This window comes from Pseudorasbora parva, chromosome 11 (genome assembly GCF_024679245.1).
Source record: "Pseudorasbora parva isolate DD20220531a chromosome 11, ASM2467924v1, whole genome shotgun sequence".
NCBI classification, from domain to species: domain Eukaryota; kingdom Metazoa; phylum Chordata; class Actinopteri; order Cypriniformes; family Gobionidae; genus Pseudorasbora; species Pseudorasbora parva.
In genome coordinates, this window is record NC_090182.1 from 38,851,514 (window position 1) to 38,908,744 (window position 57,231).

At 37.8% G+C, this 57,231-nt stretch overlaps 3 protein-coding genes across 7 annotated transcripts; 2 read left to right on the forward strand and 1 right to left on the reverse strand.

Moving 5' to 3' along the window:
- Positions 1-17,126: 17,126 nt before the first annotated feature.
- Positions 17,127-29,242, reverse strand: ids (iduronate 2-sulfatase). 4 transcript variants are annotated; one of them, XM_067456654.1, is made up of 9 exons: positions 28,905-29,242; positions 28,639-28,777; positions 28,368-28,545; positions 28,074-28,162; positions 26,452-26,652; positions 25,190-25,360; positions 24,902-25,028; positions 21,004-21,177; positions 17,127-17,953 (listed from the first exon to the last, which is right to left on the reverse strand). In XM_067456654.1, the coding sequence occupies exons 1-9, from the start codon at positions 28,916-28,918 to the stop codon at positions 17,427-17,429; spliced, it is 1,620 nt and encodes a 539-aa protein (XP_067312755.1). In that variant the 5' UTR covers positions 28,919-29,242; the 3' UTR covers positions 17,127-17,426. The 4 variants fall into 4 exon arrangements, with proteins under 4 accessions (XP_067312755.1, XP_067312754.1, XP_067312757.1 ...); XM_067456653.1 differs by having other exon boundaries at positions 28,639-29,242; XM_067456656.1 differs by lacking the exon at positions 28,074-28,162 and having other exon boundaries at positions 28,368-28,522; positions 28,639-29,236.
- A 372-nt stretch (positions 29,243-29,614) lies between these two features.
- On the forward strand, positions 29,615-35,898 carry LOC137092405 (lysozyme g-like). Its single transcript, XM_067456657.1, has 5 exons — positions 29,615-29,948; positions 30,086-30,169; positions 30,258-30,454; positions 35,262-35,400; positions 35,659-35,898. Exons 1-5 carry the CDS (start codon positions 29,945-29,947, stop codon positions 35,790-35,792), a joined length of 558 nt encoding a protein of 185 aa, XP_067312758.1. The 5' UTR covers positions 29,615-29,944; the 3' UTR covers positions 35,793-35,898.
- Positions 35,899-48,841: 12,943 nt separating this feature from the next.
- On the forward strand, positions 48,842-54,031 carry LOC137093150 (lysozyme g-like). 2 transcript variants are annotated; one of them, XM_067457886.1, is made up of 5 exons: positions 48,842-48,961; positions 49,080-49,196; positions 49,278-49,474; positions 51,319-51,457; positions 51,671-54,031. In XM_067457886.1, exons 1-5 carry the CDS (start codon positions 48,856-48,858, stop codon positions 51,802-51,804), a joined length of 693 nt encoding a protein of 230 aa, XP_067313987.1. In that variant the 5' UTR covers positions 48,842-48,855; the 3' UTR covers positions 51,805-54,031. The 2 variants fall into 2 exon arrangements, with proteins under 2 accessions (XP_067313987.1, XP_067313988.1); XM_067457887.1 differs by having other exon boundaries at positions 48,890-48,961; positions 49,113-49,196.
- The last annotated feature ends 3,200 nt before the right edge of the window (positions 54,032-57,231 follow it).

The following is a 57,231-nucleotide window of genomic DNA, read 5'->3' on the forward strand; positions in this document are numbered from 1 at the left end:
TGTTAGCATCCCATTGACTCCCATTAATTTTCGAGTCACTTTGACAGTGAATAACTTTACATCTGAGGCGTTTAAAGACTCCATTTGTCCATTGTTTATTTCTAAAGAAACACGACAATGCATAAAAGGCTCCATTACCTTGTATCTTACACTATCGCCCCGCAGAAGCTGTTTTTGTAAAAATAGGCTAACGATTGCGTCAGAAAAGCTCCACAAGTAGTAACCGAGAATACTGTCTAACACTTAATGACTGCTCTGTCAAGCCCTCGTCGTCAGTGAGGAACCTGGGTGTGCTCTTTGATACCAACCTTTCATTTGAAAGCCACGTTTCTAGCATCTGTAAAACCGCATTCTATCATCTTAAAAATATATCTAAATTACGGCACATGCTTTCAATGCAAAATGCTGAACAGTTAGTACATGCGTTCATGAGCTCAAGGCTAGATTATTGTAATGCTCTACTGGGTGGTTGCCCTGCTCGCTTAATAAACAAACTCCAGCTGGTCCAAAATGCAGCAGCTAGAGTTCTTACTAGAACCAGGAAGTATGATCATATTAGTCCAGTTCTGTCAACATTGCACTGGCTCCCTATTAAACATCGCATACATTTTAAAATCTTGCTTATTACTTACAAAGCACTAAATAGTTTAGCTCCCCGGTACTTAAGCGAGCTCTTAACGCATTATACCCCATCACGTCGATTGTTGGCCAGTTGATAATACCTAGAATATCTAAATCAACTGCAGGCGGTCGATCATTTTCCTATTTAGCTCCTAAATTGTGGAATAGTCTTCCTAGCATTGTTCGGGAAGCAGACACACTCTGTCAGTTTAAATCTAGACTAAAAACACATCTCTTTACTATGGCATACACATAGAACATTTTTAACTTTCATTATTCAATTGAATTGACTGATTGTTAGGCTGCATTAACTAGGTCAGCTGGAAACCGAGAACACTTCCCATAACACCTGATGTACTCGTTACATCATAAAAATAGTGGCATCTACGCTAATGTTAGTCTCCCTGTTTATCCCGAGGTTTATCCCGGATCTGGGCCCTGTCCGGATCGGATGGTGGACCTGCCTGGACATGACCAGCTCATCCTGGAGTGTCTGCTGAGCCGTGTCAATTGGTGTCTCCTCTGAATTTGCCTCACTGGCACGACATGCTCAAAACCCGTCTTCGGCGCAATAATTCCGATCTTTCATGTATTCATACTCTTGTGTAATCGACGCCCCATCCCATCATTTATTTCCAATAAATCTGTCTCTTCCGTGATAACCTGAAATTTTGAATATTCCAATCTAATATGATTTCTGACCTGTAAGGTTGCCAGAATAATAATCTTACACGGTGTGTTAATAGGCCAGAGGAGAACTGGCACCCCGACTGAGTCTGGTTTCTCCCAAGGTTTATTTTTCTCCATCATGCCCTGATGGAGTTTTGGTTCCTTGCCACTGTCGCCTTTGGCTTGGCTTGCTCAGTTGGGGACACTAAAAATATGATTAAAGTTATTCAACTTATTATACAAATAAAATGTATGAATTAGGTCTTATTTAATTCTATAAACTATAATACTGATCTGCCAACATTGTTGCTATATGATAAATTAAAATAAGCTGATAACATCACTGTTTTCTCCAGTACGACTGTACAGCCAAATCTAATCTTGTCGCAATATTATCCTGTTTGACACAGTGAAGCTGCTTTGACACTATCGTGATTGTAAAAGCGCTATATAAATAAAGTTGATTGATTGATTGATTGATAACCAACGCAACTCTGTCGCACAGTTGAGAAATTACCGTATAGACAGGAGGAGACACTCAGAAACAATATTTTACTGTCTATGAGACAGTCGGGGGGACGTGGAAACATAAAGTCTGATAAAGTCAAGGGATACGAATGGGGAGAAGCCAATAGTGAGTCAAAAGCAACGGGAGAAAATATTTAAACAACGTGATTCAGATTTCACTTTCCACAACTACTAGAAGACCTACAACTGTCCGACAGGTTGCTCACGTCACATCTACGTCGTCAAGCTCAGTCTGAGCCTGCGCAGTTCGCTCAGCCATCAGGAAGTGAGTGCCTCTGATTGGCCTCCTTTTTCCGCCGTTGAAGTCAATGGGAACGCTCTGTCCATTTCTTTTACTGTCTATGTTTACGAACAGGTCATTGAATCTTTGATTCAACCGGTTCATTCAAATGCTTAATCAAACATTAACACACTATTGCTGTGACATGCGTTGTGGTTCTGATGTGGAAATATGATCTTGGAATTATTTTCACTGCTATAATAGAACAAAAGCAGTTTATATTGCATCGAATGTAAGTGACTAATTTGAATTAATTGTTTATGGAACTGTCATGAAATCAGTGTCACATTTTCAGTCGGGATGGTATTCAGGAAAACAGCATGCTTGGTCGTGTCATCGAAAACAGCACTCTTGGTCGTGTGATGTTTTTTAACTGTATTATATATTATAAAATAAAAACACCTTCACATTTTGAATACTCACTGCAGTATGTTACTGAGTTTCTCTGTACAAGCAGCGTTGGCTTGTTTCCATTTCTCCTCGAGAGGCTGCGCGATTGTCAACAGCGCAACCGTCAGTTCATACATTAGACATTATTATCCATTAATTATCCGAATAAACCTTAATCTCAAGCCAATGAAACTGATCAGAAAATGTAATGAAAATGTAACGAAACATTGTAGAAATGTAGTGGAGTAGAAAGTAAAATATTTGCTGCAAAATGTAACGAAGTAAAAGTAAAAAGTATGCACTATTGATTCTACTTAAGTAAAGTACAGATACGTGAAAAATGTACTTAAGTAAAGTAACGAAGTATTTGTATTTGTACTTTGTTACATTCCACCACTGCCAGCAGCTACCTGGTTTTCCCAGGTGGTCTCCCATCCAGGTTCTGGCCAGGCTCAGCCCTGAAAGTTATGTTATAATGCTACTTTGTGCATTCACATGCCGGCTACTATGAGAAGCAGATCTTTATCAGGCATGGTAAAACATGGTACTTGCAGTAAATCAAGAAAACCTGATTTAAACTATAAGACTAACTGTGTTGAGCTGTATAACAATGATTGGTTTTCTGTCGATTAATGTATCCAAACAGTTGCTCACCTGTCTAATAAAGCTATATAAAAATATATTATTATGTTTATTTGTTTCCATGGTTTCTACAAAATGAAGGCTGCTGGTATTCTTTTCTACGAAAAGTCATTGTTAGGTTAAAATTGCTTATTTCTCTGGATTTAAACATTCTTGGAAACATTTGGGATAATGTAAGTACACAAGTCAACAAAATATATAACAATGTTCTAGTGGTTTTTGGATATTCCAAAAGTCTTACATATTGTGCCTTTAAGAGGTCATAGAAACAAATTTTCAGAATTATAAACTGTAAATGGTTACACATACCAGCATATAACAAGAACCAACATGTTGGAAATTGTCATACTAAAAATAAAGAAGCAAATTAATTAAAATAATTTTTTAATCCATTGGGTAAACACACACACACACACACAAAACATGTAGTTAATAGTTTATTTAAATATTTAACCCATGCAAGCAAGAGTAATTGTTATTCTTGCAAACACTAATGATGGGTAATAATTAACTGTTTTTTTTTTTTATACATTCATTCAGTTCAGTCTGTCCCCTCTGACCCGACGCTGGAAAACATAATTACACAGTTCCAAGTAGGCAAATGAGGTGCTCTGATTTTGAGATTCTTGTAAATCGTTTTGTTTTGCTGGCTGTTTGTGAGCCTTGTCAGACCATCAGATCTCTGGAGACAGCCCTCTGAAGAATCTCCAAGTTCATTACAAAAGCGCTCATTTTCACAAATCTAATTGCAAAAGTAATAGGTCACAGGCTGTTTCATAACACAGTCCAGCTGTCTTTTATTGCTCCCATGTCAGAGCTCCAGCAAGCATGGCATTGTATACTTTTCATCCAGGACTGCAGTTAGAGTTGGGTTTCCAAACAACAGTGTCTGGTTGTTTCCAGAGGTCACGGAGGAAGAGACTTTATCAAACTGATTTCACTTAAATTTTGCTGAAGTGAATGTTCTTACGACATATCAGATAGAGTCAAATGCACAAAGAACTTGTGAGTAAGGTCCTCGGTTTAAGTCCAGCTAAGTCGGGAGGCCTTTCTGCAGAGATGTCAAAAGTACTCGCATTCATTACTCAAGTGGAAGTATCTATACTAGGGTTTAAAAATACTTCTGTAGAAGTTCAACTCAAACTCAACTCAAGTTTTTTACTTAAGTAAAAGTGTAAAAGTACTGGTTTCAAAACTACTTCAAGTATAAAAGTAAACAGTACAGGTATAGCCCACCTCCTCAAAAAACATTTTTCTAAAGGCCATAATGACTATAATATAATATTACAATGTTAATGTTGAAAAATTTGGGACGCACTAGGCTACCTGTTTCAGCCGCATATATAACCATTGAAAATTATTGCATTTTAGTACGATGGAAATATATGTGAACTGCTGAGCATTAAAGGGTTAGTTTACCCAAAAATGAAATTTCTTTCATTAATGACTCACCCTAATGTCGTTCCACACCCGTAAGACCTCCGTTCATCCTCAGAACACAGTTTAAGATATTTTAGATTTAGTCCGAGGGCTTTCTGTCCTCTGAATGTAAGTGTATGCCCACTTGCTGTCCACGTCCAGAAGGTAATGAAAACATCATCAAAGTAGTCCATATGTGACATCAGTTGGTTAGTTAGACTCTTCTGAAGCGTCGACAATACATTTTGGTCCAAAAATAATAAAAAAATACCACTTTATTCAGCATTGTCTTTTTTACGCTCCTAGGGCCAGGCTTTGGGACAATTTTCACCTCATACCCCTTGTCGGCCGCTGACTGCTTGGTTGTCACTTTAAAAAAATAAAAAGTTTAAAAAAAATAAAAAATAAAAAGAGTCCGTACCCTCTGATTGTGAGCTACGGACTATGCCAAAGTACTTTATTGCTTACTGGGTTGTTAATAAATGGATAATTGTCACAGTATTTATTCTCCCGAGTCTTTCTGGCAGAACTGATTCATCATTGATTCAAACCTCTTTCAGCAGCTGTTGGGGTTGCTAGTTGCAGATGTCCTGAGTGTGTATATTATTATTGACAGGAATCAGGATTATATTTATAAAGAGTCTTTGAGTCACAGATGTAATCCACGTTTGAGAGTTGGTTCACTCTCCCACTCCTTACTGTAGAAACGGCTTACTGTATATATATATATATATATATATATATATATATATATATATATATATATATATATATATATATATATATATATATATATATATATATATATATATACTGTATGTATAGACATCATCTTAAACTCAATCTTGCAAAGACAGAATTACTTGTTTTCTCAACCAACCCAGCACTTCATCAAAATTTCTCCATTCAGCTTGGTTCATCGACCATAACTCCATCTAGGACAGCCAGGAACCTTGAAGTGGTGATTGATGACCAGTTAAACTTCACTGACCACATTACTGCAACAGCCCGGTCCTGCAGATTTGCTTTATACAAAATTAGTAAGATCAGACCCTTCCTATCAGAACAGGCTGCACAACTCCTGGTTCAAGCTCTTGTTCTCTCCAGACTGGACTATTGTAATGCTCTTCTGGCTGGGCTTCCAGCATGCACTATCAAACCCTTGCAGCTGATCCAGAATGCAGCGGCGAGAGTGGTCTTTAATGAGCCGAAGAGAGCGCATGTTACGCCTCTCTTCATCAAACTGCACTGGTTGCCAATGGCTGCTCGCATCAAATTCAAGGCACTAGTTATCGCCTACAAAACAACCACTGGCTCTGCACCAATATACCTAAACTCACTGTTCAGACTTACACTGCATTAACGACAACAGTTGGGGCAACAGCCTTAGTCCTAATGGGTTGTTATCATAGCTATCAAATCCAGTGTTTTGTATTTTGCGTACGTGAGTTTTTGTTGTAGATGTCTATAATAAAAAATAAATAAATAAATAAATACAAAAAATTGTGTACTGTGCTAATTAATTGAGATTTCTTACAGCTCTTACAGGTTGTTGGCCTTGTCTGTTTTGTTGCTTCTATTGCTCTCCCCTTTTTTGTAAGTCGCTTTGGATAAAAGCGTCTGCTAAATGATTAAATGTAAATGTAATGTAAATGTAATGTATGCCACTTTAACATAGCGGTCAATATACAGCTACGACGAGTTATCGCGCTAAAAAACTGGCTGTCATGAATGAGAGCGTCTGCCTGGGAACCCGCCCAATCTGGCAACACCATGTGTGATTTGTGCTTTGAATCATGTGCAAGCGATCCCAGCAAGCAATAGACGTCGTTTCACCGTCTAGGTTAACTATAGACCCGATATAGTCTGGCTAGAGTAGCACACTTTTAGCCAAAATAACCTTGAATTTGGTTACATGTAATTTTTGTCCAAATAACTTTTGGACTTTTGGTGAGATGTGTGATATTCCATCATGTAAGCAAAGTTAACAGTGATAACAAAGGTGTTTGGTTTAATTTCTTTAACATGGTATATGTGCGTAGCCACGGTTTAGCTCCTATACAGACCAGCTATTTGTAGCCCACTTTTAGTCAAAAGACAAAACTGATTAATTGTAGTTTTTGGCAATCAATCAATCAACTTTATTTATATAGCGCTTTTACAATCCCGATTGTGTCAAAGCAGCTTCACAGTGTCAAACAGGATAATATTGCGACAAAATTAGATTTGGCTGTACAGTCGTACTGGAGAAAACAGTGATGTTATCAGCTTATTTTAATTTATCATATAGCGACAATGTTGGCAGATCAGTATTATAGTTTATAGAATTAAATAAGACCTAATTCATATATTTTATTTGTATAATAAGTTGAATAACTTTAATCATATTTTTAGTGTCCCCAACTGAGCAAGGCAATGTAGCACAGAATATGGTTAATATTACATCATGTTCGCAATGTCAATAATATCTGCAAGATGTGTCATTTTATGTGATGGTCTATCTTTAGCCACGATTTAGCTCTGAATTGGATGGGCTAGCTATGTCTAGTCTGCTTAGTCCACCCATTTGTACACATTTGAATTAGTTTTAGCTTTGCTGTCCCACATAACATTCACTTAAAATGTAAGACAGTCAAAGAAAATTGTAAGCTAAATTTATTTTGTCTCTCTTTTTAAAAAATAATAAAAAATAATAATACAAACAAATTCCAACTCTCAACCACTAGATGGAAACTGTAGCCTGTATTACTGCCAATGCCAGCTATCGCAAAAAACATTGTCGGTTGGAGAGAATTTTTTTTACACAAGAGGAGGAGGAGAATGGAGCAACAGCAAAAGTTAAAGGACATTATTTGGCCTTGCAAGTATCTCTGTTTTTGTTTTGACATGTGTTCAATATACATTATTTGTTATCGTGTATGAACGGTGAGATTTTAGCTAAGTAACATTGTAGAATAAAGCCATGTGGTTAGCTTAACATGCTACATGTACATGTACCTGTAGGTACATTCAAGGGGATAAACATGAAATGTGAAACCTATTATAATTTGTTATGAAAGCCACAAATATCCTTTTACTCTTTGGATCATTATATGAAAATATGAGTCTTTGAATTGGCAAGGCAAATTTGTATTGCACATTTCACCAAGCCAAAACATTGGGGGATGTAAAAAGACAATATAAGAAGACATTGTTCTATATAAAAACAAACAAAAATAAAAACATGATAACAGGAGAGTAAACCTTACAGTGCAGTGTAAGAAATGTATCATTATTCCTTTCCAGTTAATAAAACGAAGTAGCAAACAGTAAACCTTGATTTAAAGAGTTGCCGCAGGACTGCAGGTTTTCTTTGAGTTTTTTCCAGAATATTATGTATAAAAACTGAATTCTGCTTCTCCATGTTTAGTTTTGACTCTGGGGACAGAAAGCAGACCTGTCCCAGATGGCCTGAGAGGATGGTTCATAATGCAGCAGAAGATCAGAAATATACTTTGGCCTTAAACCATTCAATGCTTTCCCAATCATCTACCTCATGGTTCTAATGCAACATAAGGGCTAAAACATCTGTTAAACCCAAAAATGAACATTGTGTCATTTATTCGCCTTCAAGTTGTTTCTTTTCTTCTGTTGAACACAAAAGAAGATATTTTGAAGAATCTGGGTAATCAAAAGCTTTATGGGCCCCATTGACTTCCATTGTATTTATTTTCCTACAATGAAAGTCAATAGCTACCATCAAATGTCTGGTTACAAACATTTTTCAAAATATATATTTTTGTGTGTTAAACAGAAGAAAGAAACCCATACAGGTTTGGAACAACTTGAGGGTGAGTAAATGATGACTATGTCTTTAAACACGTCACATACATGTACCTTAACCTTTTATTGCCCAGCTTTAGTGTGCTTCCAAGCAAAAGAGAATGACTTCATCACAATTACTTTAAGTAAAGTAAACAGTTATGATGTCAACAACGATTTTCTTGTGCAATGTTTTGTTTCTTATTTTGCAGATGCCGTGATGACTTCCCAGCGGCAACAGAGTTTGAGTTAAGGAATGCAACAAAGTATTATAAACCAACAAAAGGGTTAACTTTTTATTTGGTTATTCTTTATATATATATATATATATATATATATATATATATATATATATATATATATATATATATATATTATGTTGTTAATATTCCATATTTCTTATCCTAATTTTATATGTAATTGTATTTTAAAAAATGTATTTGGTCATTTTTATGTTTGGATCTTTTTGTATTACCTTAAGTTGTCTGTGTTGTTAATGTTCTTTTTCTAAATAAAACCTTTATATTTAATGTGTTTGGATGGATTGTTATTTTTTAGAACCTGTTATATTTGAGTGAAAATAATCCTTTAGCCATTTTGTTGTCTATTAATACTGTGTTTGACCCCTTTTGCCTTCAGAACTGCCTTAATTCTACGTGGCATTGATTCTGAAGGTGCTGAAAGCATTCTTTAGAAATGTTGGCCCATATTGATAGGATAGCATCTTGCAGTTGATGGAGATTTGTGGGATGCACATCCAGGACACAAAGCTCCCGTTCCACCACATCCCAAAGATGCTCTATTTGGGTTGAGATCTGGTGACTGTGGGGCCATTTTAGTACAGTTAACTCATTGTCATGTTCAAGAAACCAATTTGAAATGATTCAAGCTTTATGACATGGTGCATTATCCTGCTGGAGGTAGCCATCAGAAGATGGGTACATGGTGGTCATAAAGGGATGGACATGGTCAGAAACAATGCTCAGGTAGGCCGTGGCATTTAAAGTTTAAACGATTCCCAATTGGCACTAAGGGGCCTGTGTGTAAAGAAAACATCCCCCACACCATTACACCACCACCAGCAGCCTGCACAGTGGTAACAAGGCATGATGGATACATGTTCTCATTCTGTCTGACTCTGCCATCTGAATGTCTCAACCGAAATCGAGACTCATCAGACCATGCAACATTTTTCCAGTCTTAAACTACAATTTTGGTGAGCTTGTGCAAATTGTAGCCTCTTTTTCCTATTTGTAGTGGAAATGAGTGGTAACCGGTGGGGTCTTCTGCTGTTGTAGCCCATCTGCCTCAAGGTTGGTCATGTTGTGGCTTCACAAATGCTTTGCTGCATACCTCGGTTGTAACGAGTGGTTATTTCAGTCAAAGTTGCTCTTCTATCAGCTTGAATCAGTCGGCCCATTCTCCTCTGACCTCGAGCATCAACAAGGCATTTTCGCCCACAGGACTCCTGAATACTGGATGTTTTTCCCTTTTCACACCATTCTTTGTAAACCCTAGAAATGGTTGTGCGTGAAAATCCCAGTAACTGAGCAGATTGTGAAATACTCAGACCGGCCCATCTGGCACCAACAACCATGCCACACTCAAAATTGCTTAAATCACCTTTCTTTCCCATTCTGACATTCAGTTTGGAGTTCAGGAGATTGTCTTGACCAGGACTACACCCCTAAATGCATTGAAGCAACTACAATGTTGGTTGATTAGATAATTGCATTAATGAGAAATTGAACAGGTGTTCCTAATAATCCTTTAGGTGAGTGTATATTAGTAATTAGTTAGCCGTCTAATTGATGACTAGTCTATCCTTGGGCTATGGTTAGACATCTTTTAGATTTTCACTGACAGCCCAAATTTAGACTTGTTTTAGCCTAGACCCATATTTCTGTTTTAGATGTATGTAGTCATTCAATAGCCGTCTAATCTTGGGCTATGATTAGACGTCTATTAGATTTTCACTGACAGCCCAAGTTTAGCATTGATTTAGCCTAGCTGTGTTTAGACGGCTATTAGATGTCTTTTAGATGCAAAATTGCTTGCTGGGATAGATCACAGTAACCAATAGGGTTTAGCATATGCTTACACTTCTCATCCAACCACAATCAAATTCACACTATCCGGATGATGCGATTTATCTGCATTTTTTTTTAAACAAGATTAAATGAAAGAGTTGTAACGAGGCTTTTTAAAAAGTAAGCAGTAAAAAGTACAGATAATTGCGTGAAAATGTAAGGAGTAGAAGTAAAAAGAAAAGTAGGCAGAAAAAGAATTACTCCAGCATTAATTTAGATACCCAAAATTTCTACTTAAGTAAGGTAACAAAGTATTTTTACTTCGTTACTTGACACCTCTGCCTTTCTGTGAGGAGTTTGCATGTTCTCCCTGGGCCTCATTCATAAAATGTTGCAAAGAAACAGTCCTACGTATGATCTAAGATCATTTCTGAAATGTGTTTAGGCCTACATGTGATTCCCAAAAATCAACGTACGCACAAAAAAACATGAACGTCACTCTTTCGCATGTGAAATCTATAAATCACAAATAATCTTGAATTTGTCCGGAGCTCAATAGTTTCAGATGTCCGCCTTGTAAACGCCCCTAATTAATATCATTAGCATATAAAAGAGCATTCAACATCCACATTTATGTGGACATGTGAACCGATTAAAGGGTATTTAATTCATGCTTTAAATTTAAATATAATTATACAAATCTACATTTCAGCAGTACTTTCAAACTTTTGTAGAGCACTTAGTTTGTATATAATGTCAGATTTTACACAATATTTTTAAAAAAAATCTGTTTGTTGACAATAACAATATATAGCTAAAACAGGCTACCTTCAGTAAAAACTAATTTGAACTAAAAAACTAATACCTTCAATAAAACTTTGACTAATTATAAACTTAAAATTAAACATGGACAACAATGTGAATGCCAATTTAACCTAAACCGCATAATTTGCTTTCATTTCCATACAAAAATGGCTTTTTCCAAAGCTCAGATTTATGTTAAGAAAATGTATGCAAATTTGTGCATAATTAATAAGATTTGACATGAGATTTGATATGACTCTTGCACACACACAAAAAAAAATTATATATATATATATATATATATATATATATATATATATATATATATATATATATATATATATATATATATATATATATATATATATATATATATATATATTATAAGGTTTGCAATTCAACGTAATCAATTAACTGGGAAAGTATGATTATATATACGGTAGGCCCATTAGTGTTGTTGTTTTGTTTTTTGTAGCGTTCATCTGGGTGTCTTTGCACTTGTTCATCCAGCGGTTTGCCAGATATTGTTTTGGTTGCTTTTTCACAATTTTAGCAACTGAATATTTGGAAGTCAATTTGCAGCATTTTAAACAAGAAAACCCTCTATCAAACACTCACACATTATCAGCAGGCGTGATTACTCACATTCTCACTGTGCTTATGGAAATCAATGATTATTATCCAGAGCAGTGATCCCTAACCACGTGTGCATTGATTCCGTGTTTGAAATCACCCTACATAATGGAGTTAATACAAACCATTTATCATCACCCACTCTAATTTTTTTCTAGATGTTTGTCTTTTTGGACTTGGGAATAAATGTTAAAATAGTATGACGTTTAATGTTAGTTGCAACAATCCATGACCATGGTTTTGGTCAGTTAATGTCAGTGTTGGGAGAAACACATTAGAAGTAACATGAGTAACTAAAGTAACACATTACTTTTAATTTTATAAAATACCAGAGTTACCCTTTTAAACAAAGTACATTTTCTTTTTTTTTCTGACAGCTCTCCTGTCCTCGTGTTGAGATAAATCATGAGTAAATGCAGAGGCATTGCTGTGTGAAGTGTGAACATGACGGTTAGTGAAGTTCTAGACTAATGTGAGCATGCATTTACTCATCTCACAAACTTAAAACAGTGAGACGAAAATGCTGAATATTACACAAACCTGTAATAATTAAATATTAAATAACACAAATATACTTCGGCCTGGTTTCTCTGACAGGGCTTATTAAGCCAGGATTAGCCCTTAGTTGGACCTCTAAGTAGCTTTTATAAACGTAGAAAAAATACATCACTTGTGTGCATCTTAAGACAAAACAATGGCACTGATATACTTTAAGATATGTCATTGCAAGTTTCTTTAAATTAAAAACAGCTCAAACATGCAATTTAGTCTGGGACTATAAACCTTGTCCGTAAAACCAGGCCTTTATGTATTTATTCTCACTTAATATTCTCGCTTAATAACCATTATATGTTCATAAGTGTATGTTTATTTAATTCATGTGAAGTCTAATGTTTTTAGTTCTTATTTTTAATAATAAAAAGATAAATTAAAATAACAGAAATCATCGTCCGCCCATAGTTCATGTGTCTTTGTTTACCAGGATGTTCTTGATGTAAAGTTTTAGGGTGCTATAACTATATATTATCAAGTCATGTAAAGAGTTTTTTGTATTTAAAGGAAGTGTATTGTGGCCATAACGAGTTCTGTAATCCCTTTCAAATGACTGTAGATCCCCTCTCCCCCTCCCCCTGACTCGGGGTTGCCAGATATGCTGCAGGATCCAGCAGGAACGTTTGTAGCTGCAGCTGTGGTAACTAGAGCAGATCTGGCAACCCGGATGCAGAAACACTACTGACTTTGTGATTGGTCGATAGGTGGAGGGCGGAGCTTCAGGCCAAAACACAACATGTCAACATCAGTTGAGGGCTGCCAAAACAACATTTACATGACAATACCCTGGGCGGACTGCTGTTGTCAATGATACTTAAATTAACATTATTTATTAATTTCGAGTGACATATCAGGGCCATTTTATGTTTAACTGAAATACATTTCTTACACCGTTCCTTTAAATATTTGGTATTTTGTTTGTTTACATTGATGTTAAAATTAGATTGTCAGAGTTGTGACATTTTGCTAAAACACTGGTGGTCACTTTCAGATGTTGTAGTGATGCTTTCTTTTCCCAGAAAGAATGTGAAACACACAAATGGTATCATTCTCAGTTTTCGAATAATTTGTAAAAAAATATATAATTAAAATAGATAAGAGCAATATCGCATTGAATATTGCATTATTTAACAAGGTATTGCATTTCGCATTTTCTTCACTATCACATAGCCCTATTACATGATGGTGAATATATGTCCAAATTACATTTATACACTACAGAACATACATTTTTAGTGATTATGAAGTAATTACTTATTCAAATAAGTAGCAACTCAAGAGAATATTTTTGAGTAATTTCCTTTATATTCGCCAGAAATTTAACTTTTTTGTGTGTTATTAAACAAGCAAACCCTGCACAGGTAAAAAAAAATATATATAATAATAATAACACAAAAGTAACGCAATGCATTACTTTCCATAATAAGTAACTAGTTACTTATTTAAAGGGGTAGAGCAATATTGCAGGCCTACTTTTCAAATACATTTTCCGCAACACTGGTTATTGCTTTTTTTCTTTTTAGTTTATCTATTGAAAGTCGTTTGAGAGGAGCAATTTAGATTATTTTAATTAGGACATTTTAAATACTTCAATACACAGAATCAGCTGGTGGGCAAGAAAAGCAAAGTTAGTCTGGTCTGAGCAATTAAAATATCAGCTTCAATCAGCCTGTGGATTCTTCTCCGACTGCCCTGACCTTGCTTTTAGTCGACAAGGAAAAAAAGAGAGACAGCAGTGGAATTTTCCAGACCAGCTGGCAATGAAGCCTGTCTGCTGAAGCTGAATATATTGGCGGTCCCAAAGGATCCCCTCAGTATAACACTCCTGCTGCACTCTTATAAGAACACACTTGAAAAAGGACAGACACACAGACACAAATAATGCGCTTGCTTTGTTTTCTTGTTTTTCCTTTTGAGAGAAAGCGAGAAAATGTATTTATGTTGTCACATAAATATTGAATGCATTCCTTCAAAAATAATTCATACTCTGCAGGAGTAAACAGTGTGGCATCTAACGCGAAAGAGTGCAGGGAATCCAAAATAAACCTGAAAAGAGAAAGCAGGTAGGAGTGTTTAAAATGCAGACTTGTGGCATGAAATGAGTCTGGGGAGAAAACGCTAGGTGACGTCACAGCACGAACGCTGCTAATCGAATAGAAGACGCTGCTGTAATCGCTTTTCCTTTTTTAAACGTTGGCCAAAACATTCATCACTGTTAAACTATTCTCTGAGGTGTATCCGGGCAACATCATTTGCAAGTTTTCACATTTAAGCATCTAATTACCTTGGCAACGGTGCAGTGGGAGCGCATGACTTGAAATTCTATAGGCCTATTTGAGTTGATTTTCATCACGCTGCCTGGGAAAACAAGAGCTTTAGTGCTGGCAGAGTCTCCGTCGGCCTCCAAGACAAAATACAATTACGACTTAGTGACCTGATAAATTACTAAAGCAGAGTGTTGTCTGAGCAGAGCTTTCTTGAATTAAACTCATTTCTCACTTAAGTTGACGTTACATCATTTCCATGTATCACATTCTGAACAGAAAGAGAAAATTAAGTCAATGGACTTATCATGATAGGATATATTTATCATGATATTATCTTGTATTCCGATGTTTTCCAATATGAGGTATATGATTAATTATTAAATCAATCAATCAAAACAAATCAGTACAAAACTCTCTCTTTTGAATAAGGGATGAAAGCCCTTTTAAAAGAAACATTGATGCTTAAAATAGGAATAATGCAAAACAGGTACAGTATTTTTTTTAATAATGCCGTTAAAGATTATTTTCCTGATTTGTTGTAATGTTGCTCAAAATTATAGATCGTTTCCGCCACAGAATAAAAAAATCTAAAAAGGTTATTGCGACTTTTTATCTAACATTTTATTTATCTTGTTTTCAGAATTGTAAAATATAAAGTCAGAATTGCTAGATATAAAGTCAGAATTGCTAGATATAAAGTCAGAATTGCGAGATATAAAGTCAGAATTGAGAGATAAAGTCAGAATTGCGAGATATAAAGTCAGAATTGCGAGATATAAAGTCAGAATTGCGAGATATAAAGTCAGAATTGCGAGATATAAAGTCTGAATTGCGAGATATAAAGTCAGAATTGCGAGATATAAAGTCTGAATTGCGAGATATAAAGTCTGAATTGTGAGATATAAAGTCAGAATTGCGAGATATAAAGTCAGAATTGCGAGATATAAAGTCAGAATTGCGAGATATAAAGTCAGAATTGCTAGATATAAAGTCAGAATTGCTAGATATAAAGTCAGAATTGCGAGATATAAAGTCAGAATTGCGAGATAAAGTCAGAATTGCGAGATATAAAGTCAGAATTGAGAGATATAAAGTCAGAATTGAGAGATATAAAGTCAGAATTGCGAGATATAAAGTCTGAATTGAGAGATAAAGTCAGAATTGCGAGATATAAAGTCAGAATTGCGAGATATAAAGTCAGAATTGAGAGATATAAAGTCAGAATTGCGAGATATAAAGTCTGAATTGCGAGATATAAAGTCAGAATTGCGAGATATAAAGTCAGAATTGCGAGATATAAAGTCTGAATTGTGAGATATAAAGTCAGAATTGCGAGATATAAAGTCAGAATTGCGAGATATAAAGTCTGAATTGTGAGATATAAAGTCAGAATTGCGAGATATAAAGTCAGAATTGCGAGATATAAAGTCTGAATTGTGAGATATAAAGTCAGAATTGCGAGATATAAAGTCAGAATTGCGAGATATAAAGTCTGAATTGCGAGATATAAAGTCAGAATTGCGAGATATAAAGTCAGAATTGAGAGATATAAAGTCAGAATTGTGTGATATAAAGTCAGAATTGAGAGATATAAAGTCAGAATTGAGAGATATAAAGTCAGAATTGAGAGATATAAAGTCTGAATTGTGTGATATAAAGTCAGAATTGAGAGATATAAAGTCAGAATTGAGAGATATAAAGTCAGAATTGAGAGATATAAAGTCAGAATTGAGAGATATAAAGTCAGAATTGCGAGATATAAAGTCAGAATTGTGAGATATAAAGTCTGAATTGCGAGATATAAAGTCAGAATTTAGAGATTTAAAGTCAGAATTGTGAGATATAAAGTCAGAATTGTGAGATATAAAGTCATAATTGAGTTAAGTCAGAATTGCGAGATATAAAGTCAGAATTGTGAGATATAAAGTCTGAATTGCGAGATATAAAGTCAGAATTTAGAGATTTAAAGTCAGAATTGTGAGATATAAAGTCAGAATTGTGAGATATAAAGTCATAATTGAGTTAAGTCAGAATTGCGAGATATAGTCAATTATATCACGCGATTCTGACTTTATATCTCTCTGACTTGCGTGTTTATAATCTCGTAATTCATGGCTTTTTTGTCAAAAAAAACCTACAATTGACATAAAAAGTCGCAAATATTGTTTAAAATTTTTATTCTGTTTATATTAATTATATATATATACATATATACATATATATATATATATATATATATATATATATACAGACATATATACATATATATATATATATATATCATGAATATAAATTGTTCATTAAATTCTTATTAAAATTCTTATTATTGTAATGTAGTAAAACTGCAATATAGGTTTTAATTTAAATCAAAATGAAGTTTATACAGCCTTTAATATATACAATATATTAATATATTAAAGTATTTTAGCATTTTTATTATTATTATTATTATTATAAAATGATGTTTTATTACAAAATATTGCAGTAAATTTTTATTTAAATCAGAATAAAGGCAGTATAACAAATTCTACCATGAAGCACCATTTTTATAATAAATATATATATATATATTTTACATTACAGTAATGAGAAGTTATTAGCATTGTGATAATGAGAATTGGTAGGAAGGAAAACATAATTATCATGACATTATGTCAGAAAGCAAAATAGGCTTCAGTTTTTTTGCAAAATGTAACTTCTTAATTCTGTCTTTCCGTTTTTAATGAAGCACGTCCAGACATTTTCTTGACAGGTTTGGTAACATAAATTTTCCCTTCACTGACAAACTAGTCACATAATCCCTTTTGATTTCAAACCGTTGCTGTGATACATGATATGATGCTTTAAGCTCTCTGTCCATGACGGCAGCACGCCAAGCTTTTGCATTACTGTGGCGAGGTCAAATTCCTCAAACACGTTATTGTCCTCTCCGGGGTCTTCAGCCAGGAGGTACATTTCTCCCGCGTGGATGTCCGTCATGTTAGGCTGGCAACGGAGCGGGTCAAAGCCCACCCATAAGGTGTACCGGTAGTCAGTGGAGCGAATCGAGTAGCCCATGATGCGGATATCGGCGAGGTTGGGCAGGTCAGAGTTCTCCTGGATGGAATCGGAGGGCCGAGGGTACTGGCTGAATGAGTAGGCTTCTCTGTGGACGTCTCTTTCTGGGATGCGGATGAGATGGGCTTGGCTTGAGCCCTCGGTGCACAGCTCGATCTTAAAGGATGACGGGGGACAGTGGCTCAGAGGACGCAGTCCAGCTAGGCTTGACAGCGTGGGGAAAACATCCACCAGCTCCACCACTTTCTCAACTCCTTGACCTGAGAGATGCAAAGAAAAACTGATGTAAAACTATGATGGAAATGCTGATGCATAGCATTATTCTGGTATGATTAAGAGAACCAATAATGCATCTATACTAAAACAAATTTGGTGTAGAAACTAAATTGCTAGTAAATTTCAAAATTAGTTAAAGAAGAGGCAAGTAACATAGATTTACATGAGAAATTAGAAAGTAGAAGTACTAAAAAAAAAATTTGTAAAATGTATATCCAATAATATTTTTTTATAACATTTTTCACAGTGTAAGGCCACAATGGTTAGCATCATATGTAGTGTGCAAACATATACTTTTGTGTTGTTTAACTCCATCACACTTGGAGGGCTTTAGTTTGGCTGGCTAATACTTTTTTTCTTATTAAAAACTTGCTATTCTATGGAGCATAACAGTAAACACCCACACAGACGTACAAAAATGCACAAAACTGTGTATTTAGTGTCTTTTAAGGGGGAATAACCTAACTGTGTCGCAATTCAATCTGAAATGATGGTACAAAAAACTATTAAATCAAAGGCTTCATTGATTTCAAGCATTTTTTTTTATAAGTATACACTACACTGTAAAGGGATCAGTTGACTTAAGACAATGGGTTTCCTCACTTTTTTTAGTTATGTGAACCTGACAATTACACAACTTAATTTTTTTCAATTACACATGAGGTTTATTCACTTAATAATTTTAAGACAACAGGTTTCCTCGAATTTTATAAAGGTGCAGTATGTGAATTTTAGCGGCATAGTGGTGAGGTTGTCAAGTCACCTTCATTTATATGGAGCTTTTTACAACACAGATTGCTTAAAAAAAAAAAAAGCAACTTTACAGTGACAATAGGAAATACATTTTGCTTTAGAAGAAAAGCTAAAGTAGGTTATGAATTGCAACCACCCAAAGCTCACCCAAACAGTGACTAGTGCTCTGTAGAGGAGTTTGTCCGTTAAGGGCTACTGTAGAAACATGACGACACAAAATGGCCACTAAGGGGACCCTTGGTGTATGTTGTAGATAGAAATGATTCCTACGGTGATAAAAACATAATGGTTCTTTATGAAAGGTCTTTATACACCACTGAAAACATAGTTATGTATATTATATTGCCTTTCTGTCAATAATCCTCATAAATACTACACACTGCACCTTAAAGGTACAGTGAGTAGTATTTATGTGGATATCATATGTTTTCAGTGGTGTAGGACTCTTCTGATTGGTGAATCACTGGAAATTATGCAATAAAGACAGAATAATAAAAGTTAAGCTGAAATCAGTGATAGTATATTTTTGTCATCCCTCCCTTGGGTCATAAAAATTGAGTGTTCATCGGAGTGGTCCAAGACCCTAGGACTTTTGTTACCTGAACCACGAATACACACACACACACACACACACACACACACACACACACACACACACACACTTCATGCTTCAGTACACATTAAAAATGCTAAAAATTCAAACAAAAAATGCTAAGCCGTTAGCAAAAACCATTTTATAATGTCTACACAGTATTCTGAATGGATACCGAAGACTATGCATCCAAGTCATGAAATATCATGTTATAGTATTATTATTTTTCACAAGAGGTCAGCAGAGAAACCCAATGTGATAGCCTAGAAATCTGTATTTGCACCCTAGCGACAGCAAATCTAATCTGCAACGAGTTTCGTCTAGCAACTCTCAATACAGTTATGAGCTGTAAAAACCAACTCTGGTCGGGTCAATCACATCGTGTATAGAGTCGGGGGGCGGGGCTTAACATAATGACAGCCAATGTTGCGCTTGCGTGCTTTTAGTAAACACAGAAACTGACGAACGGCGGTTTTTCGAATCAGCTTTGACTGCGACTCTGGAAGACTTGGAATTAAGCTTTTCTCTGAGAAAAGAACAAAGAACGGCACTGAAGTCATTCTTAAAAAGGGAAGATGTGTTCAGAGTTTAGCCGACCGGATACGGTGAAAGTGTAATCTGTCAACTAGCTCCACTTTACGTTACTCTGGTTGGTTGTAGCTCTATCCTATCGCGTGCAGAGGGAGTTTGAAAGACAACCCTTTATCCCGCCCCTCGGATTGAGCCCTGTCAATGGTAAGTTTCCAGACCAAACAGAAATCTATGTTAGATAACGTGAGATATTTTGTGATATAACGTGAGATATTTTGTGATACCAATGTTAGATATTTTGAGCTGAATTAAAAGGTTATGCATCAAATTTTGTTGAGAAAGTTGAAAAGATATGCTTCAATTATTATTTATGTATTTAGTATTTATTGATAAAATCTAGTAAATAAAAAAATACAAATAAACATTTTATAAAAAAATATTATCAAAATGAAAAAGCTTTCCAGACAAAAATTCGGCCCGTGAGGGAAACATTTGTTATAAAGTGCGAGAGTGATGAGGGTTAAATAGCCAAAGGGCTCATAGCATGTCTGTCTTTAAACTTTATACATTGTTGCAAAAACATTTTTGTATGGAGTCAATAAATGTTGTCGTCGTTGTCGCTGTTGTTGTTGTTGTTTTTACTTATGGAACCCAAGTGCTGCTATAATATAAACCATAAAATACAAATAAATGTATGAATATAGCAACTATTCTGGCATCAGCTCTGAAATGTACGGATACAGTTACTGAATATAGCGCAGTTCATTAGAGCAACAACAAGCAACAATCCAAAGCACACTGTGAGAGCAATAACTCTCAGGACTTATTAGCTTCTCTATGCTGTGGCATTATCATTACAGTCATTACTCCAGCTGCTTATGCTGGGTGTTTTCTAAAGATTGCCACAAATGTGCACTTGAGAGCTGAAAGCGAGAACCAGCACCAGATGCATGTGCTCACAGTAAACTTGCAATAAAACGTTAGCACGGCGCACAAGCAAAAATAAGAACCAAAGCTCTAAATGGGGCGATACTGTAGCCATAACGTTGTTTCCAGAAAGTTGATATCACACGCTTGAGTGACTTCGGTTGGAGTCTCAGATTCTTGAGAAGGATCCTGCGGTCTTTGCGTGTTGACAGCTGCTTTGAGTAACATTACCTTTGCCAAACTGCTCCCGTGTGCCCTGAAACACGTTGATGAAGGGGAACGTCTTCTCCCCAGGCCGAGAGAAAGGTGAGGTCACACCTGGCTTGTACACGATCAATGGCACTCGGGTGGCCACATCAAAGTTGCTGTATTTGGCCCACTCGCCATGTTCCCCTAATGACCAACCTGAGAGAGAGAGAGAGAGAGAGAGAGAGAGAGAGAGAGAGAGAGAGAGAGAGAGAGAGAGAGAGTTATCCGTGAGAAAACTACTCCGAGTCGCACAGAATGAGCCGTTTAAACAGTCTTTTCGGGCAGTTACTCTTATTTAAGGCACAGAGTAAGTGTGGCCTAATAAAATGGCGTAGCAGATAGAAAGCAGGATTGTAATTTGAATTTAGGAAGTTAGTACAATTTCAAGAAACATTTTAAAGGGTTTGTTCACCCAAAAATTCAAATTCTGTCATCAATTATTCACCATCATGCCGTTCGACAGCCGTAAGACCTTTGTTCATCTTTGGAACACAAATGAAGATATTTTGTTGAAATCCGATGGTTCAGAAAGGCATTCATTGACACCAATGTCGTTTCCTCTCTCAAGACCCATAAAAGGCACTAAAGACGTCGTTACATAGCCCATCTCACCACAGTGGCTCTACAATAATTGTATGAAGCGACGAGAGTAGTTTTTGAGCGTACATTTTTTCATACATCAAACGTTTCATTCATACATTTCGTACATCAACTTGTATAGTGATGGCCGATTTCAAAACACAGTTTCATAAAACTTCAAACCATAATGAATCAGTGTATTGATTCATGATTCGGATCGCCAAAGTCACGTGATTTCAGCAATTTGGCGGTTTGACAACGATTCGAATCATGAATCAATACATTGATTCATTAAGCTCAGAGGCTTCAGGAAGCTGTGTTTTGAAATCAGCCATCAATATACAAGTCAATATTTAGGTTTTTTTTTGGTGCACAAAACTATTCTTGTCATTTCATAAAATGATTGTAGAGCCACTGTAGTGAGATGGGCTTTGTAACGACGCCTTTAGTGCCTTTATGGGTCTTGGGAGAGGAAATGACATTGTGGCCAATGAAGGCCTTTCTGATCCATCGGATTTCAACAAAAATATCTTTGTGTTCTGAAGATGAACAAAGGTCTTACGAGTGTCGAACGACATGACGGTGAGTAATTAATGACAGAATTTTCATTTTTGGGTGAACTAAGCCTTTAATAACATGTTATCATACAACATTTGGGGTATTTCCAGAAACATTAGATACTGAAATGCGGCAATAATATGAAATAGGTATTTATTTGGCCACACTTATAATAATAAGGTTTCATTTGTTCATTCATTAACCACATTAGTTACTGTAACATGAACTGAGAATGAACAATACTTCTACATTATGAATTAATTTTAGCTGATGTTAATCTAAACATTTATTAACCCATATAGTAACACTTTACAATAAGCTTGTGTTAGTTTACATCTACAACACCTCTGTTCAGCATTAATCTTAACACACACACATATATTAATGCATCTATTCACATTAATAGCATAATTAGTTTATGCATTAGTTAACATGAACTAGCCATGAAAGGTTCCTGTAGCTTTACTGTTTTTGTAAGGTTATCTTACTGTACATATTTACATTAGTTTACTCAGCAGTTGACACACACCAACATTTCAAACTCACCATCTGACTCTAAAGGTAAAAATGCTTTTTTGTGTACCGTATCAACATCATTTAATAATAAGGCATTGATTTGGGCTGTTGGTAAACATAATTCTACAGCGAATACCATCTGAACATACACACTTTACTATCATTACTTACATTCAACAAAGCATTAATGGATTTTTGACCTGTATTGTGAAGTGTACACTATTTCAACATTACTTGATGTGATACTAACATTTATAGACTTTTATTAACATGACTTGCCATTAAAGGGATAGGAACTATCCCTTTAACAAAGCATTTATTAATGGGATGTGTGGACCTTATTGTGAACCGTCTCTTGCATGACACCACAATCTTTCAAATATGCCAATCTAATATGATTTCTGACCTGTAATGTTGCCAGAATAATAATCACACACTGTTTGTTAATAGGCCAGAGGAGAACTGGCACCCCGACTGAGCCTGGTTTCTCTCAAGGTCGCCTTTGGCTTGGCTTGCTCAGTTGGGGACACTTAGTTTCCACCTAAATATCCAAATAAAATGAATTACTAAATTAACTATATCAACAAAATCACTGATCTGCCCACATTGTCTCTATATGATCAATTGAAATGAGCTGATGACATCACTGTTTTCTCCAGAACGACTGTACAGCCGAATTCAATTTTGTTGCAATATTTTCCTGTTTGACACTGTGATGCTGCTTTGAAACAATCATCATTGTAAAAGCACTAAATAAATAAAGTTGACTTGATTTGACTTGGAAAGTGTACACTTTTTGAACATTAACTGACGTGTTACTAACATTTGTATACTCTTTATTAACATGACTCACCATTAACAAAGCATTTATTGTTTACTGCTTTGTTATGAACCTACAAATGTTAACACATCAGCTAATGTTTAAATAGGGTACACTTTACAATAACAGTCAAAAATCCATGAATAAATGCTTTGTTTAATGCAAGTAATGACAGTAAAGTGTGTATAAAATATGTTGGCATAAACGTACAGTATACCAACAGCCCAAACCAATGCCTTATTATTAAATTATGTTGATAAGGTACACAACAGCATTTTTACCTTTAGTGTCAGATGGTGTTCACCCTTAGTGTGTGTCAACTGCTACGTAAACTAATGTAAATATGTACAGTAAGATAACCTTACAAAAACAGTAAATCTACAGGCACCATTCATGGCTAGTTCATTTGAACTAATGCATTAACTAATGTTAACTAATTGCACCATTAGTGTGAATAAATGCATTAATATATGTGTGAGTTAACGTTAATAAAGATAAACTAATGCTGAATATAGGTGCTTGTTCATGGCTAGTTCATGTTGACTAATGCATAAACTCATTACGCTGTTAACGTTAATAGATGCATTAATATATGTGTGTGTTAAGATTAATGCTGAACAGAGATGTTGTTCATGGTAAGTTCATGTTATTAACTATATGTGGCAGCTGCTGATTATAATATTGTTTTATTGTAATACAATAATTTAATGTCTAATGTAATATTTAAGAACATTTCAATATTATTATTATTCTTATTACAGATCTCTTTTTAAGAGGTTATCGATTTGTGCTTTTGTTCAGGGTTATTATAATTGAAACAAAATAAAATATAAATAATAATAAACATAAATAAATTAGATATTAACCTTTTTATATTAAAACATTTTTTCAGCTAGTTGCCAGAGAGGCTCATTTTAGTTAGGAAAATATATTGGCATATAATGCATAAACTAATGAATGAAATTAAAATTAAAATATAAACATAAAATCGAATTCAAAATATGAATAAAAACTATAATAGTATCTGTAACTATCTATAACTATAGTGATACTAAATCAACACTGCTTTATGTTGAATTTCTTTAAAACCATGCATTAAAAAATGAGCCTATTAATATATTCAGAATTTTGCACTTCCACAACCCTGTATGAGCCACTTAATGCACTGCATGAATGTTTGCATTATGATGAGGGGGAAAAAAGTCATCTATATGACAAACTGAACCGACTATTCAAAATGCAATTTATGCTAAATGAAACAAAAACGTGATAGCATCGTTTCTGAAAAGAACTTACAGAACGGACTGAAAACCTCAGCATGAATGGGAACCAAATGCTTCAATACTGCCACCTAATGGATGTACTACCTAACAACGGGCTGAATTGACAGAACTTTCTTCAACAAACCGTGATCGGAGCTAAACACCACTATAGTGTTCTTGGCGAGGCCCAAATCATCGAGGGCTTGCAGAATTTTTCCCACCTGAGCATCCACATATGACACTGAGGCAAAGTAGTGCTGTCGGATCTGCAGCTAAAAGATGAAAAAAAAACATCACGTTTGGGGGTTTATTGAAAGCACAATCATATCTTCAAACAACTAAAACAGGCCTCAAATTAGCCGTAACAAACCAAAATGTGAATGATATACTGGTAGAAAATATCTAAGCGTGACTATTGTTTTCTGCATGGTACCTGAAAGTCTTTAGGAATGGGGCCATAAGGAAAGCTCAGATTTAATGCCTGAACATCCTCCCTCTTTCGGATGTCAGTCCAGGGGTTGTAGGCCACATCAGGAAGTTTCTTGGGAACATCTGGGTCTGGAGCCAGCGTCATACTCTCGATCGGATAGAGCTTTAGGTACTCCTATAAAAATGCAATATTCCCCAAGTTTACTGAGTTAAAGCAGCACTAGGTAACTTTTCAACCTTCATAATATATTTTCAAGACTCTTGTGATGTAACATCGACTTACAATAGGTTGAATGACACGTCTGCCATAGCTTGATGGGGTCTGTATTGTATTTAATCGTACTTTTAAACGTCGAGTTTCGGGTAGTAACCCGAGAACAAAAAGAACTACAAAATTCGACTGCTTTCCAGCATATACGTCACTTCCACCAACACACACACTTCCTTAAATTCGGACGTGCGAGCCCAACTTTGTTTGTCGGATAATATAGTCATGTCCGAAGCAGCATAGACAAATAAGAAAGAAAAGGTTTTGTTGGAGGAAAGCAATAAGAGGAAACGAAAAAGTGATGGGATTAAAGGAAGGACGAGGATCAACATGTGACCAGCGTTTGCTCGTCGGCGTGAGCTGAAGGAGGCGTGCCCGACCGATGCTGTCATGCTTGTTACGGTGATTACCTACCATTCAAACATTGAACTGAAGTATCATATAGATTCTTTAAAACGGTAACCAATAGACTACTATAATGACGCTGGCTTGTAAACGTGAGCATCGCGATTATTTGGCATTTGAAAAAAATAAAACCCATGAAATTATATTCATATGACATGCTGAAACACATGCCAATGACTGTACCTGGAATGAAGACATTTCACACACAACGCCAGAAGAACAGCTGCATGTGAACTCCTCTTGCAGTGTTCAGGGGAACTGTTAGTGCTGCACCAACCCGCGGGGACGCTTTTATGAAGTTATTTGGCCCGCCCCGCACCACTGTATATAGTTTTACAACCCGTCCCGCACCCACGACCATTAAATAGACACACGGGGTCCGCGGATTATGAGACGACCCGCGCATTACTAGTTCAGGGCTATCAGGTCAACAAATGCACGCGCGATGGCATCCCCTGTTGTAGGATGACAGCTTACGACAGTAGTTGAGGACATTACATCCCAACTGTAGGGGGACCCCGAGAGCAAATGTTACCCAGTGCTGCTTTAACAGCTGCTCATAGTGTCACACTTCTCTAAAAACAAACACATACCCGTGGGATTCTGAAAGGAATATGAGGCTTATAGAAGCCAACAGCCAGGAAGAATGGATTCTGAGCGTCCTTCATAGAGTCCAGGAGTCGTACGGCCTCCGCGGTGTTCTCCATGTCAGGAAGGGTTCCTAAAGGCATCTCGGACACATCCACGGGACACAGTAAATTACTGTGCAGTGTGCCATCTTTATCTTTGCAAACCTATCAGATGAATATGAAATATTGGGGATAATAAAATAATTGCAACTTTTTCATTTATCTCACAATTCTGGCTTAAATCAGCTTTGCAGTAAAGACATCAATTATATTTAAGGTATATTCAAATAGAAAACCATAAATTGTAATTATATTTCAAAATATTAAAAAAAAAATCTGTATTTTTGATCAAGTGAGTGCAGATTTAATGAGCATAATAGACTTTTTTTTTTTTAAAAATTAATCTATATATACCCATACAAATACATACATACACACACACACACACACATATATATATATATATATATATATATATATATATATATACATTTATATACACACACAGTGAGGGAAATAAGTATTTGAACACCCTGCTATTTTTTAGTTTTCCCACTTAGAAATCATGGAGGGGTCCTTTGTCCTTTATTCAAATTTTATTTAAAATGTTTATTTGTTTATTTTTATTATTAAATATTTTACATTGAAGGACATCCACGCTTTGACTTAAAGTGATAGTTTACCCAAAAATGTAAATTCTGTCATCATTTACTCACTCTCAAGTTCTTCCAAACCTCTGAGTTTATTTGTTATACACAAAATAAGATATTTTGAAGAATGTCAGTATATCAAAAAGTTAATGGGCCTCATTGATTTCCATAGCATTTTTTTTTCAGTGGGGCCCATCAACTGTTCGGTTACCCACATTCTTCAAAATGTCTTCTTTTGTGTTCAACAGAAATGAAAAGAAAAAACTCATACAGGGTTGGAACATCTTGCGGGTGACTAAATTATGACAATTTACATTTTTGGGTGAACTATCCCTTTATGTCAAAGTGTGGATCTATTAAAATTTGTATAATAAATATAACGTCTAACAGCATTTTTTTTTTTTTTTTTTTTACATTAATTTGTTTTTTTTGTTTTTGTTTTTTACATCAGTTTTGTATCAGATACTACCTTAACTAACAAATCAGACCTCAGAATCACAAAAAGCTCTCACAGACTAACCAGCAGAGGTCAGGATTGTATAATTCTAATATAATTCTTCATGATTTCTGAAGGATCATATGACACTGAAGACTGAAGTAATGATGCTGAAAATTCAGCTTTGATCACAGGAGTAAATTACATTTTTCAGTATATTAAAATATTTTTTAATCAAATTATGCATGATGAGCATAAGAGACTTCTTTCACAGTAAAAATAGTAATGTTTCCAATCCAAACTTCTGACCCATACATACATACATACATACATATATACATATATACATACATACATACATACATACATACATATATATATATATATATATATATATATGTATATAACAGCACGACATAGCAGCATAGGTTCGAAAGCACAGACACCGAGGAAGTGTGTAACGTTACGTTACACACATCCACACCAACTCACACACTGACCTTCCTCTTTTCATATTTAAAAGAGGGTGGATGATACGGCGGTACAGACCAGCTGTACGGGTAATCATCCGAGTGGTTGGAGGCAATGCCTTGAGGACGAGCACGTAAAAGAGAAACATTATTAGTTGAAACATCAAACCAGACAGTTAACACATGAAAGGACTATAGGGCAAATTTTACCAAAAAGAAATGCCAAAATGGGGGGGGGGGGGGGGGGGGGGGGAGTTATATTTGGCATAACACAATCTACATTTTCAGGATCTTGTGCATTGTGGCATCATTCGGTTCAGTTACCGGGATGGAAGACTTTGCCCACTGATAAAGTGGTGTATCCATTAGACTTGAAGTACTGAGGGAGTGTTGTGTAGTTCCCTGCATGATCTCTCCAGTATGAATTGAAATCATACAGCTTTGTGGTGTCTGGTCTTCGACTTGTTAGGAAAGACACCCTACTAGGTCCACAAACAGCTTGCTTTAAAAGAACATAATGGCAATGTGCACCTGTAACTCAAAAATACAACTAATAAAGATATTTTTATTTTTCATGACCAAGAATACAGCATACCTGTGCAAATGTGTTATAAAACACTGTGCTCAAAGATGCAAGCTGGTCGATGTTTGGTGATCTGACCACTGGATCAGAGTAGCAGCCTAAAGTTGGTCTCAAATCATCAGCAAGTAGATACAAAATGTTGAACTTGCTGCTGCCGATTGCAAAAACAACGTGTAAAATCAAAACATACAACCACGTCTGAGTATTTACAAACATTATGTTAATATATAATAAAGCGAAATAGTTTAAAATCAGCACTATCGAATCTGCATCTTTACTTATGTTGTAACATGTCCAGTTACATCCAATGTTTTGCTTCCTGGTTTTCATAGACTGGCTGTGATGAATGGGACTGCTCTTAAAGGCACAGTACACTTTCGCTTGTCTGACAGGGCTCGGAGCAGAGAAAATCTCAGTACTACATAATAAAATATTAGATCTCCTGCGATTGAAAACATTTGAAGTAGCCTACCTTTCTGACAGTTTGTTTGGAAACGCAAACATCGTTGCATTTTACACAACATTTTAATCTCTGCATATTCTGAAAGCAAATTCGTGTGCCCATAAACTGTATTTGAAAATAATACGATATTGTTTTTCCAATTCCAAGTGTATTGATTGTAACATAATTGTTACTTATCTGTATTTTCTTCCCTGTTTGTTGCATTAACGAACGTGATAGGCTAGTCTGCAGCATAGGCCTATAACTTATAACTTCACAATTAATGCTCGTGTCCATGCTATCCACTGAGACTGTTTATGCCAAACTGATAAGCTTTCATTCAGATAAAAAATAATTTATTGTTGAAGTTTTCGTATTGCTAATGGAGTTAACTATGTTAACAGATGAAACCAAGCTTTCTAATCTTCAAACTGTCTGGTGAAGGGTACGTGCGTCTCAATCAACTCCCTAGTTCAGTAGTCAGGGCACTGATCAGGGAGTCAGCCCATTGACTTATGTCCTGACTAGTGCCCTGACTAGTGAAGTAGGGATCTGATTGAGACGCACCCTATGTAAAACTGGTGAGTAAACACTGGCGGATTTATGCTGCGCTTCACGTGCTCTCGGAATTATGGTAAATATGATTTTCCTAGGTAAAAAATTAAACATGAACAGAAACTTTTTGAAAATTGAATGCAATGATCTCGTAATAAAGACTTCAGAAGTCGGAATTATCGAATTCCCGATAGCACGTGAAAAGGCAGCATAGCCTACCACACCCACCCAACGGGGGAAAGCGAAAGAGAAACCGGTTCAACTACGATCACAACAACATATTCATCGGACTTGATTGTTTGTTCACAACATTTTCAAATCATGGGTGAGAAGATTAATATTCAATGCTAATGTCTTACTATGATACTGATACTATAGTTGACTATTTATTGTTATGTTGATATCAGTTATTTATTAACTATAGCCTAGGCCTTCAGACAATACTTGCCATGTATTTTCTAGCATGCATTTATGGAGACATCATGAAAATAGACACCACCGGTGCGTCAGATGTGACTGCAAAACAGGATCAATTAAAAGTGAAGGGTATGACTTCATAACTGTGTCCAGTAACCATAATTTACCAATATGCACTAAACTGCATTTTATTAACAATAATTTATGCTTTTCAAAGGTGTTGAAGCCTCCAAAAAACTGGCTGAGCATGATCTTACCCATATGGAGAAATACAAGAGTATAATCACTGAAGTAAGCAGAGCGAAGCAGATGGACCCGGCTGTGATTGCTGCCATCATATCCAGAGAGTCCAGAGCCGGAGCCGCTCTGAAGGATGGGTGGGGCGACCATGGCAATGGCTTCGGCCTGATGCAGGTTAGGTTATGGAATAGATCTAGTGTGTTTGAACTCCAGGACAGGGAGAGCTTAATAGGAGGGATATCAGATGACATTTAAGGGGCCCTATTTTAACAATCTGAGCGTATTGTCTGAAGCACACGGCACAGGTACATTTAGGGCATGTCGGAAATCCACTTTTGCTTATTTAACTACAGAAAAAATGGTCGACGTGCCCGGCGCATGGTCTAAAAGAGTGTGTTGTGGCCATAACATGCAATAAACTAATCAGAGTTTTATCACCCATTCCCTTTAAAAGCCAGTTGCACTTCACCATGGCGGAAATTACAAGCAGAAAGACTTAACGTTTCTTCAGAGAGAAATCCTTTGATTGTTAATATTTAAAAATGTTTGTGTGCTGGGACCCTGTATGTGTAATAACAGAGTGCACGGGTGTTGTGCACCTGCCAATAGCGCATACGCCATTATACATTTATACTAGGCCTACATTACATTTTATCATACGCCACGTTGTTTAAATAGTGAATGTGCTCAAAGATGTCTATTGACCAAAAAAGATGGCCACAAGTTCATTCGCCATTTAAACAACGTGGTGTATGATAGGGCCCAGAGTGTTTTAATAAAATCTGAAAATGAAATTGATACGTATTATCAGTGATAATGCATGCAAATTATTAAAGGGTTAGTTCACCCAAAAATGAAATGTATGTCATTAATAACTCACCCTAATGTTGTTCCACACCCATAATACCTCCGTTCATCTTCAGAACACAGTTTATGATATTTTATATTTTAGTCCCAGAGCATATCCAGTCTATGCACACTTTACTGTCCATGTCCAGAAAGGTTATAAAAACATCATCAAAGTAGTCCATATGTGACATCAGTTGATTAGAATCTCTTGAAGCATCGAAAATACATTTTGGTCCAAAAATATCAAAAACTAAGACTTTATTCAGCATTGTCTTCTCTTCCTTGTTCCTCAAATAAAGATTCAAACGGTCATGAATCAGTGAATCGATCAATGATTCGTATCGCCAATGTCACGTGATTTCAGCAGTTTGGATCGCATGTCAAACTGCTAAAATCTCATGACATTGCCGATCCGAATCATGAGCTGTGTTCTGATGATGAACAGAGGTCTTACAGGTGTGGAATAAAGTTATGTTAAGTCATTAATGACATCAACTTCATTTTTGGGTGAACTAACCCTTTAAGAAAGCATTAATATATTGTTTAACATTAAAGAGATAGTTCACAGACCAAAAAAAAAAAAATCAGCCCATCATTTACTCACCATCATATATGATAGGGATTTGACAGTGAGGAAATTTTACCACTGGTTAATCGGCATGTGACTAAAACTTGTGACTTTTAAATCGCTAATTCTAAAACGTAAGTAAAATGCATTCATAACGGTGCGGAGCAAAGTAAGTGTTATTTTTAAAATGCCCCAGTGGACACGCACCTTGAATGACAGTTCGGCAGTAAATGTTTGTTCACCGTGGGCCGTGAATGAATGACAGTGCGGCCGTTCGCATTTTACTTTTAGTTTCAAATTAGTCCCGAAACAGGGGCAACAACTTTTGTATGATATTCTAATTATATGACCAGCACCTGTAAATCACTGATCTGTCCACATTGTCGCTGATAACATCACTGTTTTCTCCAGAGGGACTGTACAGTTGAATTAAATTTTGTTGCAATATTTTACTGTTTTAAGGTGCACTATGCAGCTTTCCGTCCACTGGAGGGCGCCTATTCAAAACAAATGCGTAGTTTGATGACGCAAAGTGTGAGCGCAGCATCTTGGGAGATGTGGTCTTCACATCACAGCCACTGTCACATCACTGCTAAGAGTAAAGCGCTCCTGCCAAATAAAAGCCGAAACCGAGGGTAACGCAGATATGACACAATTGACAGGCGACTCCCTCAAACGCAATGCTGAAACTCCTGGTCCTTAGGTAAAATAGCAATTTTCTCACAATTTACAAATAGTTGGAAACATCTGGGATATTGTAGGTACTCAACTGAACAAAATATATAACACCGGCAGGGCTGGACTGGGGCTAAAATTCGTCTCTGGCATACCCAAGCACATCCGGCCCATGAGTTCCCCTTGAATGTTTTTGCTGGGGTTGGGGCCTTAAATTGGAGTATATAAATAAAACTAGGACAATTACAAATAATGATAGATATTATCGAATTTGCTGCAAATGCAGATAAATTTAATATTGCTTTAAATTGCTTTTTTTTGTCACACAGAAATGCCCTTGGCAGTAAGGCATTGATGATTTTGAGCTAGGTAAAGTAAATTTACTTCTTTTAAATGCTGTGATCATTTACTCACTCTCGTGTCGTTCCAAACCTGTATGACTTCTGTGAAACACAAAATAAGATGTTTTGAAGAATGTTGGCAACCAAGCCATTTTTGATTAGGCTACCATATGAATATTGTATGAACAAAACAAAAAAAACAGACTTAAATTATTTTATTTTATGCTACACAGAAATACATTTATTTAGGTTTGGAATGACATTAGGGTGAGTAAATGGTCACATTTTTGGGTTGAACAATCATATTTTTCAAGAGTTAACGCATCATTTAAGTAAGACACTGATATCAATCTTTCATGAGGCTATTACATTTCATTAAATCTATTAAACAAAGTTAATAAAACTTTTAAAGAGGAAAAAAAAGCTTTGTCCTTAATTCATGGGATCCAGACTTTTAAACAGTTTTATAGACTATAGTTTAACTGTAGGCCAGTTTCATTTAAATGTAAGATCATGGTAGTCACAGGGTAAAAAACATAGACTGTAAAAACCAGGCTCCTCATTATATGGCTATATGGTTTCTAAAATATATAAAACATATAAAACTATTATATTTGTAAGTTAAAAAAAATGTTAACACCTGTAGAAAATACGAAAACAGCCTCTATAAAAGTGATTTATATTCTGCAATATTAATTTAAGTAATATAGCAACATTTTTAATAAATGTTTCTTCCAAAAAAAACATATTTCTTCGCTGTTAGCTGCAATGTAAATTGTGGTTGTGATAAAGTGAAACATTTGTGTGTGTATTGACCTTTTCCACTTTACCTCGTCATGAACACATGCTCGCGGTTGTTTTTCAGCTGATTCAACACAGAACCTGTAATGTTTCCATATCATACGATTGTATAAAACTAAATTTGGAGTCAAAGTGCTGTGTAGAGTAGCATTTAAACGCAGCGTACGTTCGTCAGCGGCTGCGCTGTGCGGATATTCGCCTTTGCAGTTCCATACGCTCAAATTCTAATAAATAAATACATAGAAAAAAAGCGCCTAATATGGAGAGGAGGTCTCTCTCGCTTCAGCTTGTCAATTCAGAAGACAAACCAATGGGCCGCTGTCGCTGCATGTTGTCAGTGGTACAAAAAAAACATGTTTTTTGTTTTGTTTTTTTTTAAACACTACCGGACCCAAAGTGCGTCGGGCCACCGGGCATGCCCAGTATGCCAGATTACCAGTCCAGCCCTGAACACCGGCCTGGTTTTTTGATATTTTACTGCAAAAATACTACATAGTGCACTCTTAACACTGTGAAGCTGCTTTGAAACAATCGTCACTGTAAAAGCGCTATATAAATAAAGTTGACTTGACTTGGTATTTGCACATCACTTTCTTTGTTTGCGAGTCGAGTTTTTCTTTGCAAAGCAGATCATGTTTGTTTGCAAAATGCTGGATTTGTTTGTTTAATTACGGTAGTTTGTTCATAGTGTTGTAGCTGAACACCGGCGGTAACACTGGCAACAGTGTGACTATCAAGCCTAGTATATGGCATTCTTCTTTCAGACGAATACTACCGGGAGTTATATTAAAAAATGTCCTGGCTCTTCCAAGTTTTATAGGCTAATGGCAGTGAATGGCTGTTTCTGTTTTGAAGTCCATAAAATTGCACCCATTCATCATAAAAGTAATCCACACGGCCCCAGGGGGTTAATAAAGGCATTCAAGAGAGACTGGCGTTCCACGGCATGATGTAGGATGCTCTGATGAAAATATGCTAGTTCTCACAAGAACCAAGTTTTGTTTTGCTCTACCCTCTGCATTTCAGCATTCATCACGAGAACTTACTCAATGCCTGCGTCCTACGTCTTACGCTGGAACGCCAGTATCTCGTGAGCATGCGTATGACAAGTTAGAGATTACAGTTTGTAAAGTTTTAAATATTGATATTTTTCTTACACAAACGCATCGTTTCACTTCAGAAGGCCTTTATTAACCGTGTGGATTACTTTTATGGTGGACAGATGCACTTTTATGGACTTCAAAACAGAAACTGCAATTATAAAGCTTGGAAGAGCCAGGACATTTTTAATATAACTCATATAACTCTGACTGCATTAATCTGACCAGAAGAATGTCATATACACCTAGGATGGCTTGAGGGTGAGTAAATCATGGGCTAATTTTAATATTTGGGTGAACTATCCCTTTAAGTAACCTAAATACAAAGTGCATTCTTTAGCCTTTTTGTAAACAGTTAATGAGACAAAATGTTCGATAGTTGGGAGGGATTGGGAAATTACACAATGCCAACCGCATGAATGCAACATGTCAAAACATGTACACAGTTTTTGTCAGGTCATGCCGGATAGACTTGTGTTAAATCAAAAGATGTAGTTGTTTTTATTGTGTAAACTTGATTTTCCTAACTTCCCTTTTCAAAGCGTCAGTTGCCCTGCAGTGCTTCCTTAATTAGCCACAGGTTGATCCACCTTAATAATAGTTGTTGTTCTCTTTATTACTAATGTTTTTTTCTTTTTGTTTTTCAGGTTGACAAACGCTACCACACTCCAGTGGGTGCATGGGACAGTAAGGAACACGTCACACAAGCAACTGAGATACTCACTGGCTTTATTCAAGAAATTAAAAAAAAGTTTCCACAGTGGACTCAAGAGCAATGCTTTAAAGGTAGGATACTCTAAGAGACTATTAATTAACTGATTAAAACTTTGATTATCATGCAATTAGTGCATAAGTACACAAGGTCTTGGTTTTTTTTCAGTTTTTAAGATTTGTATTGATCAATTGGATTGTTGAATTTGATTAAAATGTACATTTAGAAGATTTCACTATGGTTTTAGAAGTAATATTAACTTTTCAGAGTATGTGATCACCTAGTTTGATTGAACTGAGTGTTTCATATCTCAGTTATATTGTCTGTTCCAGGGGGAATATCAGCCTATAACACAGGACCGAAAAACGTCCGTACATATGAGCGTATGGACGTGGGCACTACAGGTGGTGATTACTCTAATGATGTTGTGGCCCGAGCCCAGTGGTACAAAAGCAAGGGTTACTAAAGAACAGCCGTTATAATCTTTTATTCATTCTAACCACTACTTATTGTTCTGTCTTCTGTTTTTCTGTAATTTTGGGAATTAAATAAAACTCATTTATTCACACAAATCATGTATCTTACATGCAACACGACACGTACATTTAATGAACAGCCTTTCTAAAGCACAAAACGTCTGAGAAGGGGACGAGACGCTGATTCTGACATTCACACTGTGGGGAACACATGACGGTGTCTGAGTGAAACACATGCAATTATTCCAATCCTGACTGATTCCGCGGTACACCGTGCCTATAAAGAAGGTGAACGATACCTGGAACAAAGTAACGTTAATCTGTCTTCAGCAAGTGAAGTAAGACTGCTGCATATATATATATATATATATATATATATATATATATATATATATATATATATATATATAAACCACTGTCATGCAAATGTGGGTGTTTTACACAGATTAAATGAACTTACATTGACATAAACTTACACAACATAAACTTCACACAAGTCCTCGGTTCACCCGTGCTCATATTATCAGCACAGCATCAGCTGTCTGAGAGAAGCAGTTCAGTTAAGATAGTGTTATCGAGCATGCACACTTGCTCAGTATCTCAGCTCATCCATTCTCAGTACTGAACATGTGCGAAAGAAACGAGTTCTCGATTCTGTACTTGTGTCTCGTGATTTGAGAACTTCTGACTCAAGAACCACTGTAGCAGTGTGTAAGTGTGCGGAGCTGGGAACTGCTGCAAGCTGAATTAAACTAATGTTTTGATTAATACATTTTAAGATTTATATAAATTTATTTAAAAAATAAAATGAGCTTTTCCTGAAAATTTCATACATTATTGATCAAACAAATAAATGTTTAGTTTGACCATTTTGCAATCCATTGTGTTTCCAAACTTTAAAATAGCCTATTACAGTGATAAGTACAGCAAATGTGATGAACGTGTGTCCAACATGTTTTATTTTGATTGAATCCTGCATTTCATTCCTATGAACAAATGACACGCATGATCAGCTCATCACTCCTCAGTATCGAACAGAAACGGTTCTCTGTTTGGATTCAAGAACAGTTAAAGGGTTAGTTCACCCAAAAATGAAATTTCTTTCATTAATGACTCACCCCAATAAGACCTCCGTTCATTCTTGGAACACAGTTCAAGATATTTTAGATTTAGTCCGAGGCCTTTCTGTCCTCTGAATGTAAGTGTATGCCCACTTGCTGTCCACGTCCAGAAGGTAATGAAAACATCATCAAAGTAGTCCATATGTGACATCAGTTGGTTAGTTAGACTCTTCTGAAGCGTCGACAATACATTTTGGTCCAAAAATAACAAAAAAATATGACTTTATTCAGCATTGTCTTCTCTTCCACATTTGTTTTCAAACCTCAAATATAGATTCAAACGGTCGTGAATCATCAGATTGATTTGTGATTCGTATCACCAATGTCACGTGATTTCAGCAGTTAGCCAGTTTGACACGTGATCCTAATCATGATTCATGACCATTTTAATCTTTATTTGAGGAACACGGAAGAGAAGACAATGCTGAATAAAGTCGTATTTTTTGTTATTTTTGGACCAAAATGTATTGTAGTGCTTCAGAAGTGTATAACTAACCAACTGATGTCACATATGGACTACTTTGATGATGTTTTCATTACCTTCTGGACGTGGACAGCAAGTGGGCATACACTTACATTCAAAGGACAGAAAGGCCTCGGACTAAATCTAAAATATCTTAAACTGTGTTCAGAGGATGAACGGAGGTCTTACGGATGTGGAACGACATTAGGGTGAGTCCTTAATGAAAGAAATTTAATTTTGGGGTGAACTAACCCTTTAACTCAAGAAACACAACTCTACGTTCGGTAGTACACGCACATGCTCAGTATCAGCTACTCGTGAGTTCTCATCAGTTCTCTCAGAACAGCATCACCTCTTCTTTTTATAGCAGTATTTGTGGTGTCTGGTCTTTGATTTGTTAGGAAAGACACTAGCCTGACGTGCAGAATATGAGTCTGAAACTGCTCCATTGGGCTGTGATTATGAGGCGTGTTTCAACCAAACCAGGAAAGACATCAATTGGATAGACCTACAATCAATCAATCAACTTTATTTATATAGCGCTTTTACAATCATGATTGTGTCAAAGCAGCTTCACAGTGTCAAACAGGATAATATTGCGACAAAATTAGATTTGGCTGTACAGTCGTACTGGAGAAAACAGTGATGTTATCAGCTTATTTTAATTTATCATATAGCGACAATGTTGGCAGATCAGTATTATAGTTTATAGAATGAAATAAGACCTAATTCATACATTTTATTTGTATAATAAGTTGAGTAACTTTAATCATATTTTTAGTGTCCCCAACTGAGCAAGCCAAGCCAAAGGCGACAGTGGCAAGGAACCAAAACTCCATCAGGGCATGATGGAGAAAAATAAACCTTGTGAGAAACCAGACTCAGTCGGGGTGCCAGTTCTCCTCTGGCCTATTAACACACCGTGTAAGATTATTATTCTGGCAACCTTACAGTTCGGAAATCATATTAGATCGGATTATTCAAAATGTTCAGGGTATCACGGAAGAAACAGATTTATTTAGGATGGGGCGTCGATTACACAAGAGTATGAATACATGAAAGATCGGAATTATTGCGCCGAAGACGGGTTTTGAGCATGTCGTGCAAGTGAGGCAAATTCGGAGGAGACACCATTTGACACGGCTCAGCAGACACTCCAGGATGCGTTGGTCATGTCCAGGCAGGTCCACCATCCGATCCGGACAGGGCCCAGATCCGGGATAAACCTCGGGATAAACAGAGAGACAACATTAGCGTAGATGTCACTCTTTTTATTATGTAATGAGTACATCAGGTGTTATGGGAAGTGTTCCCGGTTCCGGCTGACCTAGTTAATGCAGCCTAACAATCAGTCAATTCAATTGAATAATGAAAGTTAAAAATGTTCTATGTGTATGCCATAGTAAAGAGATGTGTTTTTAGTCTAGATTTAAACTGACAGAGTGTGTCTGCTTCCCGAACAATGCTAGGAAGACTATTCCACAATTTAGGAGCTAAATAGGAAAATGATCTATTTACAATAGATGCTAGGACAATAGATGCTATTTACGAACAATGCTAGGAAGACTATTCCACAATTTAGGAGCTAAATAGGAAAATGATCGACCACCTACAGTTGATTTAGATATTCTAGGTATGATCAACTGGCCAGAGTTTTGAGACCGCAATCGACGTGATGGAGTATAATGTGTTAAGAGCTCGCTTAAGTACCTGGGAGCTAAACTATTTAGTGCTTTGTAAGTAATAAGCAAGATTTTAAAATGTATGCAATGTTTAATAGGGAGCCAGTGCAGTGTTGACAGAACTGGACTAATATGATCATACTTCCTGGTTCTAGTAAGAACTCGAGCTGCTGCATTTTGGACTAGCTGGAGTTTGTTTATTAAGCGAGCAGGGCAACCACCCAGTAGAGCATTACAATAATCTAGCCTTGAGCTCATGAACGCATGTACTAACTGTTCAGCATTTTGCATTGAAAGCATGTGCCGTAATTTAGATATATTTTTAAGATGATAGAATGCGGTTTTACAGATGCTAGAAACGTGGCTTTCAAATGAAAGATTGGTATCAAAGAGCACACCCAGGTTCCTCACTGACGACGAGGGCTTGACAGAGCAGTCATCAAGTGTTAGACAGTATTCTCGGTTACTACTTGTGGAGCTTTTCTGTCCAATAATTAAAAATTCAGTTTTATCTGAATTAAGTTGCAGAAAATTACTATTCATCCAATTTTTTATATCAGCTATGCATTCTGTTAATCTTGTGAATTGGTAGGTTTCGTCAGGGCGTGAGGAAATATAGAGCTGAGTATCGTCAGCATAACAATGAAAACTAACGCCATGTTTCCTAATGATATCTCCCAGTGGTAGCATATACAGGGTGAAAAGCAACGGTCCTAACACTGAGCCTTGCGGTACCCCATACTGAACTTGTGATCGGTGTGACATCTCTTCATTTACTGCTACAAACTGATAACGGTCAGATAAGTACGATTTAAACCATGCCAAAGCAGTTCCACTAACGCCAACATAATTTTCGATTCTATTCAGAAGAATATTGTGATCGATAGTATCAAATGCAGCGCTAAGATCGAGTAACACTAATAGAGAGATACAACCACGATCAGATGATAAGAGTAAATCATTTGTAACTCTAATTAGAGCAGTCTCGGTACTATGATACGTTCTAAATCCTGACTGGAAATCCTCACATATACCATTTCTTTCTAAAAAAGAACATAATTGTGAAGACACGGCCTTTTCTAGTATTTTTGATAGAAACGGTAGATTCGAGATTGGCCTGTAATTGACTAATTCTTTAGGATCAAGTTGTGTTTTTTTAATAAGTGGTTTAATTATAGCCAACTTAAAAGTTTTCGGTACATATCCTAATGTCAAAGATGAATTAATGATATTAAGCAAAGGATCTATGACCTCTGGAAGTATCTCTTTTAATAGCCTAGTCGGTATAGGGTCAAGCATACATGTTGTTGATTTTGATGATTTTACAAGTTTAGCCAATTCTTCTCCTCCTATAGTAGTGAATGAGTGTAATTTTTCCTCAGTGACCCTACAATGCTCTGTCTGAAGTGATACTGTAATAGACGGCTGCATGGTTATAATTTTATTCCTAATATTATCAATCTTTCTAGTAAAGAAGTTCATAAAGTCATTACTGCTGTGTTGTTTACAAACATCAGAAGCTGAAGCTTTATTTTTTGATAATTTAGCCACTGTATCGAATAAATACTTAGGGTTGTGTTTGTTTTCTTCTAAAAGAGTTGAGAAATAAGCAGATCTAGCAGTTTTTATGGCCTTTCTGTATGCAATCATGCTCTCTTTCCACAAATTGCGAAAAACCTCTAGTTTTGTTTTCTTCCAGCTGCGCTCCATTTTTCTGGCTGCTGTTTTAAGGGCCCGAGTGTGCTCGTTGTACCACGGCGTTGGATTATTTGCTTTAATCTTCTTTAAGCGCCGGGGAGCAACTATATCTAAAGTGCTAGTAAAGAGAGAGTCAATAGTTTCTGTTGCAGCATCAAGTTCCTCTTGGCTATCTGTAATGCTGAGGAGATGGAACTGATGAGGAAGATTATGTACAAAGCAATCTTTAGTCACAGCGGTTATCGTCCTGCCATATTTGAACCTACAACCAATCAGAGCAACGAAGCGACGCATTGTCAAATGTCAACATAGTTCAACTGCACTGTGTTGCCAAGTCCGCATTTTTTTCCTGCGGGTTGTTTTCTATGTCCGCGGGTTGATGTGACTATTATGTGATATATAGACCCATGAGTGCGAATTTTAGTAGCAACCTTGCCAAAATAACACACATTTTATTGTGGGTCCCCCCCCCCCCCCCCCCGGAGAACCCCCCCGAGAAGCTATTGTTTAGGGCTAGTAGTTGGCGGGTTTTATTTTAAAAACTTGGCAACCCTGTCTGCACATGCGCTGGAATCAGGCTGGAATACATGATCTTTGCCAGTGTTGTAAAAAAAATAAAAATAATTGAATGATACACAGAGTAGGCTACTTACCCAACATGATCATCATTTCTGAGAGAAATTGTGAAGGTGAATGCATATACAAACAAGCTCTCCGTTTAGGATTCGAAAAAATATAATTCAAGCCCCTTTGATGACGTGCATGTTTACGTTACTGTTTATCATCTGTCTGTCATCGTCTAAAGCCCGCCCTAATGATTTCAGTGGTCCGAACAATTTCTGTTCAGAGATAATTACTCCTCTATGGAGCAAGGCCAGACTGAACTGCCCGACCTAAAACATTTGTGGGCGGGGCTAAGTTCAGCTGGCATCCAGGCTAGAAAGACACCCTACTAAGGTCCACAAACAGCTTGCTTTAAAGCTACATAATGTAACTTTTCTATCCGCTAGAGGGCACCTATTCAAAACAAAGGTGTAGTTTGATGACGGCAAATTTGAGCGCAGAATCTTGGGACATGTGGTCTTCACCTCAGAGCCGGTGGAAAATAATCTGGATAGGACTCGGGCATAATTCATGTTCATGAATGTAATTATTAATGTTACTGTAGTATGAAGCAGAGCAGGACCGAGTGTTGTGTAGCTGAGCAAGGCCGCTGGAGAGATTGTTGAGCAACACACGAGCAGAAGGACTTTTGTTATTTTGAAGGGACAGAGTCCCCGGCATCATTTCCACTTTTCGGGTCATGAGTATGAAGTAACGCAGCTCTGTTTATCCCATTAGATACATTTAAGTGTGTTTAAAATAAAATGTAATGACGTTACTTTGTGCGATCGCTCGGCAGCTGCTCTGCTACTTGTTCACACTGCTAAGAGTAAAGCGTTTCTGTAGAATAAAACCGGAAACCGAGGGTAACGCACATTTGACGCAATTGACAGGCGACTCCCTCAGATTGTCAGGGATCAGGAAGTGGAGGACCCAGATGCAGAGTGAACAACAATGACGATTTATTAACAAGAAAGATCAACAGACACAATGGGGTAGTGGATGAGTGACAGTCCAAACACCAGGGCAGGGGAAAGACACGACGATGACGGGCAGGGGAGGATGACCACTGAGACCAGTCCAGGCAGCCAATGAACTTCACGACAGCTTGGGAGGCAACACCAGGCAGGGCGATGGTGGACCAATCCAGGCAGGAACCTGAGGCTTGATGTTCTCATAGAAGCAGCTCCCGTCTTGGCTGACAGGCAGTGGAGACAGTGGCCAGGGAAAAACTTAGGACAGAAAACAACACAGGACACACACACACACACACACAACAAGACTCTAGACAAGACAACAAGAAACAGACACACTACGAACTATGACTAAATTAAACAAAAACTTAAATAATAACTGGAGCTAGAAAACAAGGAAAAATAAAACAAAATCAATCTCTATAAAAAGACTGAACTAAAAATAAGTGGAAAACAGGAAAAATCAAATAAAAAGGTAAGCTATCAAAACCAAGAAAACTAAACAATAAGGCTAGAGAGTAGTGTTGTAGTCAAGACCACCTAAACCAAGACCAAGACAAGACCAAGACTTTGAAGGGCCGAGACCAAGACAAGACCAAGACTTTGAAGGGCCGAGACCGAGTCAAGACCAAGACCAAGACAGGCCGAGACCGAGTCAAGACCGAGACCAATGCATGTCCCCACACTTATGATAAAATGTGGAATATGCATATGATTGGCACTTCTCTCGTATGTGTGGGTGTGCAAGTGTACCATGAGAGAAGTTTTGATCAAATAATCAAAAGGTATTGCAGCTTTGTGGGAATTAATCTTTTTCTTCTATAAGCAAATAACACTTTTCGTCAATGGGAGGCACTGAAGACGACGTGTCCATATTGTTTACAGTCTATGGTGGACACAAACACCAAACTGACAGAGTTTTGTGTTTTGTTTTGTGAAGCGTGCTCAATCCCATTTTTAAACTCAAAGTTCCCCTAAGAATGCTAATCTGGATGAGGTATTAATTTCAGACACAGTCCATTATGTCTTAAATGAATGTGAATAACAGGAGGTGGAATATATATCATACAGATATGCATTAGTATGCTGCTTAAGCTAATTATTTTATATATGTACATATTTTTCATTTACAAATTGAAAATGTTATTGTGCAGCTTTATTGTGCAACAACAAGGAAAAGAAACCCTGTACTTGCATTTTTTGATTAACTACAGTTTGATTTAACAAATATCTCACATGTGCAGGGTTTTTCCTGGGTCAAAAATGGTCTTTGGTGGTGGCTGACAGACCTACACACACACACACACACACACACACACACACACACACCATTTTTTTTTTTTAAATGCAACGAAACAATCATTTTTTATTATCTTATGTTTATATCTCATATTATGTATGATCTCTTATCTTGATGTTTCTTTTGTTCCAACAGGTTGAATTGTTTTGGTATATCAATATTAGAAATAGCATTAACAGTTTACAAATAGCCATATTTTCTGCCATATACAATTTAATAAAATGATCAGCTAGCTAACAAACAACTTTGTTCTGTTTTCACCTCACTCCAGTCTAAACTAAATGATTTTAGACTATTTATTTTACTACACATTCAACATACATAAGCTGAAATACTGTGGATAGTTAAAACTAATAATTCTTACTCTCCACTCTTGCTAAATTGGGTAAGCACACTTGTGTTCTGATTTCTGAGGTGTTCTGAGTAAATGATTAAACTGATTCGTTCAGTTCATTGTTGAACAGATCAGTTCTTATTACCGTCGTTAAAATGATTCGGTTCAAATGAGTCATTTGGTCGTGAATCGGACATTAGCAGACCCGTTGTGTGTGAATCACGGCTGTCAGAACATCGCGGAAGGTTTGTCACACAGAAAACGCTTCATAACTGGATAGAAATTGTTTCCTGTTTATTTAATGTATGATTTATGTCAGCTGTTTAGCTGGTCAAACGTTTTTTGAGCGCAATTCACACCGAGCAGTACTTCAAAACAGTTGTCCGAACGCGCAACGTTCAACATGGATTCGGTTTTCTGAACTTTTGATTTAGCTTAATATGTGAAGTATCAGAGAGAGCTTATCTGCTTATTTTGAAGACAGAGAGAGTGCGCGCAGGGTGGAGTTCTCTGCTCTTTATGCCTTCAGCTGTGGTCTTGACCGGTCTTGAGACAAAATCCCGAGTCATCTTCGCCCGAGACCGAGACGAGACCGAGTAAAAATGCGGTCGATACCGAGACGAGACCAAGACCTTTAAAAAGTGGTCTCGAGACCGGTCTCGAGACCAAGACCGATCTCGAGTACTACAACACTACTAGAGAGAAAAGACAAAATAAAACCTGGAGAAAACGAGCAGAAATAAAGACAGAAACTACACTAGACTCAAAAACTCAGGAACAAAAAAAAAACTGAAAATAAATCCAAAGCTAGAAAAACAGGAGACACTAAAACTAGAAAAGGCTAGACTAGGCTAGACAAGGAGCTAGAGACATGTACGCACAAGCAAACGCTCACAAACATACACAACGAACCAGCAAAGACATCAGGGAAGGTAGCACAATATAAAGGGACCAGAGCACATGAGGAACAGGTAAGCACAATTAGTGAAACGAGGACTAGACCAGACTAAACAAGGGGGCGTGGTAACAGCAAACAAGGAGGCAGGACAAGAGGAACACATGACAGACACAAAGAGAGACAGATCCATGCACTAAGACACAACACAAACATAGAAACATTAAACAAAGACAAAACAGACAGAGCTGCCAGGTTAGAACCCTGACAGTACCCTCCCCCCAATGGACGCCCCCTGGCGTCCAAACTAGGCAAGGGAAACAAAGGCGGTAACACTTGGGAGGGTGGGCGGGGAACAAAACTAGGAGTACCAGGGCAGACAGGAAACAAGGGAGGCAGAACTCGGGAGGAAAATAATCTAGGGGAGTGGTTAGGGGCTGACCAGGGGGGTGCCGACCTAGGGAACCCACAAGGACCAGGAAACAGGGAGGGTGGGATGTGAGGGGTATTAGGCACACGACCAAAGGCATGGGGCCTCTTCAATGGTGGGGACCTCTGACTGGACATGATTACTGGGACAGACTTGGAGACACTTTCTGGAACTGCAGAGATATCCTCCAGTACTTCAGGGAGAGATACTGGACTTGACTCTGGGGCCTCCTCCTGAGCTGCACTTGCCTGCTCAGGGACTGACTCGGGAGCGCCCTCCTGTGCTTGACTGGCGGGCTCAGGGACTGACTCGGGAGCGCCCTCCTGGGCTTGACTGGCGTGCTCAGGGACTGACTCGGGAGCGCCCTCCTGGGCTTGACTGGCGTGCTCAGGGACTGACTCGGGAGCGCCCTCCTGGGCTGCATTGGCGTGCTCAGGGACTGACTCGGGAGCGCCCTCCTGGGCTTGACTGGCGTGCTCAGGGACTGACTCGGGAGCGCCCTCCTGGGCTTGACTGGCGGGCTCAGGGACTGACTCGGGGGCACCTTCCTGGGCTTGACTGGTGGGCTCTGGAAGGCCTCCTCTGAAGCGGGCTCTGGGACGGCCTCCTCTGAAGCGGGCTCTGGGACGGCTCCTCTGAAGCGGGCTCTTGGGACGGTCACCCTTGAAGTGTGCCCTGGGACAGAAGGTGAAGCCCTCACTGGGTTAGGAACAGGAGATGGAGCCACTGGACTGCGCTCAGGGGCTGGAGCCGACACGGGACTGCGCTCAGGGGCTGGAGCCGACACGGGACTGCGCTCAGGGGCTGGAGCCGACACGGGACTGCGCTCAGGGGCTGAAGCCGACACGGGACTGCGCTCAGGGGCTGGAGCCGACACGGGACTGCGCTCAGGGGCTGGAGCCAACACGGGACTGCACTCAGGGGCTGGAGCCGACACTGGACTGCGCTCAGGGGCTGGAGCCGACACTGGACTGCGCTCAGGGGCTGGAGCCGACACTGGACTGCGCTCAGGGGCTGGAGCCGCTTGATTCTGGCCCTCCTGGACCAACAGATGAGGGGCATCTAGAATGGCAGCTGACTTGCAGGCATGGGCTCTCCTCTTCTTCCGCTTTCGAGGGCATGACAATTTTATAGTCGACTGGCTCTGGCCTGACAGGTGCGGGCTCGACTGGCTCTGGACTGACAGGTGCGGGCTCGACTGGCTCTGGACTGACAGTTGCGGGCTCGACTGGCTTAGGAACAACTGAGATTGACTCGGAGACAGATACAGCAGACCGACTCGCTCTCCTCCGCCTCTTCTTAGAAGATGGTAATGAGCCTAGAACTTGACTTGATGAGGTTGAGAGTGTTAATTGGTCATTACAAAAGAATTCAGGACGTGTCAGTGCTGCCCACTGCCTGCGAAGATGTATATAGTTGGTGAATTCCCAATACCCCAAGTATCTCAGCCCCTCCATCTCCGACTGTGGCAAGGGGTCGTCCAAGCAGATGTGAAAGATGTCTTTGAGGGCTGCATCCTGATATTCTAGACCCCTAGCCATAGTCCAGAACTTCTGGGCAAAGGCCCTCTCATCTAGACCCCCCTGGCGAAGTGCTGCTAGACCTTGCTGACGGGACAGTCGCTCTTGAGCCTTGATAGGGGGACGGATCTTGAAGCTCATTCTGCTGGGTCCGATCTTGGCTGGTTCGTTCTGTCAGGGATCAGGAAGTGGAGGACCCAGATGCAGAGTGAACAACAATGATGATTTATTAACAAGACAGATCAACAGACACAATGGGGTAGTGGATGAGTGACAGTCCAAACACCAGGGCAGGGGAAAGACACGACAATGACGGGCAGGGGAGGATGACCACTGAGACCAGTCCAGGCAGCCAATGAACTTCACGACAGCTTGGGAGGCAACACCAGGCAGGGCGATGGTGGACCAATCCAGGCAGGAACCTGAGGCTTGATGTTCTCATAGAAGCAGCTCCCGTCTTGGCTGACAGGCAGTGGAGACAGTGGCCAGGGAAAAACTTAGGACAGAAAACAACACAGGACACACACACACACAACAAGACTCTAGACAAGACAACAAGAAACAACAGACACACTGCGAACTATGACTAAATTAAACAAAAACTTAAATAATAACTGGAGCTAGAAAACAAGGAAAAATAAAACAAAATCAATCTCTATAAAAAGACTGAACTAAAAATAAGTGGAAAACAGGAAAAATCAAATAAAAAGGTAAGCTATCAAAACCAAGAAAACTAAACAATAGCTCCTTGGTTAAAATAGCAATTTTCTCACAGTTTACAAATAGTTGGAAACATTTGGGATATTGTAAGAACTCAACTGAACAAACTCGATAACACTGGCCTGGTAGTTTTTGGATATTTTACTACAAAAATACTACATAGTGCACCTTTAAAAGAACATAATGGCAATGTGCACCTGTAACTCAAATGTACAAACATATTTTTTTATTTTATTCTTCATGACCAAGAATCAGGGCGACTTCAGTGAAGGGAGGAATGAGAAAAGTGCAGGCAAGATGGACAGTTATCTCTTTTCGTAGTGGATCAGACACCTGTAAACACATGAACTGAGATACGTAGGTAGGTAGGTAGGTATAGAGCCCAGCTAGTTGCGAGTAAACCTCACTCCTCTCATCTCAAGAGATGCTCTAGCGACTGACGCTAGAGGTTGTAGCCTTTAGCCTCCTTGTTAGAGCGTCCAACTCTCATGCCAGCAAACCCGGGTGCGAGTCCCAGTCCGAACAGTAGGGGTTACATATCTGCGTATATCCGTATATAATTGCTCTACAGTCATATGAAAGTGATTGCAGTGCCAGTTTTGGTCACAATCTTACACAATTCCTTTAAATAACTGTTCATTGATATCTTCCAGATTTTTGCAATGCCAAGTGTATTAATTGCAACATTTGTTAATATTCATCTGGATTCTCTTCCATAGAAAAATATATTTACCAATATATTACTTGAAATACATTAGCCTATAATATATTGTAAATAGAATAGTGCTAATATATTGATGGTATTTAACAATATAATATATTCATGTAATATATTGCAAAATATACGATTGCTGCTTTCAATATATTGCAATATAGGCCTATTGGAAAATATTAATATTAAATCCCATATATGTGAATATATTGCCTAATGTATTACATGATATTTTCCAATATACTGCAATATATTTTTGTGTATAAGGGTAGAGATCTTTGCTTAATGCATTAACAAATGTAAAAATTAGCAATGCAGTATTAACCTGTTTACTTAATAGGCTACAAATATGTCCATGTTAGAGAGATTTTTTGCCAAACTGTTAAGCTTTCATTAAGATAAGATATAAATTCTGTAGAAGTATTGTCCGTTGTTAGTTTATGTTGACTAATGAAGTTAACTAGGCTATGTTAATAAATGAAACCTTATTGTAAAGCTTTATTGATTTATGTATATAATCTTCAAACTGTCTGGCGACCTAAAGCAAAAGGGAATTCCACATTTCTTATCAGTAAACACTGGCAGATTTAGCCACACCTCAATGGAGAAAAGAGAAAAAGAAACCAGTTCAACTACGATCACAAGTTCACAACATTCACCGGACTTGATTGTTCAGTTTTGTGCACAACATTTTCGACTCATCATGGGTAAGAAGAAGAATATTCCATGCTAAATAATAATACATTTCTTAATATGATACTGATCGTAGCCTACAGTAGATTCATTATTTTAATATTCTAACTATTATTTATTTACTATTTAAAGGCCTTCAGACAATACTTGCCATGTATTTTCTAGCGTGCATTTATGGAGACATCATGAAAATAGACACCACCGGTGCGTCAGAGAAGACAGCAAAATCGGATCATTTAAAAGTGACAGGTATGAATGCTTAACTGGTGTGTCCGATAACCAAAATTTACCAGTTTGCACTAAATTAATAATGATTTATGCTTTTCAAAGGTGTTGAAGCCTCCAAAAAACTGGCTGAGCATGACCTGGCCCGGATGGAGAAATACAAGAGTATAATCACTAAAGTTGGCAGAGCGAAGCAGATGGACCCGGCTGTGATTGCTGCCATCATATCCAGAGAGTCCAGAGCTGGAGCCGCTCTGAAGGATGGGTGGGGCGACCATGGCAATGGCTTCGGCCTGATGCAGGTTAGGTTATGGAATAGATCTAGTCTGTTTGAAAACAATCACTCCAGGACAGGGAGAGCTTAATATGAGGGATATCAGATGACATTTATGGCGTTTAATTTAAATCTTAAAATTAAATGTCATTTAGAAAGTATCAATGTTCATTAATTTAATGCCTTCTGCAATTCAAAATGCTTACGCTACGTCTAAAGACATACATCACACAAGTTATGCTTTTTTTGTACGTTGAATACGGAAGGCGGTCCGCCGGTAGCTAGATATTTTTCTTTATAACATGTTAAATAAGGATTTTTTTTTTTTTCAATATGTCTCAGAAGACCTTTATTAAGCCCCCAGAGCCATGTGGGTTTAGGTTTATGATGGATGGATGCACTTTTCTGGGCTTCAAATTTTGGGCTGCCATTCAATGCCATTGTAATGTTTGGATTAGCCAGGACATTTTTTAATATAACTCTTGTTTTTGTCTGAAAAAAGAATGTCTCTTTTTGGCTTGAAGGTCAGTAAATCATGGGCTAATTTTAGGTGAACTATCCCTTTAAGTAACCTAAATACAAAGTGCATTCTTTAGCCTTTTTGTAAACAGTTAATGAGACAAAATGTTCGATAGTTGGGAGGGATTGGGAAATTACACAATGCCAACCGCATGAAGGCAACATGTCAAAACATGTACACAGTTTGTGTCAGGCCATGCCTCGAACTTCTGAGCAAATCTGAAGACTTGTGTTAAATCAAAAGATGTAGTTGTTTTTATTGTGTAAACTTGATTTTCCCAACTTCCCTTTTCAAAGCATCAGTTCCTCTGCAGTGCTTCCTTAAAGTACAACTCCCGTGAGAAATGAACCTAGGGGTAATAAACAGATGGTTACCGAGTACATTGTTCTCTGGGATGCGTTTTCATGAAATCGAATGTAAAGAGTTTTATCTTTAAAAACAGATTAGCTTATAATGCTTGTCTACCGAATTAGCCACAGGTTGATCCAGCTTATTACACTTTTTTTTCAATCGCTAGCAAGCACTTACCCATACTTCAGATCATTTTTAACACAGACTCACACATACCAAACACAATTGGCCAAATGGATAATTTTCTTCACAAAAACACATTTTGTTAAATATATAACTCTTCATTTCAAAATAGAGCACACCTTTTTCTGCCCACACTAATTTTACCAAAACACTGGAAATCTGAATCAAAATGAAATAATTCTGTCAAAGAATAACAATTGTTTTCAATTCACAAGGTTCGTGCAGTCAATCAAAGTATATCAGGTTTCAAAATACTGGCTACTGTTGACATTACAAAACAGCATAGGCTTTTGTTTCAGTTTTACAGGTATTTGCATGAAAAACATGCAGTCCACCATTTTTACACTAAATTTCTTGGTTGGGAACTGTATGTCCACATGTACAGTAAGGGGGGGGGGGGGTTACAGTGTTTGTCTCTTTCTGTGAAACATCCCTCCTCAAAGTCCTCCTTTTACTGTATAAGTGTCAATGTAATAGGAAAAAAATGAGTCTAAGCCAGACTGGAATCAGCTGTGTGTCGATTATCAAATTGTTTGTTTATTATCAGCTGATATATTGTTTTTTAACTGATATAATTTCAGAAGCAGATGTTTTGATGCTGTATTTAAGGTTTGGAATATTGTTTTTGCTATTGTGGGATGTTGTGTGTTAATGCTACAAAAACAATACATTATTTAGTTGGGAGGTATAGCTTGTCTTTTAAGAAAATGTAAGCATTGTGGAAATGTGTTCAGTCACTGCATATTGCTGTGCTAATTGTGTTTAGAGTTTTGAAAATGTGATTGGACTGGAAAAAACTGTTGGGACTGTTTTTTCAGGTTGACAAACGCTACCACACTCCAGTGGGTGCATGGGACAGTGAGGAACACGTCACACAAGGAACTGAGATACTCATTGGCTTCATTAAAAAAATTAAAGAAAAGTTTCCAAAGTGGACTCAAGAACAATGCTTTAAAGGTAGGATACTCTAAGAGACTATTAATTAACTAATTAAAACTACTTAAAAGTACACAAGATCTTGATTTTTTTCCGTGTTTTAAATTTGTATTGATTGAATTTGACTAAAATATACATTTAGAAGATTTCACAAAGGTTTTTAAAAGTAACATTGACTTTTCAGAGTATGTGATCACCTAGTTTGATTTGAACTGAGTGAATTGTCTGTTCCAGGTGGAATATCAGCCTATAACGCAGGCGTGAAGAACGTACGTACATATGAGCGTATGGACGTGGGCACCACACATGATGATTACTCCAATGATGTTGTGGCCCGAGCCCAGTGGTACAAAAGCAAGGGTTACTAAAGAACAGCCGTTATAATCTTTTATTCATTCTAACCACTGCTTACTGGTCTGTATTAAACTTTTTTTTTTTCATAAAATAAAACTCATTTATTCACTCAATTGTGTCTTTCATGTAACTTTTACATTTAATGAACAGCCCTTCTTCTCAGTAAAACGTAAAATGTCTGAGAAGGTAGCTGCGTCTGACATTGACGCTATGGGCAACGCATCATCATGACTGCGTCTAAAACATCTGCTATTATTCCAATCCTGATTGGATGGTGTACCGTGGCAGCCAGAAGGCTGTGTCCACCAAAGCGTTTTAACCAGCTGAAAACGCTAGGCGCTCTGCTGAAAACACCTCGCTGTGAGCGTTTGAGAGTGTTATGGCAGACAATGTTTTTTTTTTTCTTCAGTTGAGACTCTTTGCTTATGATACGGAAAATACGCGGAAGTGTTACTAATTTCGCAGGTAATTTGTTACTGTATTGATTCTAATTACAGATATAATATAAAGTATTTGCTTTGGCTCTTGTTTTAAATAATTTTTTTCGTTATTATTGCTTGATGTCATCTGTTCACGACACGCAGAATGTGGCAGTTGGTCTGTGTTGTATTTGTCCCGCCCCTCCTCCACGGTGATTGGACGGCTGGGTGAAAAGTGACACGGCGTAAAAAACGAGCGCTCAGCGCCTCGTTGCGCTCCAAGTGTTCTAAAAATGCGGCGCTCCCATTGAAAACAATTGAAAACGCCAGCTGCGTGAAAAAACGTTTTGTTGAACACACGGCCTAAAGGATACGCAGAACAAAGCGATGTGAATCAACTTCTGTGTTTTTAGCAAGCGCAGTGAGTACACTGGGTTTCTGTTTCTTATTAGGTGTTGTTTGTCCCATAGTTTATCCCATTTGTTTGTCCCATTCACTTTTACATGATGTTTCATTAATAAGGTTCGGGAGGAAAATATTCAAATATTCAACTCAATTAGTATGATAGGATTTATACAGTAGACTTACCTCTGACTTACTTAAAGTTTTTCAGCATCTGTCCACCACCCCAGCTCCTCACTACCCTTAGGGAAAAGAAGTTTATTCAATTGTTTTATTAGTATACTAATAGAAAAAAAAAGAAGTTATACTTTCAGTCCACTTTTTTCTACTACTCAAATTCCAAGCTCAGAGCCCTCCATTTGGACAGCTCGCTAGATATTCTGCTATATTAATTATTCCAGATATTACGCCAGAGTTGGTCAATAACATTGTGGAACGAGTTACGTCTCGCATATCAACTCCCATATCAATTCGGTCACATGTGACTTCAATAGATGTCAGAAGCTATATCAGCTTCAGACTTCGTCCTGGTTGGTCTTTTTGCTCCACGCTGTAGCTGTGTCTCAAGAAAACTAATATGCACAAATTTGCGTTATAGTTTATTGGCTTCGTCATTGGATATTGGATTGGATTATTTTCACACCCTTTGGTTATCCAGGGTCTTCACAAACACATTGTTCTGGCCACTGTGGTTTTAACCTAGCCTAGAAATCTTGACGCACCCTAGCGGCAGCAAATCTAATCTGCCCGCGAGTGTCGTCTAGCAACTCTCAATACCCTTCTGAGCTGTAATCGCCTAACTCTTGTCGGGCCAATCACATCGTGTATAGAGTCGGTGGGCGGGGCCATAATGACGACGGCCGAGTTGCTTTTGCGTGCTACTAGTAAACACAGAAACTGGCGAACGGCGGTCTTTCGAATCAGCTTTGACCTGGAAGCTGGAAGACTTGGAGTTGAGCTTTTCTCTGAGAAAAGAACAAAGAACGGCACTGAAGTCATTCTTAAAAAGGGAAGATGTGTTCAGAGTTTTGCTGACCGGATACGGCAAATGTTTAATCTATCAACAAGCTCTGTTTCACCTTCGTTGCTCTGGTTGGTTGTAGCGCTATCCTATCGTGTGCAGAGGGAGTTTGAAAGACAACCGTTTATCCCGCCCCTTTGGATTGAGCCCTGTCAATGGTGAGTTTCCAGACCAAACATCTTGATGTGTGTCTGGCTTGTCAGGCTAGTTTTAACCCACTGGACCCGACCCGTGTTTTGCTGGATTTTTCCTCATGACAGTGTAAAACAGCTAACTCCGTCATTTTTGGCCTTACAGGCATGAACGATATGTCTTTATAAAGTTTCAAGTGTCTACTGTTATTTATACGCAGACTCAAAATAAAAACGAAATGTTGTGCATTTCGCTAAATAAAGGAAAAAAACAGGATACGTGTTCTCCCATCTGTCTCCCTGTGAAGTCCATTCTGAAATGTGTGTTAAAATGACAGAGCTCAGAGAAAACGTGCAACACAGACACAACAGATATCTTTTTATAAAGCTTGGAATGTCTAATTTTAAATTAAGTAATTTCACAAGTTCACACTTACATATAGTTTATGGAGAGTAGACTTAAATGTGCATTGGCGTGCTGTCTGGGGGGGAGGGCTTCGTGCTCGCAATTTGGCCCAAACCCAGAGTACCACCAAACCCCCATTTCTTCTCACTTATATTAGCATTATTGATAAATAAACTTCACATTGTATACTAGTTGAACTATTGCCAGACAGAGATGTTAAATACAGGGGCCAAAGTGTACAAGTCCTGCCATTTTTTTATTCCACTAATGAATTCAGCTGATTGCACTTATTAATTCTACCTAGCAAATATAGGTGTTTGGGACAAAATACCAAGCAGGACTTTTTTGAACTTGGACTTTTGACGTTTAGTCAGTTTGGCTGAGAAAAATTGTCGTATACATACAATGAGCAGTCCCTCTTGCTCTGGCCACCCAGCCAGCACAGCCATGTGGAGCCAGATGGGTTTGACCTGGGCTCTTACAGACAGTTTTGTCCTCAGTTTCCATGGAGGTCCCACATTGGTTAGACCAGATGAAATGAAAACTGCTCAGTGTGCACACTACAGACTGTTAAATGTAACACTTAATAAGTTTATGTTAATAGAGTTAATGAGATAAATGAGATTGTGTGATGATGACTGAGCGTTATTGAAGACACTTGATGATAACAAGCAGAATCACTGAAGGACAGAATCTAAAGAACTCCAAATGACTTCAGCCATAGCGTTAGATGAAATCAAATGATGATAAAAGAAGACATTCAATCTCTGAAGATCTCAGCAGATGAGGATTAAACAACTCCACAAACAGCAGTTTCCGCCCTATGACTATACTCACTGACACCCCCCAAAGATAATTGAAATGCCCCCTGTCGACACTAGGGTTCAGGGTCTGTGATGGGACTGTTTTTAACCTCTCAGTTACATCATTGGAGAGGCATTACAAACAACAAGTGGCTTTTTGACTCTCGAGAAGGGATATTGTCTTCAGTTCCGTCACAGACAACAGTGACCCCCAGACCCAAAACTTATTGGACAAGTTTGCAATAGAATTTGTAGAGCCCCACATCCATCCAAGGGGATTCCATTCTAAATATTTTCTTATCCGGAGGAAAGATGGGATCTTCAGGCTCAACCTGGACCTCAGACAACTAAACAATAGTTTCAAGCATTTTCCTTTACACATGCAGGTCTTCACACACGTCATTCAGGTGGTACTGGAACCACTTCAATGAGAGGGCATGCTCATCCTCCCATGTATGGACGATTGGCTGTTCTGTGCCAGATCAGCACAGCAAGCAGTCAACAACACGTAAGGTGCAACACCTTCTGTTATCGTAAACTTTCCTGTAGCTCAACCAGTAGAGCGTGGTGCTAGCAACACCAAGGTCATGGGTTCGATTCCCAGGGAAAGCAAGAACTGACAATAATGTAAAAAATGTACCTTGAATGCAATGTAAGTCGCTTTGGATAAAAGCGTCTGCGAAATGCATAAATGTAAATGTAAATATCTCATGTTGCTACCTTGGATCTGCGGGTGAATTTTCAGAAAAGCTGCCTAACCCTAAGTCAGTGAAATGAAGCCAGAAGGCAGGTGTTGCAGATAACCTTAGCAAAGTTACATGTCCATTGCAAACTACCCTTTGTCAGTATCCTAAGACTAGCAGGCCTTCTGACAGCTAGGTCTGTTGCATCTTCATCTGTTCCAGTGCTGGTTGATTGCCAAAGGTTTGACATGCTGGTTCGAGTTACAACCAGTTATACTGCTTCTCTGAGACTTTGGAGAAGGAACAAATTTCTGTTCGGAGTGCCGACTGAGCCACTTCCAGCATGCAGGGAGATGGTAACTAGGATGCCTCCCTCAGTGGGTGGGGAGGACATTGGCAATACCGACGGTAGTTGGGACCCACAGTTAAGGACTTTTCATATCAATATTTGGAGCTGTGGGCAGACATTACAAGTAGTAGTTATCAGGGAGACACGTTCTGGTAAGAACGGGCAATACCACTGTGGTATTTCATATCAATCACAAGGGGGCACCAGGTCCCTATCCTGTCTCCGGTTGACACGAATGCTTATGTTGTGGGCAAAAAAGCACTTTCCTTCAATCAGAGCAACTAACCTGTTGAACACAGCAGATATTAGAAATATAATACTGTCTTCATAGAAAGGCTTCTTATATCTGATAACAGATAGTCTCTGTTGAAAGTAACTTCAGCCAGAAGGGTCGGTGAGTTGTAAGCTCTGTCAGTGTGTTCGCAGTGTCTCAGGTGAGGGACAGAGGGCAATATAGTTACTCTTTTGCTAAACCCAGCATTTCAGTAAAAGGTATAGTCACCTCAAATCACAAACCAGCCTATTCAGCTGGCGGTGTTTATACAGGAGCATAAGGCAGCCCTATGTCTGGTATCAAAGACCATAGATATCCATAATAAAGGCTAGATGTCTCGTGCACGCTGTTGGCCAATGGAGGTCGCCGTCCGCAACTATCGGACATCTTGTCACAGGCAGCTCGCTCACTCGTAACAGTGTGTTTTAATGGTGCATGTACTTTTAAATAACCATAACTTGCTCAATTTTCAACCGATTTTCAAACTGTTTCGTTTGTTATAAATGTCAGAGATGTACTTATGACACTACATACTTATGAATAATTATAACCATGGACTTCAATATGAAAGTAACATTGAACAGAACAGATAGGTGCAATGAAGATATACACACACACACAAGGTATTGTTAAATCAATATATAGGCTACGAAAACTGTGTACCGAATGGCAACATGAGAAATTATATATATTTATACACATTTACAGCTCTGATTTTTTTTTCCAGATATATATATATATATATATATATATATATATATATATATATATATATATATACAGTCCCTGACAAAAGTCTTGTCACTTGTGTACAAATTGACCTAAAGTGCCGCTGAAATAAATTTTTAATCAAGATTTTTTTTACAAGAAATGGCTCATTTTAATTCCAACAGCTTTTTAAATGTTTCAGTGAAAAACAAAACTGTCAAAAAGTATTCTAATATTCACAGCTT

Coding starts and splice junctions, on each gene's coding strand:
- ids (XM_067456653.1), bottom strand. CDS start 28,956: ATGAAAACCAGGAAGCAAAACATTGGATGTAACTGGACATGTTACAAC. Junction 28,546..28,638: donor TTTATAACACATTTGCACAG/GTATGCTGTATT, acceptor GTTCTTTTAAAG/CAAGCTGTTTGTGGACCTAG. Junction 21,178..24,901: donor GGTGTTTAGCTCCGATCACG/GTTTGTTGAAGA, acceptor TCTCTCTCTCAG/GTTGGTCATTAGGGGAACAT.
- LOC137092405 (XM_067456657.1), top strand. Junction 30,170..30,257: donor GGATCAATTAAAAGTGAAGG/GTATGACTTCAT, acceptor TGCTTTTCAAAG/GTGTTGAAGCCTCCAAAAAA. Junction 35,401..35,658: donor TCAAGAGCAATGCTTTAAAG/GTAGGATACTCT, acceptor TGTCTGTTCCAG/GGGGAATATCAGCCTATAAC.
- LOC137093150 (XM_067457886.1), top strand. CDS start 48,856: ATGGAGAAAAGAGAAAAAGAAACCAGTTCAACTACGATCACAAGTTCA. Junction 48,962..49,079: donor ACATTTTCGACTCATCATGG/GTAAGAAGAAGA, acceptor TACTATTTAAAG/GCCTTCAGACAATACTTGCC. Junction 49,475..51,318: donor ATGGCTTCGGCCTGATGCAG/GTTAGGTTATGG, acceptor CTGTTTTTTCAG/GTTGACAAACGCTACCACAC.